This window comes from Cibotium barometz, chromosome 64 (assembly GCF_041138505.1).
Source record: "Cibotium barometz isolate CiBa-2024 chromosome 64, ASM4113850v1, whole genome shotgun sequence".
Classification (NCBI taxonomy): domain Eukaryota; kingdom Viridiplantae; phylum Streptophyta; class Polypodiopsida; order Cyatheales; family Cibotiaceae; genus Cibotium; species Cibotium barometz.
In genome coordinates, this window is record NC_141109.1 from 6,733,619 (window position 1) to 6,805,707 (window position 72,089).

At 43.7% G+C, this 72,089-nt stretch overlaps 1 protein-coding gene across 1 annotated transcript; it reads left to right on the forward strand.

The window, feature by feature from the left end:
- Positions 1 to 25,809: 25,809 nt before the first annotated feature.
- LOC147603249 (caffeoylshikimate esterase-like) lies at positions 25,810 to 54,956 on the forward strand. Its single transcript, XM_086796785.1, has 8 exons — positions 25,810 to 26,242; positions 52,328 to 52,357; positions 53,047 to 53,173; positions 53,310 to 53,456; positions 53,599 to 53,729; positions 53,919 to 54,056; positions 54,164 to 54,262; positions 54,461 to 54,956. The coding sequence occupies exons 1-8, from the start codon at positions 25,964 to 25,966 to the stop codon at positions 54,683 to 54,685; spliced, it is 1,176 nt and encodes a 391-aa protein (XP_086652911.1). The 5' UTR covers positions 25,810 to 25,963; the 3' UTR covers positions 54,686 to 54,956.
- The last annotated feature ends 17,133 nt before the right edge of the window (positions 54,957 to 72,089 follow it).

The window sequence follows — 72,089 nt, forward strand, 5'->3', positions numbered from 1 at the left end:
AACCAAGGCATCGGTCTGGAGTAGAATACTCCTCACCTACCAAGTATCAATAAGGCGATAGGCCAACATTAAAGCACATCATAGACTTGTATTGCCATTTATTATAGGCTTTTTTTTTTAATCTATTTCTTTTGATCTTCGCTCCTGAACCATAATTTGTCTTGCATCCTTTCGACAAAGGGGTAATAGCTATGTCCTAGAGGTCAACACACACATGGCCAGGTGTCAAACATTAAGATGGTTTGACCCTAGACCTAAGACAATCGTATTCCAAGGTTAACTAAAGACGTCATGCTGCCTAGGAATATTTCCAATAAAGCTAAGCTCATTAATGATTTACACTAGCATGCAAGCAACTTCAAAAACTAAGTAGTACATTGACAATTTCCATGTGGTCATGCATTATAGTTTATGCAATTAATTTAACAGTAAAAACGAAAGAGAGTGGGTATGGAAGAATTACACCTGTAATTGGAGATCTCCTTGATTTGACGAGACAGCTTGCAATTTGATGTAGATATATTTTGATGAACGTTGCGGCAGTCTCAGGACTTGAAAGCGAACCCACCTCAAACTTTTCGACCTGTACAATCAACTAACAAGCACTATACCTCGAGAGGCACATCAGTGTGAAAATTTCTAGACTTGTTTAAGGAATCTAAACTAGAAAAAACTTGAAAACACTAACCTACCTACCAGTCACCACACTACTACTGAGGATACGGTAAGAGGATGTTGTAGAGTCCTGGCTCTAGCCCTAAGGTTAAGCCTCTATCCGCATCATCCAAACAAATAAAGTCAACCTCAGTAGTGCCATGAGTTTCATCCGTCCATTCATCATTGTCAGATATTTCCTTTTCATTTTCCCATCCACATAAACTCATCAAAAATGTAACCATGCGAGGATAGTCATCTTGTGGAAAAGGAAAGCATTGGGCTATCGAGGATATGTCCTCTACGGAGTAGGGGTCAGTTGGTCAATAGGCGAATTAGCCATTCTAATTCCTCAACATTTTCCTCTCTGGCTAGTACATCTATATGATCCCATTCAGTTTCAATTACAGGATAGCACATGTGGAATATCTGAGAAAGGTACAGATGATACCTCTCACCAAAGGTAGGAGTGGATGAAGTGTATGATGATCGGGCATCTGCCATATCTGCAAACACAGATATAGCATCAGTAGGTTTGTGACAGGTCAATCTAGTTCTTGATTGCATACGGATATTTATCCTCTTTTTGTGCTCTTGCTCTTTTTACTATTTTTTTTATTTTATTTTCTTTGTTTTGTTTTTTGTTTTTTTTTAAATGTATGAAGCTATATATATACATCCCCTTGAATTTGGCAATTACATGGTCAGGGGAGAAGGTTAAGGAGGAAGCATTAGAATGTCGAGCGTGAGTACATGCTCCCCCTTTCCTTGGGTAGATCATATTATTTGCAATGATGTTGCAGCCTCTTGGAACCAATTTGTCCAGCGGGTTATAGGTTGTGATGTGGGCAGATAGCTTTTTATGACCCTTGTGGCCACATCCAATTGCAGAGATGGTAGTGTACGCTCCCATTGACGAATGGAGGAAATGGTTTCCGACGATACTATTACAAGGGGAGACGTAGACTCATCGGTTTTTTGTTGGGTGTTGACAAGAGTAGGTGTAGAGCATGTAGAAACTTCTATATGAGTGTGTGCCTGGCATGAGGAGCTAGAAGCTTCATGTGGCTCCCCCCTTCCTGAGCTAGGTGGTAATGATCTATATCGTTTGGGAATCCAAACTAACTCTGGAAGAAGTGGTGCGGAGCACTCTGTTACCTTTCCCTTACCACGGTCTTGAATTGTCATTGGGGTGGCAACAATTGGTTTGCAAGGTTTTACAGGTGATGTAGAGGGATTCAGCTTATGTTTAGGGACCCAAATCTGGTCATTCCCCTCGTAGTACCCTTGGGCTACTAATAATTTTTTAGGGATCCATCGCGATGTTACATTGCCCTTTCTCGGGTGGGTAGCTGCTTTCCTTTTACGAGGCTTCTTGGTGGCTGAACGAGATTGAGCAGGGGGAGTAGCTATTAACGAAGCTTTTGGGACCCATTTGTATGTGTTTTTTGGCAGAGTAAGCGGAGCTTTAGAGACCACCCTGCATGTTTCCACTCTTGGCGTTGAAGCGTTAGAGGGGTGGCAAACAATCAAAGATGGTTTTGCCACTGGACTTTGTGAATTTTCATTATCTAATATTTGAGTGGATGACTTAGGTGCGGGATTTTGAGCGATCAGACCTAGTGTTGGTTCTTGCGTTATGACTCGTCTAGTTGCCCAATCGATATTGCACTTGGTGGCCATCATCCATTTGCGCCCTAAGTTTACAATCCCTTCCATGGTACCCGCAGGCATAACCAAAAAGCTTTGAATTACGGTCCCCTTGTCATAAGCAACTGGAGTGTGTAGAATTCCTGAGACAGGGGTTTTCTTCTTGTTAATACCTTGAACTTGGATAGCACTCTTGGATAAAGGTGGTTTTCCAAGTTGACACCACACGCCATATGATAGCAAATTGTGTTGAGCTCCTGTATCCAATAATGCATTATATAGCACCTCCCCGTAAGGACTTTGTAACTCAATTGGGTATCTTAGAGGTGGGTCAGATTCCAGTGAATCCTCGTCTGCCTCCTCAAAAAATGCTTGTGTAATCCCCAAGTTGGCCTCTCGTTGGCGCCTAGCACGCTGTTGACGTTCTTTGGCTTCAACTCTCGCTTGTATTTTCCTAAGCTCAGCTTGTTCTTTAGCTGCCTTTTTTTGATGGATTGCATATAACTCCTCTTGGCTTAGGGGGTCATAGTATCTTTTGAATTTACTCCCATTAAGGAATCCAATGGTTTCAACTCCGTCGAGAGTCTCCACTCTAATGGTACCTTGCGGGGTAATTTCACATACTCTATACGGTCCCTTACCAGCATATTTGAGCTTCTTCTTTTCGTTACGCACTCCATACATCAGGACTTTATCCCCAACCTTGATGTCCTTGTCCTTTAGGTGACGATCAAACCATTTTTTCCTTCTATCCTTCTCCACAAGGGCATTGTACACAGCCAATTGTCTTTCTTCGTTTAGCCGCTCAAGGATATACAGACGCTCTGCTAAGGGATTACCATCCCAACCCTCTTGAGTAGCAACACGAAGACTAGGAATGACAAATTCCCATGGCATGACTGCTTCTTGGCCATATACCATTTTGAATGGTGTGCAATTAATAGCCACTTTGTACGCAGTACGATAGGCCCATAAAGCTGTCGTAAGCTTTAGATCCCAATCCGTGCGATGAGCTTCAACTGTCTTTGTCAAAACAGAGATTAATGTCTTGTTTGTACTCTCGGCTTGGCCATTCGCTTGCGGATAGTAAGGAGTAGATTTATGATGGGATATCATGAAATTTGTTGTGAGCTCCTTAATCACTTCATTTATAAAATGCGTACCATTGTCGCTCACAAGTTCAAAAGGACAACCAAATCGTGTGATTATATTTTCAAAGAGGAACTTGGCTGTTGTCCTTGCATCTGCCTTACGTGTCGCTTTCGCTTCAGCCCATTTGGTCATATAGTCAGTGGCCACAATAATATAGCGAGATTGTGTGTTTCGGGCCGCTGGACTAATTGGACCTACAAAGTCTAAACCCCACTTTTCAAATGGTTGGTTTACTTTGATCGGATGTAGGGGCATCTAATCTTTCCTCTGGGGTTTCTTATATCGTTGGCATTCATTGCAACCCTTCACAAAGAGTGATGTATCTTGGACCATAGTGGGCCACCAATACCCTGATTGTAAGATCTTTCGCGCAGTTAAGTCTCCTGAGAAGTGACCACCGGCTACGCCCATATGTGCCTCTTGCAAAATGTATAGATACTCATCCTCTCGGGCACAACGCCTAAGAACGTCATCCTTTCCTCTTTTATAAAGAGTCCCGGCTATCAGGCAATAGGGTTCGTATTCTTTGATTAGCTTTCGAGCTAGATCTTTACAAAGCTCCTTGGGTGGAAAGCCATTAACCAAAAAGTTAACAATCTTCTCACTCCATTCAGGCATTGTCTCCACCATGAACAGGGAAGTGTCAGGTAAGTCATCATCAACCCCCGTAGGAGCCTCACCATTAGGTATGCGAGATAAATGATCAGCCATAACATGTTTTTTGCCAGGTCTCACAACAACAGTGAAATCAAACTCAAGAAGAATCAATAGCCATCGTGTGATTCTTCCTGTGGAGCACGGTTTGTTTACGAGATACAACAATGCTTGATGATCCACATAGAAAACAAACTTGGTGGCAAGGAGGTAATAACAAAATTTCCTTACTGCATATATCATTGCCAACCCTTCTCGCTCCGTAGTGGTGTAGTTCATCTCAGCATCGTTCAACTGGCGGGCTGGCAAAGCTAATGGGGTAGTCTAGCTTGTGTTCTCCAGGTTGAGTTAACACACACCCAATAGCAAAGTTTGATGCATCAATATGCACATGGAAGAGTAAATCCCAGTTAGGCATTCTCAAGATTGGAGCACTCGCCAAGGCCTTCTTTAATAGCTCATAGGCACGGTCACATTCTTCGGTCCAAATAAACTCGATGAGAAGCTTATACAATGGTCGAGCTATCTCGGCGAAGAAGAGAATAAATCTTCGATAATAACCAACGTGGCCCATAAAGCGTTGGACTCCCTTATAGTTGGTGGGTGGGGGTATTTCTAGAATGACCTTGATTTTACTCTCGTCAGTGGAAATCCCATTTTTGGACACTATATGCCCTAAGATAACTCCGTGTTTAACCTAGAATTGGCATTTGAAAGGATTCAAGGAGATGCGATATAATCTACACCTTTCAAATATTTTTCGTAAACACATCAAGTGCTCATCCCAAGAGGAATGAACACAAAGATCGTCTAAGAAAGCTTCACAACAGTCCCTTAGATATTCCTTAAAGGCCGTGTTTATCAATCGTTGTTGGAATGTTGCAGGTGCATTGGTCAAGCCAAAGGCCATGACGCGAAAGGCAAACACTCCAAACTCCGTGATAAATGTTGTTTTAGCTTGGTCCTCGACTGCAATTGTGATCTGATTGTAACCCGAGTACCCATCTAAAAAGCTATATGCCTCTTTGCCTCTGCCACTCTTTCAAGCACATGTTCAGAATATGGCAAGGGTAATGATCCCTTCTGGTGGCTGCATTAACCTTTTTGAGATCAACGCACACTCTGAGTTTCCCATTCTTTTTTGGTACGATGACTATCGGAGAAACCCATTCTGAGTGCTCAATAGGGTATATGAATCCACATTTTACCAGCTTTTCAATTTCCTCTTGTACAATCTTTGCATACTTAGGATTCATTGGGTAGGGACATTGCTGGACTGGTTTAGCAGTGCTAATCATTGGAATCGTGTGTTGCACCACCGAGGGTGGAACACCCTTCATATCATGATATGTCTAAGCAAATATGTCCTTGAATTCTTTAAGAAGCTTCGTAAGTGCAGCTTCTTCCGCCTTGGTGAGGTCTTGAGCAATAAAAACTGGTTTAGACTCCTCACCCGGATCTGCTAAGTCTATCTCTTAACTACCGCAGGGCCATCGTAGACACCGCTACTCCCATTGGTAGGCGTTCGTTGGGCTTTTGTGTAGACTACTTTACGTTCCCCTGTGGTGAATGATTTGAAATGCTCAGGTGCGGGGTGTAAGTCTACTGGTTCTTGTTGTGCCAGGCTTTTTTCTTTCAATTCCGCTTCCTTTTGCTGGCTGAGCCAACTCTTGGTTTTGTCGCCTCCTGCAGTACGACTTAGTTTTGGCTTCTCATCAATTTCTAATTGGGCGACGTCATGAGGTTGCGGAATACACCACATGACACTTTGGAGATATTGTCCCCAATCATCTGCTATCTTCCGATGAGCAATGGCTCCTACATAACTAAGCCATTCTGCAGTGGATCTTTCCTTGTTTATTGCAGTGCGTACATTAGCTCGATAGCGTTGACGCTTATGTCTCGTTTTCTTCTTACCAAGTTTTTGATTTTTGTTTTTATCAGATTCGGACTCACTTGGTCGATCTTCACTTTCGGATGAACTGCAGGAGGTCACTGTCCTAGGCCTTGAGCACCTTGCTTCCACCTTTGGGTGAATATTTGATTCATTTTCCCCATCAGGCTCAGGGTCAGTTTCTTCGCTACTTTCAGTGTCGGTGGAGTTTGCAGGGGTCAAGTGCATAACACCTATCATGTTTATTGGCACTAACGGTGGCATATCTTGCCCCAACTTGTGCCTCTATTTCCCCATGTGTCTATGGTTGCCGCTAGGTGTACCCAATCCACGTTATCCGACTCAGTCATACCCTGTAGGACATCCATATAAGGAGAATCCTTCCCATCATCAGTCTCTTTTTTGCATGTATAGCAATACTTTAATGGGGCGAAAAGAACAGTGGTATCCGATCGATTATCGATGATAACCTTGCTTCCTAAAGGATGTGCACGACCATTCTCAAGATCAACTCGAATAATGACAGAGTCCTGGAATTGTAGATAGACATGGTTTTTCGACCAGTCATGCACCATTTGTGCTTCCCTCATGAAAGGACGTCCTAAGATCATTTGATATGACATAGGATGCTTGGAGAAATCCATTACAATGAAGGTATGTTTTACCTTGTATCCCAAGACCTTGATCTTAAGGTCCCTTAACATTCCAATAGGTTTAACAATAGTTCCATTTGCCATTTTAACCACTATGTTTGTGACTTCGAGGTGAGGTCTCCCCATAGATTCCCAACAGTTTTTAGTCACAATGCTCACGCCAGCACCACCATCAAGGATTCCCTTTAGAGTTAATCCCTCGGTAGTAATGGGGAGGGTTGCATTAGATTCGTCACCTTCAAAGTACTGTCCCAACTTGTTCACAGGTATTTCAACGACTGAGTTTTCATCTAGGTTGGGTTGTAGATCCCAATGTTCCCCTTCATCTTGAAGCGTGTCGGGTCTATCCATATTTGCAAATTGTGGTAGCCCCGCCTTTAGTTCTCCATTGAGAAATGCCCGAAGAGCTAAGAATAGCTCAGGATCTCCATATAACTTGGATATGATCGTGGTTCTGATCTCAGAGGACATGAAATCCATTAGCTTGGACACATTCAACGGTACTTTTCGAGATATCGCTCCTTGACTAGGAACTGGTGAAGATGGAATCACTTCCTCTTCAATGGGGTTAGGCATTCCCTCACTAAACATTCTTTCAAGCAAAAAGGGTGTTTGCCCACTTCCTGATGTCCTATCCTCACTTTCTTCCTGAATGATACTAGGTATAGCTAACGGTTTATGGTTCCTGTGAGGATGAACTTGCGTAGGAAACACTGTGTCTGGAATTTTGATTTTTCTCGGGTTTGGCTCCAGTTCTCTTTGTGTTTCTTCCACCAAACCCCTTAAGTGTTGCACTTGTTCAATCTCCTCAACTGGGTTTGGGTAAGTACCAATCTTTTTCTTGAGGGTTTTTGGCCCACGTGGCTTGTCTTGGGGAGTCTCAGTCAGTTTGGGTGGTCGAGAGGGCATTAACTGACTTGGTTGTGGGGTCGAGGAAGTTTCCTTCTGTTTCCCCTTATTTATGTACTCGCTTGATTCTCCTTCGTTGAGCTCCCGAGTGGGTTCCTCCCTTAAGGTAGTGGCTTTGGTCCCCATGGTTTCTATTGAATCAGAATCATCTTCAGGATTATTCATATACACGGGGTCGTCTCCTGTCCCTATGTTAGTCTTTGAACTGGGCTTGGAGCTCGTGGCATTAAGCGATCTCTTCCGCCGTGTTTTCTTTTTCTTTGCCTGAGCGATTGATGCAGTATCCCTCTCTTCAAGAATGTAGTTTTGATTTTGAAGCATTGACCGTGTAACTACATTCGCGGGTACAACGGGTGTGGTTCCTCGTGCTTGGTTGGTGACCTCAACCAAATTCAATGGCGTAATCTTGGGTGCATTAGGATTATGTGGACATTGAGCGATCAAATGATCTATGCCACAATGATTACATGTAAGTACCGGCATTCCCGATGCGCTCCCTTGATTTGGTTGCATCTAAGTAGCGATCTTCTGTAGCCTATTAGGACACTCCGCTACACGATGCGGTCCACCACACTCGTAGCATTGAAGAGGTGGTCTCCTCGCCAAGGTATTAAGGTTTTGCCCTCTTGTGGCGAGAGCAGCCGCTTGATATACAGGCTTGACTTGCCCGAAATAATCCTCCATGTAGTACTGGGGAATCATTTCAAACGTATCAATCCCATATGGAGCAGTGGAGTCTATCTCCTCTTCATAATCCCCACACGCACTATGTGACTCACAACCCATCTGGTTCATAGGGGTAATCCTTGGATGTGGAGGTTGTGGTCCTAGCACTGGCGGTGGTAATGGCACAGACTGGACTACATTCGGATTCCTTGGAACTATGTGCTGTGACGGTTGCTCGACGGGTTGTGCAGGCATTAGCGCGGGTACCTGAGGTGTGTTTGACCAGGCTAGTGGTGCCTGATTTGCCAACATTCGCTTAAGTACTAGGCAATCTTTAGATTGATGGCCATACTTACCACATGCATTGCAATTCCCATTGAATTTGACTCTGAATGTGGGACATTCACTCGTGCTATGTGGTCCTAAGCACACCGAACACCATTGTTGCTCTCTCCTTAGGTACATATGGCTATTCTGAGGAGCTCGATTACCCCTAAAGTATTCTTGGAGAGCCTTAGTAAGGTCGGTCATCACAGACATTTCAGATATCTTGGGCTCCTTGGCAATAGGTTTTACCGTCATTGGCTCGTGCCCAGATACTTACGAACTAACGGATTTTGTTTCTGAAGACACCTTTTTACCTGCAATCATCAAGTTGTCTTCTAACTGGATTGCATTGGCAGTGACTTCTTCCCACGTTGTAAGACCTCTAATGACTAGGCCATTGTAAATGTCCTCGTGGCGCAATCCTCGGATGAATCTATCGAGGAGTTGGTTGTTATTGAAGCGTTCATCGGGAGTGCAGCGAGAATTTAGATGCTTCAATCGACTTATAAAGTCTCTCACTGACTCCCCTTCCTCGCGTTCAGCTTTTTGGAGTTGAGATGCTATCCCCCCCACCAAAGCACACCCTCACGTATGTATTCTTTCAAGAACAATCTCTTGAGAGTGGGGTAGTGAGTGTGCTCTTCAACCCTTAAGGTTCGATACCAATCTCCGGCCTTCCCACTCAAGGTTAAGCCTAGGGCTTTACACTTATGCAACTCATTGTGCTCTTCCAAGGAATCACACACGTGTTCAAAGACTTCAATGTGCTTCCTAACATCCTCGTTACCACTGAAGTTTTGAGTGAGCTTAGCCACTTGTACTGCCTTGCTTCTAGGTTCTCTCTCAGGCATGCCCCGCATGTTTTCCGCAATGGATCGTCCGATCGTCTGAGCAAACGCTACGAGATCACCTAAGTGAGCAGGCATAGTTGGTGGAGGCACTTCTGGGATAGCCTGGCTGATAGGAGTTGGCATTGGTCTGAGTATGTTGGCAAATGATGTAGGATATGATATGTGACTAGGCCTAGCTCCTCTTGGATAAGGGTTGTGATAAGGCGGTCGTGGAGCATACGCCATTGGCATACTAAGAGGCGTAGGAGCTACATGAGCATGAGTAGCGATCGGTACATATGGTTGATAGGTACTGGCACGCACTGTTGTAGGTACTGTTCCACTAGGTAGCGGTGTCGTACTAACTACAGTGGTAACAGGTGCGCTTTCTGTCATGCTTATCATTGGGATAGGCATTGTGGGTTCCTTAATGGAAAGTTGAGCCAAGGTTGGAAAACTAAAGTTACTGCTCGTGGGCTCAACCTGCATTGAGACTCCAGGCGAAACAACATACGAAGGGTCTATGGGACTCACCGAGGGAGTCTCCAATTGTGATAGGGTTGGTTGTTTGGCCTTGCCCGTATCCAAAAATCTCATAGGGCCAGTGGAAACTAGGTTTACTCCCCTATTTTGCCTCTCAAATTGGATAATTCTATGAATGACCTCACATATCATTTGTTGTTGCTCTTTTAGATTAGTGGCGCTAGATGTAGATCATAGGACTTCTAACCAACCCACATGGTATGTGTAACCCGTGTATAGGTCAGTTAGAGTCTCTGTGTGTAGATCATATTCCCAATTTTCATTGAGAAATATCCCATCTAGACTTGGTGTGCCAAACGGTTCTCTTGAAGTAGACGCAATGTCACTTCTTATGGGTTGGCTTCTAGGGACCTCTACTTTAGGAAGAGCATCGGAATGTGGTAGCTCAGTAGGGCCCTCATTAAACGAAGTGGGTAGAATATCCACATGGACACTCTTTGGGAGGGTAGGGTCTACATAAGATGTGAATGGCGAATCTACTACCCCTCCTTCCTCATTTACTTCGCTTGTCGCATGCTCAGAGCGTGTAGCTCTACTAAAGGTCTCTATTAGACGACTAAACATGCTAGATCCAGGTTGTGGGGCCCACACTGGCATGTTTTGGCTTGTCTCCTCAGGGTTCTTGGTAGGGTGTCCTTCCATGGCTTCTGAGTCAGAAGACGGGTCACTATCTACTATTCGTGGATCTTGGGTTGCACTCCCTTGGGTTCCAGCTGAAGGCCAAGATGCCAACGTGGAGGGATGGTGTGAGCCTGCGTAAACTGAAACACTTTCTAGTGGCTCAGACTCTAGCACCCGACCAGAGCGTAGATGCATGTGACGTGGGTACCCTACGTGCGTTGGTAACTATCCTTGAAACTCACACAAGTGGTTTCTTAGGTGTTTCGCACCCCGTTTTTACTTGTTTTTAGATTGTTTTTAGATTGTTTTTAGATTGTTTTTAACTCGTTTTTGACCCCCTTACTCACGGTCGAACTTGGACTAGGGCGTGTGATAGCTCGAAACGAGCGTATCGTTCAAAGGGTCCTAGTGTGCTTTACAGCACCGTGTTCGCCTATCTAGAGCTCTCGAGGTCCTCAAAACAGTCCGTTTCCCTATGGGGGAAGGGGCAAAAGCCTATTTGCTTGTGGAGGAAAGGGTGAGGGCTTTATCCCACATGCTCACTTTACTCCTTGGGGAGTGGGCTACATATAGGGCACGACTTCCAATAAGCTCTCACTTGAAAGAAAGCTATGGAGGCTCACTCTCCTATATATATATATATATCAAAAGACCGAGACCGAGACCGAGACCGAGGTCGTGGGTCAATTGGGGTTCTTTCTTTTCAAAAAAATTTTCTCCAAATAGAAAATCTTTCCTCTCCACACGTTTGGTTCTTTCTTTAAAAATAAAATTTAATTTTTTTATTTTTTATTTTTTATATTTTTTTATTTTTTATTTTTTATTTTTTTAAAGATAAGTTTTCTAGGGTTTCTTTAGGGTTCAGCCTTGGCCGCGGCGCAGTTCGCACACAGCACAGGTCTAGGGATTCAGAAATCCCCCCTCACTGCACGCGCACGCCCACACGCGGAGCGGAAAAATAACAAAAGAAACAGAAATGCAGAAGATAAATTGCAGAAACAGAGATTTAAAACCACAGAAACACCTCAACAACAACACAGACGCCTTGCCTTTCCTACAGTGTAAATTAAGCTTCACGCAGCAGCCCGAGCTGCAAACTGGAGCTTGGTGCAGGGCAACTCCCCGGCAGACAGCGGCGCCAAAAATGTGCGCTTTTGCCGCACAGGTCGTAGTAGCTGGGGACTTGCCGGACACCGTATGCGAGCCACGAATGGCTGCAAGCATACAACCAGGAAGGCAAGCTCAAAACAGAATGCAAAAGGGTGTGTCACTCACCGCTCAACCGCCGCCTTGAAGGATTCCCGCGTCGCAGCCGTGAAGGAGGAGCCGCCGTCGCGCCGCTCTACCGCCTCGCCGCCGCCGCCGCCGTGTCGCTACACAGTGCGCTCGATCGCTCTCTCACTCTCACTCTCTCTCTCTCTCTCACACGCAGGAGAAGGAAACCAAGGAGATAAGGCAAGAGCACTCTTGTATTCACAACACATGAGAATGAGGATTTTAGGGTTACATTTGACTCTTATAGGTGACTTGGCCGTTCACACTTGGGCGCCCATACATGGCCGGCCGACCCTAACCCTTATCCTACTGATATTCAAGGTGCGCCTCTCATCGGCGATCACCCAATCCCTTCATCCTTAACATATGGTGCCGACAAGCCCGGCCCATGACTCAGAATATTTAAATTAATGACGTAAAACATAGTACGTGATCTCAATGTCCGTCTCATAGGTTAACATACGGCCACAGTCTTACGAGTAGAGTACGCTGCCTGCTGGGAGGAGCTGATACTGGTACTTAGAGGACATGACCCTTGAAATCTTCCAGAGTTTGGGCGCAGCCCTGGGAGCCTCAGCTTCTTGAGATCAGATCCCAACCTCTCGAGACTTGACAGGTTTTACATTGATGAGTAGGCTTGCAGCTGTCACGGCATGATTAGTATCTTGACAGGCACTTCCTTTTCAAATCACGCTTTGACTATTTTGTCCCTAGAGGATCCTTGGAGGCACGATATGCATGTGAGCTTTAGGATTTTGAAAAGACTCATTCAGGACTTTGAGATCTGTAGAGCAGGATAGAACATATTTGGGTGGGATTGGATTATACTTTAGGCTCTGTTTCATACACATTGGTTGGCCTAGGGGAGATCAACGATATCTTGTAGGAGGTAGCATAGAACAGATTGGAGGTATCATAGAACAGATTGGAGGGATTTCAAGAGTAGGAGCGGAGTCTGAGGAGGGGCCTGACCTCTTTACACGCGGCTTCAAGAGCATTCCCCAGATAGCCCATGGATTGAAAGTCAGCTTATAGCTGCCCAAATGGAGACTAGATCTTTTGAGGAGAGGAGGGTGGAGTACAAATACCATGCCAGAGCTTCGTTCTGGACCCAAGCTAGGGACAAAGTCACAGGAGATTTCTTTGAGATAGTTGGAACCCACAAAAGGTGAGATGGTATTCACAAACTGTGTGCCCAGGATGGAGCTATTGTTTTTTGACCTTCCCATGTGAGAGCCATTGCCACTGATTTCTTTTGCTTGCTTCACATTGCTTCACAGGTGCCCCATTATCCCCACATGTGATGGATGCACGTGAGTAGCTCTGGCAACACATGAGAGAGGTGGTTCCACTCTCTATTAGGTCCTTCTTATTGACTCCATTCAATGATAGAGTTGGCGGAGGCGATGATGGCACTACCCAGGGGCAAATGCCCCGAGATGGACGGGCTTCCTATCTCTTTCTTTCTTCGTCGTCATTGGGACCTCATGGAAGGCGTCCTTTGAGCTGCCTTCAATAAGATTATGATCACAGGTTCCATGCTAGAGAGGCTCTTTGAGGGTCTGATACACTTGATTCCTAATAATGAGGGTGGTGACAAACTGGAGATCCGACAGTGGAGACCCATTACTCTTCTTGGGACGGCCTACAAGATCTTGGCCAAGGCCATCAGCAACAAGAGACTTCAACCCTTTCTGCTTGACTTGATTCATGACACTCAAACTGGATTTATTTAGGATCATAACATCCTGGACAACATTTTCACCTTGTGGGAGGTGACCGCTTCGGCTAGGTTACGGCAACAGGACCTCATTGTGCTACTCCTAGAATTTGAGAAAGCTTATGATAGGGTGGATTGGAGCTTTCTTGAGGGCACGATGAGCCGGATGGGATTCCCCATGAAGTGGATCACAGCCAGGTTCTCATACAAGGAGCCCTTTCCTGCTCGGTTTGGTAGGGTTGTTGTTTGTCACCTTACCTCTTCCTATTTGTTGCTAAGGCCATGAGTAGTTTTCTCTCAGCCCAAGAGATTAGGCTTTAGGGATTGTGTCTTCCCCTCCACACACAGGAGGAACTGTTTGACTCGAAGTTTGCATACGACATAACAACTTTCCTTTCTGGAGATGTGGGGAATCTCCAGAGATTCGTGGAGGCGATTGAGATTTTCTACCATGCTTTGCATCAGCAGCACAGATTAATTGGTACAAGTCCTGTGGTTTTTGTGGGTAGGATCAGCACCCACCCCGACTTGGCACCCAGTTGAGGCTTTCTAGTGGATCCTAAGAGGCGCTCAGTTCGTTATCTTGGCTGCCAGGTGACGTTGATATCTCTCAAGCAGCAGCAGCAGCTCTTCGCCCCCGCTTCTTCTAGGTATTTGGAAGAAGCTTTTTTACTGGAGTTCTGTGAGGCTCTCCCTACTAGCAGGTAGAGTGGTGGTGAACTAGATACTTCTTTCCACCATGTGGTATATCACTTCATGTTGGGCCTTCTCTCGAGCATGTATTGGCTAGGTACAATGATTGATTTGGAACTTCTTTGATTGGCTAGGTACAATGATTGATTTGGAACTTCTTTCAGGCCGATAGTGAGAGGGGAGGCTAGATAGGGCCAAGGTGGCATGGAGAGTGATCATTCAGCCACATTGTACAATGGGGGGGGCTAGGCCTCATTGATCCTACTATTCAGAGTTGTGATCTACTGGGCAAGTTTGTTAGAGGACTCTTTCCTAGTGTTGGTGAGCCTTGGAAGGATTTCAACCCGCACCTTGAGTCTTGGGGGTCCTTGGCCGCAGAGTACTAGATGGATTTTCACAGAGATTTGGGCTCGTGGTTTTAGTCCACCTTTTGAGGACAGATTTGCAGCCCACTTCAAGATTGGGATCATCTCAGGCCGGCGCTTAGATAGATAGCTCCAGCAGCCTCAGAGGAGTAGCTCCAGCAGCCTTTGGTATGGAACCCTTTGATGTAACTACCCAGTGGCCACATGTTGGGGGCCCAATTGCATGTATCATGGGGCGCCTTGAGCACAAGATCTGCTAGGTCTCTTGGAGATTAGATCGCACAACACAGGCAGTTATCCCCGGAGATACAAGAGAGGGGCCTGATAGGTGTTTGGGGTAGAGATAGGTTCAGTATTGACATCAACTCAGCTATCCCTCAGGAGTGGTTGACTTCTATCCCAGATTGAGTTTATGGAAGAATGCTTTGATGTAACTGGCTACAATGAGAGAAGCAAGATAGCTCTCGCCAGGTTAAAGATTGTGTAAACAGCCAGGGTCACCAAGGGAGGAATCACTACAAGACTAACCGTCTCAACCGGAATACCCAGAGACCTGGACCGATCTTAACGCTTACCTCAGAAAGTGGTTTTGTCCTCCGGGCTTCCTTGAAACTAAAATGAATGAGTTCTTGGAAGTAAAGCAGGATAGCCAGACAATTGAAGAGTACCATCAAGCTTTTGCCCTTAAATGGATGAAGAGCAGCTGATGGTTAGGTTCATTCGAGGAATGAACGAGCCATTGGACACCTTAGTAAAGAATGCCAAACCTGTCTCAATAGCTGAAGCAGTAAGAATGGCAGAGGACTTTGCCAAAGCCTTTGTTGTTAAGGTCCCGCCAAAGCCTGCACCCTCTAACTTTAAAAGATTCGAAATCCCGGGAAGTACTTCAAACTTTCCTCCCCCAAAGAGGCAGCAAGGCCCAATTCAGAATCAGGATACTAAGAGATTCAGAAGTGAAGGAAGACCCTTCCCCCAGAACACTTTCTTAGGAGCCCCACCTCTTTCAAAGATTCAGAGGGATGAGCTCAGAAGTGAGAACCGGTGTTTTGGATGCCAGGGTTTTGGTCATCAGCTAAAAGACTGCCCGACTCCTGCCATGTCAAGGGGGCAGGGAAGTCAAGGACCGAGAGTGCAAAGACCAGCCCCTTCCTATCAGTCAAATCAGGGTCCACCATCTCGTCAAAATCAGGGAAATCCCAGGAGAACTCTCTGTCACAATAGCAGAAGTAGTGGAAGAGGAAAGAGGACAGATTTATGCAGCAATTGAAAACCAAGGGCCAAATCGCCAATTCTCCGTCATCCATACTCCAGGTGAGTATCAGGATAAGCCTTTTAAGCTTTTGATTGATTCAGGCAGTACTAATTCTTTTATTTTCCCAGTCTTAGAACAGAAATTAGGGAAACCTATACAAGTTGAATTGGCTAGTGGGAAGATTCTTTTCACTCACCTTGAGACAGATCGTATTCAGTTCAATCTAGATGGGAATTTAACTGACTGCAATTCATGAGGTGAATCAGACTTTACGGATTTTATCAAATTTGATTTCTTTTTTTTTTTGGCCCGATGGACACCCTTTCACATCGTGAAATACAAGGGTGTAGTTCATGGCATGAAGCGAACTTCACAAATTTTATCAAATTTGATTTTTGTTCTCGCCCATAGACCCCCTTTCACACATCGTAAACTCACGGTGCAATTCAAAGCGTGAAGCGGACTTTACAAGTATTATCGAATTTTGATTTTTTTTTCGCTCGACCTCCTTTTACATCGTGAACTAGTAGGGTGCAATTCAGGATGTGAAGTGGACGTGTCAGCCCACCACCTTGGCCTCAACCATGATCTCTACCTCTGTCTTTACCTGAATTGGAGTAGAAGTCATGTTCTGATGTGTTCTTACTTTGTGAAGAAGAGTCCTCACCCAGAGACTTTTCAACATAGACACTAATTCTCGAAAGTTGGGAACATTCTCTTTGACTACAATGGAGGTCTTAATGGCTTGTACTCTTTGCCAAGCCCATTCAAATGCTCACTAAATTATTATCTTCCACCGATACATTACTAGACCCAAGGGATTCAATAATGCCCTTGATCTTTAAATCATACTCATTGATAGACATGCTTTTCTTTTCCAAAGTATGCATCTCTTGTTTTAGTTGTAGTTCCTTGCCGTTATGTTGGTTTGAAACATCTACACCATGTTCCGCCATGCGATTGCTGAAGTGTTGGCATCCTGTATGTGTTATATCATTGTGTATGTGACACTGATTGAAAGCCAATACATGACTTTCCTTGGACCTTGGTTCCAGCCTTTATATATGCTAGAATGGTATTCTCTTTAGATAACTCTAGAGGCACCTCATTATCTCCTTCGCCAAAATCTTTTACCTATTAGGAAATTGGTCATTCTGAACTTTCCAAGCATGGAAGTTGTTCTTTTCCAGCTTCTCAATTGACAATCTGATTGAGTCCGTCAGACATGTTTGCCTACAACAACCAGAAACCTACAAATACATAATTTTTGTATGTAATATTTAACACATCCGTATCTTATATAACTTCTGCACACTGATACTTTAGCACAACCTGTATGTCACCAAATGTACCAAAGTACATGTACATATACCCAAGACTAGCGATGCATGTGTGCAAACATTACCTACACTCCCAAAATGCACTGTTGCATTGCAATATCCATATTTCAACCAGATAGTTCTCAACTAGAACTTCCCAAAATTGTCGAAACAGTTCTCACCTTACAGGCACCTCCACGCCTACGAAAATAGCTCCTCAATCGCAAATGTGTAGCTCCCGGAGCTACCCAAGGGATGTCGTACCTAAACAAGAAGAGAAAGAGATGATAAATCTCTTACCCGTGTACCACTTCCTTGATTGCTTTGGTCTTGCCTCTTGCCTGCCTTCTTAGCTCTCACACTAACCAAAGCTCTGATACTATAAAAAGAATGCGAGGGAGAGCAAACACACACATGAAAGAGAGCAAGAAGAGAGAGATGGATGGCTGAATTTTCTTCTATCTTCTTCTCTTCTCTATAACTATATAAAGAGTACATATAATAAGGAAAAGATAAGAGTACATATTATAAGGAAAAGTACTCTTTTACAATAACATACAATGGTCGGTCGATAGTGTGAACTTGACTATATGAGGTAGCGCTATAACATACAATGGTCGATAGTGTGAACTTGACTATATGAGGTAGCGCTATAACTATGCCATAACTCTAGTACTCCAAAGTGACTGTCACACAGCCTATCATCCACTGGGGCGGCATATCACCCATATTCTCACCAACCATGGTCGATATACTCTTTTACAATAACATACAATGGTCGATAGTGTGAACTTGACTATATGAGGTAGCGCTATAACTATGCCATAACTCTAGTACTCCAAAGTGGATGTCACACAGCCTATCATCCACTGGGGCAGCATATCACCCATATTCTCACCAACCATGCTAGTGGCATAAGTGCGGAAGCTATCACCCAAGCAAATCATCAATGTCTGCAGCACTAGTTGAGCTCGATATCGTAACAAGGAACATCCAAGGCTGCCCAATAAGTAGAAAACCCAGTCTTTAACGTCAAAGCAAGTAGCCAAAGAGTTAGAGGTGCAAGCCCTAAATGTTATAGTAGCCCGAGAGTAGCCCCAAAGAAGGCCAATGAATAAGAACTAGAGGTCCAAATGAAGAAGACTTCGGAGCACACATAAACGTAACACATGATCAGTTATCAAGGGCAACGACATCCTAGCCATTGAAAGTGGTTCGGACAAGAGCTCTAAAGCCACCTCTCTTACACAGACAACTAGCAATCTCTCTCACGCAAACCATAGACTACAAAAAACTTCCAAAGAAATTCAAGGAGTACCCCAACCTCGTGTTGGTGAATGCCCCATCCAATTGTACATTTGGATTTGCAACTTTTCCATTTCCAATTCTCATAAAATATAATTGATAAAAACTAGCATGAATGCATTTTAAATGCATTTGGATTTGCAATTTTTCCATTTCTAATTCACATATAACACAATTAATACAAACTAGCATGAATGCATTTTAAATGCTCCCACTTTTAAAATTATTACAAACTAGCATGAAGGCATTTTAAATGCTCCCACTTTTAAAAATTTACAATGAACATATTTGTTTATTATCTTCTTATTTGTATATATGTTTGATTTTGAAATTTAAGCCCCCTTTTGTAAATTCACATATAAATTATTTACATTACATTGCTACATGTTTAATCCCCTCTCGCACACATGTATAAGACATGTATTTTTAAAACAAGCCCTCTCCTTATTCGAATGTGGTATGCTTCATATACATAAGGTGACTACACTAGTGAGAACATACACACCCACCCACCATATACATATACATAAGGTGACTATACTATGGAGAATCCACCCACGATATACATATACATAAGGTGACTACACTATGGAGAACCCACCAACCCACCCACCCACGATATACATATACAAAACTTTTAACTAAAGTTTTAAGAGATTTGTTCTTTGGATCTAATGTATTTTGGGATGTCCAATTTTTAGGCATAATCTAACGTATTATGGGATCCTTAATATATGGTGTGATGATTTATGTCGTTTATTTAGAAAAAGTACAATGTTATGGGCATCATGCACTATTAAAGGAGTCTTTATTAGTATTAAAGTAGCCTAATAAAGTAGCTTGAGCTATGAAAGATAGCAAGAAAATGGAGAAGCAAAGCTTGTTGAAACTAAAAGAAGAGTGGGTCCTTAGGAAAAATTGACTAAGGTTAGTTTTCACAAAAGACTTTCACAAAAGACCTACAAACTATGTACAAAAGGATGTGCAATAATTTCATTTTAATTTGGAAACTATGTGCAAATGTCCTTTAGTACCAAGTCTCGCATCAATAAAATAAAATAAAATAATTTCATTTTAATATGAAAAATCTGTAAATTTTAAGGCATTTAAGTTAACATTTAGCTCTAAAATATGCAAATTTTGGAAAAAAAAGCCTACAAAATTTTTGTACGATTTGTTGAGAAAGATGTTTTAAGTGCACACTTTAAGGTGCACCCTTAGGAATTTATTGTGTGGCCTCACTAGTTAATAGAAGAATTTATTGTGTGGCCTCACCAGTTTGGTAAGAGAAGAATCTATTACAAGATAAAGGAAGAGTCCTCACCCCTTTACGTGGAGAAAGGAGAGGGAGAATTTTTGAAAAGGAGAAAGGAGAAGAGAAGTCAAGTGTTTGGGAGTTTCTTTCCCACACGCCTAGATGCATTGGGGCTCACAATTAGTTGTCACCATCAAACCATTTACTTATTGAGTTTCTTATATATATATATATATAATACATTAGAAAGCAAATTGCCCACCCCTCCCCCCTCCTCCACACACAAACACATACATATCTTCTAATATTATATTATTGCATGTGTAAGAGAGAGAATATACATACACACACACACGTATATATATTATGTATATATGTGTATCTATAGGTATGTAAGCATGTATATATAAATAGATTTATATGTATGTTCGACGCACACACATGTATGTTCATGCACACATAGACACAAGCACATGATACATGCACACACGCATACAAACACACATACACTCGCACGCATGGACACACGTGCAACATAGAGATATGCACACTTGCACACATACTCAAGCTTGCATATACACACATGTGTATACATACACACAAAGCACATAAATACACTCACATGCACAAGTACATGTGCACACACATGGACATGCACACACTCACACACACATATGCACGTGCACGTGCACACACATAGATGTACACAAGAGTATATTCACATGCTCACACACACATACATGCAGACACTCGCTATGGATACACATAAATAAAAACATACACACCATGTACACACACACAACAAATACACACTAACACATACACACAATCAAGACACTTGCATGACACATGCACGCATGAAGACAGTACACAATCACCATGTGCCACACAAGAAGTGCACTCCTTTGGAAGAATCCTTTGATTTGTCTTTGTCGCCTTTGGTTGAAGAATCTTTAGCATTGGAATTAGAGCCTTTGCGTTGATCATTCCCCTTGTCTTTGCCTTTGCCTTTGCCTTTGCCTTGGCTTACAAAACCCGAGTCCTTTTTGTTTTGCTTACGAGTAAGGCACTTATCATGAAGAAGACCCATAGTCTCTTCAAAGGAAGGGAAAGGAACTCGAAGAAAGATGTTATCTTTGAACGATTCAAAAGAAGAAGGCAATTTACCAAGTAGCTTGTGGACCGGATTGCTTACCAATGTACCAAACTCTTCAAGTTGCCCCGCTTGATTCAATTGAATTCTCCAAGCTTCTCCACTATGTTGTCGGATTCGGAGATAGAAAGCTTATCCAAATCTTCTTCCAACTTAGCCATCTTAACCGTTGAAAGTCTTCCATATTGAATTTGTATAGCGTGCCATAATTGTTGAGCCGTACTCCTTATAGAAAGAAATTTAGACACAACCGATGTAGACATGCCATGCACAAGTAAAGCTTTGGCCCGTGCATCCATATAGGTTTGATATTGAGAAGGCACCATATGAGGACAAGTGATTATAGACCACACCATATGAGGAGAAGTGATTATAGACCACACTCCGATGCTTTCCACAAAAGAAGTCGCATAAACAAGGACCAAGTGTGGTAGTTGTTTGGGGTAAGCTTTTGTGAATCGGAAAGACTTGGAAGGCTCAAAGATTGAGTGAATGGGTTAAAGGGCTGATATGATTGAGTGGGGAGAGGAGTAGTAGTGGAAGTAGTAGAAGGAGGAATCATAGTAGATGAAGTTGCCATAAAAGGCATAGATGATGTAGGGGGATATACCATAGAGGGCATAGAAGTATGTGGATAGGAAGGCATAAAGGACAAAGAAGAACGAGAGAAAGGATCCGTAGAAGGTAATAGATATGACGGAAAAGAGAAAGTAGAAGCACCTACCGAAGAAGGAATTGCACCAGCTTCCGTTGTAGTAGTTGCCGGTCCAACCATCATAGGAGATGTAGGATCCATAGTATCTTCAAGTTTGCCTTTGTCTTTTGGAGTAGAGGACTTCCGAGATCCCATAGGGAGAGGAGGGTGGGAAAACACAAGGGAAGAAGTGTCGTACCTCCAAAAACGCAGCCAATAGATGGGCTGTCCACCAAGGAAGTATCTTCAAAATATGCACAAAGATAGTGCGAAAATGCAGCCACAAAAACCAGCCGATATATGAACCAATAGACTCCGTAGAAACCACCAAAAGAGGGCTGAGAATGTAGCCTTAGGTAGAAGGAGTATGGAGGAGTTGATTGTCCACAAAAACGCAAACACAAAGTGTGTAGCAAAGTGGAATTTTCAGCCGATAGAAAGGTGTAGAAAAAAGGATGAATATGTACCTCAAAACACCATGAAGAGGGCTGAGGTTGATGATGAAAACGCAGCCAAGAAATGGCTACAAATCTCTCCACAAGAAGCCTCAAAAAAAAAAAAACGCTACCGCATGTAGAGAAAACTAGTTTGGCAATGTTTTCACCGCAAGTAGAGTTGTAGGACTCGGATTGAAGTGCTTTAAAAACACACTTGTAGAGGATGGTAAGGGGCTGGTTTGAAGCCTTTTGCATCATTAAATGAGTAAAAGGATGATGAGTAAGGGCTTCTGCAAAAAATGCAAGCAGAAATTCTACATGCAAGCAGTCTGCGAAGAATAACTCAAAAACGGTGAGGAATTTGCGAAAACTTTCTTCTGCTAAGTTGTAGACCACGATGATTCCAGTAGGTCAAAACACATTCGTTTAGCAAAAAATCAAAAAATGAAAAAACGCCATTGAAAGTGGGGTTGTTGAAGAGGACTAGAGGTAGAGAGGAATAAGGATAAGGAGGCTCTATGTGCGCCACCACCTTGCTCTGATACCATGTGAGAGAGATGAGAGAAGAGACAATGTACTCAAGAACTCATCAATGACCCACTAGCCAACTTGATTAGAAATGAACTACAATGCCTCATATATATAGGCACAAGATGAACGGATCTCTAGAAAAGTTCCTCCACTCTTTCCTCCACCCAAAAATGTGTAAATAGGAAAAAATGGAAATGAATGCTATAAATTCCAAAAATGCCTAGAGGCTAAAGAGTGTGCCACTACCGTGACACCATCTGGAGATGACACCTATCCAATAAATCACACACATATGTATGCAAAAGAGAAGACAAAAGACATTGTATATAAGATACACTTATTTAAGAGTGAACACACCTCATCGTGCATCCCCACGTATTAACATTTAATATTAATTTAAAATATATGTATGTGTTTATTTATTTTATAAATGCACATATATATATAGGTATACGCCTCTAAATATAATAAAACATAATATTATAGATAATATATATTGAGATGTGGGGGCGTGAGAGACAGAGAGAGAGAGTGTGTGTGTGTGTGCACGTGTGCATGAGAAAGAAGTATGTTTGTGTGTGCATGAATGTATGTAAGAGAGAGAGAGAGAGTTTCTATATGTGTGGGAGAGTGTGTGAGGAGAGATAGCGTGTGTGTGTGTGTGTGTGGAGAGAGAGAGAGAGAGAGAGAGAGAGAGCGAGAGAGAGAGAGAGAAACACAGAGAGAGACAAAGACATGGAAGTCTATGTGTGAGAGTGTGGGGGGAAAGAGAGTGTGTTTGCATTAGTACATGTGCATGTGTACATGTGTGTGTGTGTGTGTGTGTGTGTGTGTGTGTGTGAGAGAGAGAGAGAGAGAGAGAGAGAGAGAGAGAGAGAGAGAGGGTTTCGACATTTGAGAGTGTGTGCATGTGTACATGTAAGATGCATTTATTTGAGAGTGAGCACACCTCACCACTCAACCCTACCATTAAATTTAATCTAAAATTTAATTAATTAAAATTATATATATGTGTGTAAATCTATTTAAACGTGTGTGTGTGTGTGTGTGAGAGAGAGAGAGAGAGAGAGAGACAAGACGAGACGAGACCGCTTAACGTCGACTTTTTGTTGATCTAGAGAGACCAATCGAGACGGAGAGACTTGAACCCAGGTGGATTCATGTCATCCCAAGGGCAATTACACTAGCCAATCTACCACACGTGGGTGATAGAAAGGTAGTGCGAATTGTCCTCTTTTACACACACACCCACTTGAGAGACGAGACCGCTTAACGTCGACTTTTTGTTGATCTAGAGAGAGAGAGAGAGAGAGAGAGAGAGAGAGAGAGAGAGAGAGAGAGAGAGAGAGTTTCTATGTGAGAGTGTGCGTGAAGGGAGAGGGAGTGTGTGTGCATGAGAGAGAGAGAGAGAGAGAGAGAGAGAGAGGGAGAGAATTTCTATGTAGGAGATAGTTTGTGTGGGAGGAGAGAGAGTGCGTTTGCATTAGTGTATGTGCGGTGTGTATATGTGTGTGTGTGTGTGTGTGAGAGAGAGAGAGAGAGAGAGAGAGAGAGATGTAATGAGGGAGAAGGCGAAAAGAGAGAGAGAGAGAGAGAGAATAAAAAGTGGCTTTTAATAAAATATAAACATAAATATAAATTAAATAAAAACATTTATGTATATATGTGTATACATGTGTGTGTTTTTATTTACATACATGCATACATACATACATATGTATGTATGTATATGTATATACATATATATATGCGTGTGTGTGTGTGTTTCGATGTGTGTATGATATATCTATCTATATATTTAAAAGTGACCATAGCTTATCACCCATCTCCGCACATTAAAATTTAATCAAAATTAATTAAATTATGTTGATGTTTGTATTTATATTTTTAAATATATGTATATATGTATAAGTATATGTGTCTATTTATAGGTATATGTATCTAAAACATAATATTGTTGATACTATATATTTACATGTGTATGTGTGCGTGAGAGAGAGAGAGAGAGAGAGAGAGAGAGAGAGAGCGCTTCTATGTGTGGGAGAGTGTAAGAAGAGAGGGAGTGTGCGCATATGTGTGTGTGTGAGCGAGAGAGAGAGAGAGAGTGTGTGTGTGTGTGTGAGAGAGAGAGAGAGACAGAGAGAGAGCAGGTGTGTATGTGTGTGTGCATATGAGAGAGAGAGAGAGAGAGAGTTTCAACATTTGAGAGTGTGTAATAAGAGAGAGATAGACAATAAAAAGTAGCTTTTAATAAAATATAAACATAAATATAAATTAAATAAAAACATTTATGTATATATGTGTATACATGTGTGTGTTTTTATTTACATACATGCATACATACATATGTATGCATGTATGTATATGTATATATATGTGTGTGTGTGTGTGTGTGTGTTTCGATGTGTGTATGATATATCTATCTATATATTTAAAAGTGACCACAGCTTATCACCCATCTCCGCACATTAAAATTTAATCAAAATTAATTAAATTATGTTGATGTTTGTATTTATATTTTTAAATACATGTATATATGTATAAGTATATGTGTCTATGTATAGGTATATGTATCTAAAACATAATATTGTTGATACTATATATTTACATATGTGTATGTGTGCGTGAGTGAGAGAGAGAGTGTGTGTGTGTGTTTGTGTGTGTGTGTGTGAGAGAGAGAGAGAGAGAGAGCGGTTCTATGTGTGGGAGAGTGTAAGAAGAGAGAGGGAGTGTGCGCATGTGTGTGTGTGAGCGCGAGAGAGAGAGAGTGTGTGTGTGTGTGAGAGAGAGAGAGAGAGAGAGAGAGCGGTTCTATGTGTGGGAGTGTAAGAAGAGAGAGGGAGTGTGCGCATGTGTGTGTGTGAGCGAGAGAGAGAGAGAGAGTGTGTGTGTGTGTGAGAGAGAGAGAGAGAGAGAGAGAGCAAGTGTGTATGTGTGTGCATATGAGAGAGAGAGAGAGAGAGTTTCAACATTTGAGAGTGTGTACGTGACAAGAGGGCCATGTGCATGTGCATGTGTGTGTGTGAAAGAGAGAGAGAGAGAGATGGTTGTAGAGAGTTCTTTTCTGGAACCTTGGCAATGGGCAGGTTCAATACTAGTATAAATTTAATGGGTCAAACTTCTGGAACCGGAGTGGACAGTCGGCCGCCGGCAAGCTTTGACTAGAACGGCCGGTAATTTAACTCATGCGGCACGCCGCCCATGTTTTCCTGAATTCTGTATGCAATTTCCAGCATGCTTTCTCAGCGTTTTTCCTTGTACCTTGGCGGTCGGGTTAGTCCGAATTGAAACTTTTGCACTTGGGTAACTGAGAATTCGGTTCAGAAAGCTTGAATTTCTATGTGGGCACTCTTCATTACCTTCTGTCAGTTAACCCGCCTGCCCTAACCTTAACCCATCTACCGTCCAAACATGCTGGACCATTTGGGCTCTTTTGCCCATGAAAGTCTGCTTCAGCTAAGGAGCCTGCAGGTGACCACAGCTGTGGTCCTAGTGCTGCTCTGTGCTGTGGTGGGAGCGCTTCTTCAATCCAGCAGGAGGAGCATCAGAAAGAGCATCAATAATGAGGACTCTGTGAGATCTGAGGACATTGTGGGCAAACTGGGCAACCTAGATCATGCACCTGCTCGCCGACGAGTGCGCGCAGCTTTCCAGAAGGCTCAGGAGAATCTGGATCACCCTTTCTTCAGGGTAATTAGAAAAAGCTTGCAAATTTTCCCCATCTTGTGTTTGTGATTTTTTAAGTGGTTGAAAAATGAATGCTAGCAAACCCACCATGCCATTCAAACCATAACAAATGGCTGGATTCCCATATGGGAGGTTCCATTATTACAGCCGTCCAGGCGGTGGCCTTATAGAAGACAAATCCCTTATGGCTGCCCAGATATCGACTTTTACAAAAGAAACTCAGGGTTAGTGTGTTTGCAAATTGAATGCTCTTGGGACGGGTTTGGAACCTTAGATCTGTGCCATCAGTGACAAGAGGCTTTCTATCAAATATCATAGAAATATGTGGCCTTGGGTTAGCATGCACACAAGAAGACATGGGCAGCGTTTTCTTGGCAAAAATTAACAATTTTATTGATCATGCCCACATCGCTTTCGCTTTCACTTTATTTACGTGCATTGCCAAGGTCTTGTCCACTCGTTACCTTGTGAGGTTAAACTATGTCAATGACATAGCTATGATGAGAGAGGGTGAGGTCATGGGGAGACTGTTTTCCTGACATCCTGAGTCACCGGGAGGAGAGCTGATGTGTTGAGAGATGTAATCATGGTGTTGTGTATGTGGGAAAGCATCTTAGAGGTGCAAGATATTGTGGTAAGTTAAGAATGCCACATATAATATTGTATGGTGTGTGAGTGTTGACCAAAAGAGTGGAAAAGAGAGTGCCACATGGATGATGATGTGTAAAGTGGGATAAGGCTAGAAGACCTATATCATTGTATGGTTCATTGTGAATGCAATAGAGAACATGTATTGAGTGTGCAATCTCTCTCTCTCTCTCTCTCTAGTCATGGAGTTTCTTGTGTGGTATAATCCACCTTGATTCTTATGCTTAATCTTGTGTCTATCACCATGATCAATCCCATATTTTTTTTGGGAAAAAAGATTCTTCAATTAGTTAAAGAGAAAACAGCTCCAAAGGGCTAAGTACAACCACGAAGGGCTAAATACAAACTCGCCTATAAGGGCGGGAAACAAGTGATCATAAGGGAGAGAGATGCTTCTCCTTTGGCCGGCCGCTCTATGAGAGGAGAAGGCTATCTCATACAGGGGGAGGGAGGGGAAATAACCACACAGGTGGTCTATAGTGCCAAATGGGGTCACCGTCTCTATTTGTGAGGAAAGGGCCAGGCCTCCAAAGTCTCAAGAAGGCTTCCCGCCTCCGCATGCGGTCAGAACCTCCTTGTAGCTTCCCCTACTGATTGCGGAGGGTGTGAATGATGTCGAGCCATATGCTCCTAATGGTCTTAGCTAACGGAGTGTGGATACCCTTGACGGCCTTGCTACATATAGCACGCCAGATGTGCTAGGCTGCTATGCTACTGCAAATCTCCCAGCGTTGGCATGAGCCTGGACGCCAAACACCTGTAGGTGGGGCCGTGATTGGTACTATTGCAATACGATGGTGGGAGACCTGAAGGGCATGGCCTCCCCATCCTCCTCTCATAAGTCCTGACCACTCTAGCCTCGGTGGCCCAAGTAACAGTACCCCAAGTGATAATCCAGATCGATTCCCTGTCCATAGCAAAGATGTGGAGAACTCGCTGCCAAATCTGCTGAGCCTTCGGGTAATTCCAAAGGCAATGTAGCTGAGACTCCTGGTGGTGGCCGCACCTCGAGCAAGCTGCTGACCGCCCTCCGACTGCCAGCCAAGTACCCACTGCGAGACTCCTGTGTGCCGTCCACCAGAGGAAGAGAGTGATCTTCCTCGCACGAAAGCTGTCCCAAAGTCTCTTCTAGAAATCTGAAAAGAAGCGCTTTGATAGGCCCTGAGACTGCCAATGTGCTGCTGTTGCCGGTGTGCCATCTATCTCTGACATCTGGATCTTGCGGCCGAGCCTTGCTGTATATGCAAAGAAAGGGGCATCCAGAGTCTCCACCCGATCTATGGAATCATGCCACGTCCACTCTCTAGGGTCCCATTGCAACCGCGTGAGTGGTTGGCACTCCCAAATCCATAACCGCCAAAATCTCTCCTTGACCACCTTGGCCGGTGCATGGATCTATATGCCATGCATGTGCCCGAAAACCAATCACCCTCACCCTCTGCAAGGTGCAGCCTTTGAAATCCTCCAAGGGGTGCTGTGATTTCTCTAATCTGCCATGTAATCCAATAGAAAAAGCGAGCAGATAACTGTCCTCATTTGCTCCATAGACCGCCACAAGAATATCGTATTTGGTGAACACGCCTAGCCACATCGGGGGGTTCGGGTCTGGAATAGGAGTCAGCCCCTCCAGAGGAATAGCTGAGTCAATGTTGATGCTGAGCCTATCTCTACCCCGGATCCGTGCCAGGCCTCTCTCCTGCTCCTCCTGAGGTAACTGCCTGTGTGCAACCCAATCTCCAAGAGACCTGGCTAGTCCCATGCTCAAGGTGCCCCAGGATATGTGCGGTTGGGCTCCTAGCATGTGGCCACTTGGTAAACGGATAAGGGATTCCAGATCAAAGGTTGCCGAAGCTGCTCCTCTGAGGCCACTGGAACAATCTGTTTGAGGGCTGGCCTGAGATGATCCCAAGCACGAAGTAGACTGGCTGCGAATCTGTCCTCAAAGGCAGTACTAAAACCACAGGCTCGCATCTATGTGAAGATCCATCTAGTACTCTGTGGCCACGGGCCTCCAAGGCTCGGAGGGTGGGCTGAAATCCGGGCCAAGAGGAAAATCCTTCCAAGGCTCACCACCGGGTTGGAGTCCTCTGACAATCAACTTGCCCAACATGGCACGACTTTGTATAGTTGTATCAATGAGACCTAGCCCTCCTCTGCTACGTGGCTGAATGATCACTCTCCATGCCACCTTGGCCCTGGCTAGCCTCCCATCACTTCTGGCCCACAAGAAGTTCTGGATCAAATGCTGTACTTGGTCAATACAATCCCGAGAAAAGGCGCAGTACGAGGTGATGTACCACTTTGTGGCAAGCAATACCTGGTTCGCCACCACCACTCTGCCTGCTAGGGATGGCCTCGCCGAGCTCCAGTAGAGAAGCTTCTTCCGAATACTCAGAAGACGCGGAGCGAGCTGCTGCTTGGGAGAGAGATCAATGCCAACTTGGCAGCCGAGACCATGCCTCCACGGTTGCAAGCCCACTCGTCAACATAAAACCTGTCCAACCGAGAGAGGTTGGGGCCAGTGCTCCACCTATCCGATCAAGAAAAACTAAGACTCCCAGGGCTGCACCCAAACTTTGGAATATGCCAAGGGTCTTGTCCCCTAAGAATCAGTATCATCTCCTCCCATGTAGAGTACTCCACCCCGGAGACAGTGGCTGTGCCACCTCCAAGTCTGCCCTCTGCTGCCTCTATCATGTTGAAGTCATTGCCCATGCACCAAAAATCATCCTGGGGAAGGGCCTGTCGGACAGTGCTCCAAAAGATAGCTCTACCTGCAGCCACATTCAGGGCATAAATGTTGAGGAAGCCAACACTATCCTCTCCAATTAGAATGGTAACCTACTGAGCACGTCCTGGAACCATGACTCCTAATCCTGTCACAGACGGCAGAAGCTGACGAGGTCCTGGTCAACAATGACTGGAAAGGTCTTCCAAATGCTGCCTCATATGGAGTCCTGCCAATAGTTGAAGAAAAAGAATCATTCAAAACAGCTTGAACTAAAGGCAAATATGATTCCCACTTACCTTGTTGATCGTGGACATAACACTTCAGCACATCAAAGGCCAACTGGTTGTATATCTCTGTCTGGCCGTCCGTCTGTGGGTGGAATGTACTGGAAAAATTCAATTTAGTACCAAAGTTATCAAACAATGCCCTCCAAAAATGATTGGTAAACTTGGCATCTCGGTCTGACAGTATGGTCCTAGGAATCCTGCCAATCGTGTACCAATGCCGAATGAACAACTGGGCAACATCCTTGGCTGTCACATTGGCCTTGTAAGGAATAAGCATAACGAATTCGCTAAATCTATCAACAATAGTTAAGCACTGCGTATTACGCTTACTCGGACTGGGAGGCAGATTCGTGACAAAGTCCATTGAAATGTCTTGGAAAGGACTCTCAGGAATTGGCAAGGATAATAACCCTATCTTCTTTCCACGAGGAGCTTTCACCTTTTGACAAATATCACAGCGTTGTACATATGTAAATACATCTCGCCTGATCTTTGGCCAATAATATTACTGTTCCAATTTCTTCAGAGTCGAATTCATGCCCCTATGACCACCTGTAATGGCGTCATGGGCATCATGAAGAAGAGCTGCCCTGAACGATTTCATGACACACAGTCGGCCTTTGTAGAAAAGCCAACCATCGCGTATCAGAAAGTGGCATGGTCCTGTGGCATCCAATGCCTGTTCCCATTGTGTACTAAATTCCTCGAAATTCGCGTACGTGTGCTTCATGTCATCTAGTCCTGTACCAACAAGATCGAGTCTAGTGGTTTGAATCGTAGTCACCTGTCCCTTCCTGCTCAACGCATCGGCCACTGGCTTGGCCTTTCCTGGAAGGTACTCAATCATACCACCGAATTGCTGGAATATTTGACTCCAGCGGTGTTGTCGATCACTCCACTGTGCACTTGGCATTGTCTGAATCCAGTGTAATGCCTGATGGTCAGTGCGAACCTCAAAGTCACGGCCATACAGAAAATGTTTCCAATGTTTCAAGGCCTGTATAATTGCTAGGAGTTCATGATCATAGACTGAGTAGTTTCTCTCTGCGGGCAGTAACTTACGAGACACCATTCTGTTGCAATACACCTCCAATTGCGATGTTACTTGTCAGAATACGCAGCGGAGATGATGACCAGATCTGGGAACTCAAGAGCAAAACGCAGTGCAGAAAATCACAGCACAAGAGAGAGAGAGATAGAGGCGTGTAACTCTGCTCTATATACACAAGAAGATCCCGAGTATGATACAAAAAATGACAAGGGGCTAGGGGCCTTTTTATATGGCCCCCCATCAGCAGTCGGCCTGCTGTAGGGCAGCTGACTGGACATCCACGACCTGCAACAACAGTCGGCCAGCACTGAGGGTCCACGACCTGTCTAGTTCCGTCGGCCAGCTCCAGAATGGGAACACAAACATGCTGATGCAGTCGGCCAGCTCCAGGGCAACTTCATTCAGGTGTGATTTTTCCATTTTCTTGGGCATAAAAATATCACATAATGTGGAGTATTAGAATATCAGGAACACAAACATGCTGATGCAGTCGGCCAGCAACTGGATCCTCCTGCCAACTCAGGTTGCCCCCCAAGCCACAAAAAATGGGAAAAAATAAGGGAAAAATGGGGGAAAAATACGGAGAGTGGGGAAAAATGAGAAAACACCTCATAAGGGCGGGCACACCCACAACAAAGGCCCTGGTGTATAAAAATAGACAGGAGATGACTTCTAACACCCCCTCTCAGCTCTTGGCTGTGAAACCAACCACAGGGAGCTGGGGTGCCGCCTGAGCAAATCCTGAGATAGCGACTTCGTGAGAAGAGGTCCACCGTACTGTCCTCCGTCGAACAGAACTCTAGCAAGATGTCATCAGCAACGATTTGTTCACGAACAAAGTGCCTCTGGATGACCATGGGTTCCTCCAGTGGAAGTCCACCCAGTGGAAGTCCAAACCTGCAATGCAACCTCTGCATCCTCACCACCTCACAAGCAGCCCGGTACTCTGCCTCTGTCATTGACAAGGCAAAAGATGATTGCCTCTTACTGCTTCGTAAAACTGCTCGTGGGCCTGAAATAGATCTCCTCGTGTCTGGATCTCCTCCCCAAACTGAGTCACGCCAACCGTGGAGTCGGACTCCATCCAACAATCCCCCTCTTGTGTACAAGAGTCCATGATCCTTCGCATGCCGCAGAAACCACAGGAAACGCAACCCTGCCTCCCAAAGAGTCATCCGCAACCATGAACTCAATGCCTCATCAGGAAGCTCCCGTCCAATCTGGTGTCCATCAACCAGATCAATGAACCATTCTGCTTCTGAGTCAAAGAGGCATCACACTGCTCACAAGGATCAACACCTGTTATGGTGCAAAACCAAGTCCTGGAAACCTGTTGAAGACCACGGAAGGCCTTCTGAAACCTGTCAACCACCTCCTCTGAATCTGGAACCACAAAGCTTGGAGTATGCACCTCCTTTTGCAAGTAATCAACTGCCACCTGCCTGGCTTTCCGAAAGGTCCCCGTGGAAAGAACATCCTCATCTATAGGAGGGTCATTGTCCCGAATACTACGAGACATCAGAGCATAAGTTACTTGTTCAGTTAAACCAACATCAGTACTGGAGAGTTCCTGCCAAGTGCTGCCATCTACTGGCAAGCTATCCACCATCTGGTCCTGGAAAGCCTGCACCTGCACCGTATCCACACTTAAGTGGCCATTACCAGACTGCCACTCATCACAAACCTGAGGACCTCGGAGAGAGAGTGCTGAAAGCTTGTAAACTCCATTCTCCACTCCGCCTTCCCAAACCACTTGGCCTGTTGCTTTGTCCCGGAGAGCAACAAAATGCTCATCAAACTACACCCGTACGCCAGTCTTGCAAACCTGATGCACTGACAACAGATGAAAACCAAGTGACGGAACATACAACACCTGGGAGGAATGCTTCCCCCCTCTGCCATCGGGAACTATCTCCATCCTGCCCTCACTGTGAACTGGGATAGTGGATGTATCCCCAGTAAGAATGTGACCAGAAAACCTGCAAAGATCCTGTAAACCGGAACGGGAAGGAGTCATGTGCCTGGAAGCACCACTATCTAGAATCCACTCCCGAGTATCCGTTGCGGAGAGTCCTCCAATCTCCTCCCTGCCTGAAGAAAATGAAACATCAGTGTCCACCACCTCCAGGTGCACAAAAGCCGGAGTCTTCATGATTGCTGCTGAGGAATCTTCACCCTTCTTGGTCTTTCGCTTGGGACACTGCCTCCAATAGTGGCCTTTCTCGCCACAATCATTACAGGTCCTCTCTGCCTTTAGTTTCTCGCGGTCAGTAATGGACTTCTTCTCAGAAGACTTCTCCGACGAAGCCTTCCCTTTGCCCGTGTTACGGCCTTTCGACCGTTGGCTAGTTAAGGCCTCCGAACCTCCACCCTGAGGAGGGTTCGTGAATCGTTCCTCCATGGGCACAAGCTCCTCCCACGTGATGGTGCTGAGCTTGCCACTGGTAATCAAAGACGAGTAAAATGCTGAGTACTGAGAGGGCAAGTGTGACAGCAACGTTATGGCCATGTCCTCTGACGATATCTCCTTCCCAGCCTAGAGAACTTCCTGCTGAAGAGCCTGCAGCTTGTTAATATGCTCCTGCATCGTCGACGACTTTGCAGGGCTCATAACCCGCATCTGTACTTCCAAGGAAATCCTCTTCATGGGCGATACCCTGTTGTACAGAGAGGCCAAATGCTGCCATATAGCGTCATATGCTTTACATGATTGATTACCTGGGGTGTGCAGTTGAGAAAGATAAACGAACGGACCCTAGCGTTGACACGATCCCACATCTGTGTCTGAGCCTCCCGGTCCTTTCGGATCGACGGTAACTCCCCTTCCTCTACTTCCGGCCGTGGAACCCCAACAACGACGAAATCAGCGAGGTCGTAAGACTCCAGAACAGATTCCATCATAACCTTCCATATGCCGTAGTTGTTCCCGTCCAACTGACGGTCCACCGCGAAAGTGGGGAGTGTGGGGATCTTCACATGCCTCTCGGCCATCTCAAACAGATTTGCCATTGCGGGGATGTACTCTGAAAAGGGTGGGTGGGTGGGAACAAAGAAGAACTAACACTTTCAAGTGGCTGTCCAGCAAATCAGCCCGCCGTCCTCTTGCTTCTCCTCTTCCCGAACAGTCCCAAACAGTCCACCAATCAGCAACACAACAGTCCCCCTCTTGCTCACACAAATCCCAAGAACTATCTAGAGCCTAGGCTCTGATACCATGTAAGAATACGCAGCGGAGATGATGACCAGATCTTGGAACACGAGCAAAACGCAGTGCAGAAAATCACAGCAAAAGAGAGAGAGAGATAGAGGCGTGTAACTCTGCTCTATATACACAAGAAGATCCCGAGTATGATACAAAAAATGACAAGGGGCTGGGGGCCTTTTTATATGGCCCCCCATTAGCAGTCGGCCTGCTGTAGGGCAGCCAACTGGACATCCACGACCTGCAACAGCAGTCGGCCAGCACTGAGGGTCCACGAGGGTCCACGACCTGTCCAGTTCAGTCGGCCAGCTCCAGAATGGGAACACAAACATGCTGATGCAGTCGGCTAGCAACTGGATCCTCCTGCCAACTCAGGCTGCTCCCCAAGCCACAAAAAATGGGAAAAGATAAGGGAAAAATGGGGGAAAAATACGGAGAGGGGGGAAAAATGAGAAAACACCTCATAAGGGCGGGCACACCCACAACAAAGGCCCTGGTGTATAAAAATAGATAGGAGATGACTTCTAACATTACTCGCATCGGTGATCACCTGAAATGGTTCGTCCCACGAGGTAAGTGCTAAACAAGGCGCTTCTGATAAAGCCACCTTGAGGTTCTTGAATGCCTCCAACGCTCGTAGAGTCATTCGAATCTTTTGCCTTCTTGCCTTCACTCCCTTTAGCAGATCGGTGAGATCTGCCGAGAGGTTAGAAAACTTGTCGATGTGGGTGGAATATGCCTGGCATATACCCACAAATGATCTGATGTCATAGGCTGTCTGAGGTACTTCCCAATTGACAATCTCGGCCACTTTAGCCGGATCAAGTCGAATGCCTTCAGCACTAATTATGTATCCCAAGTAATGCGCCTGGAACAGATAAAATTCCGACTTCTTTTCATTGAGGTAGAGCTCGTTGCTTTCCAGCAACTTAAGGACTTTCTCCACATCAATGTCATGCTGCTCAACCGTAGCTGAAAATACTAGTATGTCGTCCATAAATATGAACACACACTTTCCAATCAAATCCCGGAAAACACGCATCATCATGCGGTTAAATGTAGCTGGGACGTTCGTCAAGCCAAATGGCATGACCACGAATTCATAGTGGGCCCGTTCGGTACGGAAGGTTGTCTTGGGGATGTCCCCCTCCACAATCCGCACCTGGTGGTACCCACTCTTTAAATCAAGTTTCGAGAACACCTTTGCTCCATTCAGCCTCTTGAGAATATAATCAATTCGAGGCATCGGGAATCTACTCTTGATAGTCAGCTTGTTGAGTGCACGATAATCGACACACAAACGGGAAGACCATCTTTCTTCTTGACAAATAAGATCGGTGCTGCAAATGGCGACACGCTGGGGCGGATGAAGCCAGCTTGCAACAATTCTTGGAGTTGGTGGTCCAACTCCGATTCTATTGCCTTGGAAAGGCGATACGGAAACGTGCTGGAGGGTTCCGAGCCTGGGAGGAGGTCAATCTTGTGGTCCTCCGGTCTGGACGGGGGGAGCTGGGGAGGGAGGTTGTCCCGAAGAAAATCTTCTGGAACTTTTCATGGAGAACCGAGTACTTCTCGGAAGCACTGGCCACCGTCTGGGCTGTCTGGATGTATATCATTGCACACTGTGCGCCTTTCCTGACTGCTCCCTTAGCCTGCAAGTGGCTTATGAGCGGAAAGTTCGGAATTCCTGGCTCACACTTAATGGTCACTGGGGCGTTTCACATATTCCGATTGATCTGGAACGTGTGCTTGTCCCACTTGACATCTGGAAGAAACTTGTGAAACCACTGAATACCCAGAATTATATGTGCTCCTACAAGAGGGGCAAACATAAAATCACGCACAAATTCGATGCCATGAATAACTAACTTAGTGAATGGGAGAAGGAAGAATTAGGGTTAGGTTAATTCATGTGGGAGACATACACAGAGAGAACAAGGGAGAGAGAGAGAGAGTTGTGGGGATAAGTCAACTCATCAAGTGTGAGTGTGTGACTCCCCTATCACACATGTATATTGCTCTAGTACACATAGTGCACTTAGTACATTAAAAGTACTAAGTGTACTATGTACTATAACTTATGGGCTTGTACACACTATAAGGGTGGGCATTATGCCTTTACCCCAACAACCTCCCACTTAAAGGCAAAGTGCCCTTAAGTAAAGGAAAAGAAAAATCAGCATGTACATGATAATATACAAGGCCATATCAAGGCTGAAAATGGCCTCATCCAATGCCCATCAAGTGTCTGCAATGAGCAAACCGCTCCGGAGGCAAACTCTTTGTCAACAGATCAGCCGGGTTGTCATCCGTATGAATCTTAACAAGCTGAATTTGCTTGTTCTCTATCACCTCTCTGATGAAGTGATACTTCACATCCACATGCTTCGTCTTTGCATGAAAGACAGGGTTCTTTGCCAACTGGATGGCACTCTGACTGTCACAATGCAACAATGGAATATTCCCTGTATAACCCAAATCAACCACTAACCGAGTGAGCCATAATGCCTCCTTGCAAGCCTCTGTGGCTGCAATATACTCGGCCTCTGTAGTAGATAAGGCAGTGCACTTCTGCATCCTGGATATCCATGACACAGCACCTCCTTTGAATGTAAATACATAACCGGTAGTAGACTTCCGGTTATCTGGATGACCGGCATAATCCGAATCCGTGTAACCATGCACTAATGCATCCTGTTTGCCAAAACAAATGCACAAATCCTGTGTGCCCTTCAGGTATCTCATGACACCTTTCACTGCTTCCCAATGCTTCTTGCCAGGGTTGGCCATGTATCTAGAAACCACTCCCACTGCAAATGCAATGTCCGGCCTAGTAGCAACCATGGCATACATGAGACTGCCACAAGCTGAAGCATACGGAATCTTGGCCATATCAGCCCTGCCACTATCTGACTGTGGGCTGTCCATAGCACTGAGTTTCACATATGGAGGCAAAGGAGTACTAGTCTTCTTCCCCCCGTCCATATTGAACCTCTGCAAAACTTTGCCAATGTATTCCTTCTGAGACAAATACAACACATGCTGATTTCTGTCCCGAAGTATCCGCATACCCAAAATGTGATTTGCATCACCCAAATCCTTCATATCAAAGGTTTCATGCAGCCTCTTCTTCAAGGCATCCATCTCTTTACGAGATTTCCCGGCAATCAACATATCATCAACATACAAGATGAGGATCAATAGACTGCCATCCAAAGTTTTCTTGGTGTATAAGCAGTGATCTATGTCACTTCTTTTGAATTTCTGGGATTTCATGAATGTATCAAATTTATGATACCATTCTCTTGGTGCCTGTTTGAGCCCATAAAGACTCTTTTTCAGCTTGCATACAAGCTTCTCCTTTCCACTTACTGCATAACTTGCATATATATCTCCTCATGGAGATCACCGTGAAGAAAAGCAATCTTCACATCCATCTGAATCAAGTCCAGATCTCATGCGCAACCAAAGCTAACACAGCTCTAAGTGTGGTCATTTTGACCACTGGAGAGAAGAGCTCCTCAAAGTCCACACCATATTCCTGCTTGAAGACCTTAGCCATTAACCTGGCTTTGTATCTTGGCTTTGCATCTGGTGCAACTTTGAGCCTGTAAACCCACTTGCATGGCAAAACCTTCTTGCCTGCAGGCAAATGCACCAACTTCCAAGTTCCATTTTTATGCAGAGAATCCATCTCTGACTTCATGGCACGCTCCCAAAGAGCCTTGTCTGCCCTCTGTAAAGCCTCCTTATAACATGAGGGCTCCCCACAGTCAGTGAGCATCAAGTAGTCAACCCCTGGAACAAACCTGTCAGGGGCTCTGGAGGGTCTTGTGGACCTCCGTACCCAATGACCATCATTTGCAGGTTGCTGTCCAGCCTGCATATCGCCTATTGGTGGCTCCTGTTCCATGCCATAAGGCTGAAAAATCATGCCCGGTATCTCCTCTAACTGTGGTATATCCATAGGGATATCTTCTGCCATCTCTGGCTGTCCATTTGGACCATTTTCAGCACCATTTAAGGGCTGGTTTTCCTGCTGTAATGGCTGATTTACAGCCCTTGGTTGTTGTCCATGATGTCCATCATCATCAAAGATGACTCTGCCAGGCTCCTGTTGCCTTGCAGGCTCCTTATACATGCATGTTTCATCAAAAATGACATCATTGCTGCGTATAATCTTTCTATTCACGGGATCCCAAAGTCTATACCCCATTTCACCTCTGTCACCATATCCTAGGAATATGCATTTGTGAGACTTAGGATCAAGTTTGGTGCGCATTTTCCTGCGTATGTGCACGTACGCAACGCAACCAAACACTCTCAAGTGCTTGTATGATGGAGGCTTCCCTGTCCATACTTCTTCTGGCACTTTCCCACCAAATCTCGTGTTAGGTGACCTGTTTATAAGGTGAACTGCTGTCATAACAGCTTCAGCCCAAAAACCATGAGGTAACGCAGCATGTGACAACATAGAACGGACCTTCTCCTGAATGGTCCTGTTCATCCTCTCTGCTGTCCCGTTTTGTGGAGGATCATAAGGAGTAGAGAGCTCCCTCTTGATGCCTTTAGCATCACAAAAGTCCTGAAATTGTTTGGACATATACTCTCCACCATTGTCGGAACGCAAAGCCTTCAGTGGTTTGCCAGTTTGATTCTCAACATGAGCAACAAACTTCTGAAACACTGAGAATGTATCACTCTTCAAACGAAGAGGATAAACCCACACCTTGCGTGTGGCATCATCAATAAAAGACACAAAATATTTTGCCCCTCCCAAAGAAAGCTGAGGCATCTCACATACATCTGTATGCACAAGCTCTAACTGAGCATCTTTCTGTCCAAGAGCTTTCTTGTGGAGGCACTGTAGTTGCCTACCATATATACAATGCTCACAAAACTGAAAACTTGAAAACTTTAGAGAAGGCAAGTAACCCAAACGAGACAATTGCTCCATTCCCTTGACACTCGTGTGTCCCAACCGGCTATGCCACATAGAAATTTCCGGCAGCTCGGTTGCATTTACATTAGCATGGTGACAAACACCTGCATGCATGAAGTAAAGAGTGTCCACCTTAGAGCCTCTGGCAACAACCAGTGAGCCCTTACTAATCTTCCACTTTCCACTACCAAATGTGGTAACATAATCAGCATCATCAAGCTGTCCAGTAGAAAGCAGATTCTTCTTGATCTCAGGCACATGCCTGACATCATGGAGCATAAGCTGTGAGCCATCTGAAAACACAAGCCTCACATCACCTCTGCCAAGAATCTTGCATGCATGGTTATCACCCAAATAAACCACTCCTTCATTGCCAGCAGTATACCTGACAAACTAGTCTCTGCAACCTGTGACATGAAAGGAGGCACCTGAATCAATGATCCACGAGTGCATACCATGACCACCTGTAAGAAGTGAATGGGCATCAAGTGAAGACGTAAATAGGACCTCATCCTCACTGCCACCTGCATGTGACACATTGATTTCTTCAATCTTGACTCCACTTTTGCCCTTTGGCTTTACATCTTTGGCTTCATCTTTCTCTTTGTCTTTGCCTTTTCCCTTTTCCTTTTGATCATTTTTCCATTTGTAGCATTTCTTTTTAATGTGTCCCTTCTTGCCACAATAATGGCATTCCAAATCCTTTTTGGAGCGAGACTTGCTCCTTCCCCGTTCTTGGCTTTTTCCCCTTTGTTGGGATCTCCCCCGTGCATTCATTGCATTGGACTTTCCAACAGAGTTGTTTTTCCTGTTCATCTCTTCTTGAAGAAGAGCACCCTCAACATCTGCATATGACAGCATAGCATGCGAATTGCTGGTGGCTGTCCTGAATGTGTCCCAACTCTCTGGCAAAGTGCATAACAGAAAAGTGGCTTTGAACTCATCGTCCATTGCCAACTTTTGATTAATGACCTGGCTGACAATACCATTAAACTCATTTAGATGGACTGTCATAGACGCCCCTTCCTTCATCTGAAGACCTATGAGTTTCTTCAACCAATACACTTTGCTTGAGGCACTTTGTTGGGCATACAAGTCCTGCAATCTCTGCCACATTCCCCAAGCTGTCTTCTCTTCACGAATGCTGAAAAGTAAAGAGTCTGACACAGATAACATGATAGTAGATCTTGCCAGCTCATCCATATCTTTCCACTCTTCAGCAGTAAGAGAAGCGGGCATTACACCCCTTTCTTTGATAGGCTTGTGCTGCTTTTTCTGGAGCAACACATTGTAGCACTGGGTTTGCCAAATATCATAATTATGCGAGCCTTCAAGCTTCTTGATGTGAAGCAATGAAGAGCTCTCACCTGTGGTTGCCATAGCAATATGCAACCTGTCAATGCCTGACTCCCTGCAAAATTGTGCAAACACTGCACCAAAAGCACACAAAGTGCTCACAGTTTTTCTCCCAAGCTTTATCTCCCACTGCGGAAGCAAGAATGCAACTTTTCTCCCACTGTTTGTGATGAAATCACCAAAATCTGGTTGCTGCAGATTTTGGACAGCACCTTAAATGTGCTCTGTTGCCCTTCCAAAGTACTGTACAGCAGTACCAAGTGCTCACCAATGATGTACCAAACCTGTACCGGCAAGTACAGCAGCTGAAATTGAACCTTTTCCTCACTCAAATCAGTGTACAGCCATGCCAAAACTTGCACAAAGCTGTGCCGAATCTGTACTAGCAGGTACAATAGCAATAAATGCTCTCTTGGCTGTCCAAATGAGTGAAAATCAGACTTTCACAGTCCCGTACACTGCATACAACAGTCCCGAATAGAAATTGGGCAAAAGCCCCTTGACTGCAAGCTGATTTCTGAGGATTCAAGGCATAAATGTCTTGCCTGCTGCTTTGCCAAGCTTAACAAGCATACAAACTTGAAAAGCCCCTTGATTTAAGATCAATTTTTGATCATACATGGTACATTGACGCACATGAAGGCATCCAGAGTGTTCACGATGCTTCCCCCTGACCACATATACATCAAAATAATGAAAGCCCCTTGATTTACAGGCACATTGAGTGCTTGTAAGGCATCAGCACATTATCCACAGCATCAAATGCGATCGCCTGCATGCAAATCAATCCAATCGGCACAAAAGCCCCTTGATTTGCACTGCAATTTGCTGCAAATTTTGCCCAAATGTGCGATTTCTCACATCATACAGCATGTATGAGTGCTTAATTGCACAATTACATCAAAAGCCCCAAATTTCGACATCCAATTTCCTGCAAATTGATCCTGATTGTGACCAATGTCACCCAATTTTGCCAATTTTGCTCAAAATTGAGCAATTGGGCACCTGTACCTGCTCAATTGATGATTGTACTTGCTCAATTGCAAATCCCAAAAAAAATTTGAAGCAGAATACCTTGTAATTTCTGATTTTTTTGTTGCAGAAAAAAGGGTTGATGCTGCTGCTGCTGCTGCTTTTGCAGAAATGGGCAATTGAAGGAGCTGCTGTGCAGGTTCTTGGAGGTGATCCTTGCTGCAGATTTGATGGCTGCTCCAATCAAGCTGATGCGTTTGCTGCTGTACGGATGACAGAGGGCTGGGCGACTGTACTTGCAGTTGACGGGTATTGTCGTGCAGAGAACGTGGCTTGGGCTGGTCACAGACGTGGCCCCAATCTAGCTTCGACGAGTTGGCGTCTCAAGCTGTTGACGCTGCCCAGCTACGTATCCGCCTGCTCCGCCTGCTTCGCTTGAATGCGCTGGCCTCCTTCAGGCTTGCCTACCTTCGCCTAGCGCCTAGTAGCCAGCGCTTGTTCGCCAACGCCTTCGCCCAACGCTTCTTCGCTCGCCTGCCTTCGCCTAGCGCCTAGTAGCCAGTTGAACGCCCAACGCTCGCCTTCGCTCACTTCAGTGGCTCGCTACACGATTAGCGACCAACGCTTGCTGCCTTGCACTATATTCGCGCTGTTGACGCCCGCCTGCCTAGGACTCATGTTGCAGCCGACTCCAGATGCGCTTATCCGCCTGCTGTTGTATGGACGTATGCTGCCCAGTGCTGACACCCCTGCATTCGCCTTCTTCTCCACCTGCGCCTGGGAGAGCAGCACTGCTTAAGCCAGCTGATAGCAGTCACAGGGTACCACCAGCAGAATGGCTCTGATACCAGTTGAATGGGAGAAGGAAGAATTAGGGTTAGGTTAATTCATGTGGGAGACATACACAGAGAGAACAAGGGAGAGAGAGAGAGAGAGTTGTGGGGATAAGTCAACTCATCAAGTGTGAGTGTGTGACTCCCCTATCACACATGTATATTACACTAGTACACATAGTGCACTTAGTACATTAAAAGTACTAAGTGTACTATGTACTATAACTTATGGGCTTGTACACACTATAAGGGTGGGCATTATGCCTTTACCCCAACACTTAGCACCTAGAGCTTCATACTTGACGCTCGTTGTCATGCCTGTGCTAAAACCCTCAACCTGTTTGTCCACCGAAGTCAGATTGAAATGGGCACGCCTAGTGGCCTGTTCCGTGACCACATCCTTCGTGCTACTGCTGTCAAACAAGACGACTCTCTGGCCACCTATGTAGCCAAAGGACCTGAGCAATTCGTTGCGCTTATACTCCTGGTCATGGGCGCCCTTCTGCTTATCTTCGAGCTCCCGACTAATAATTGCTCCAACTGAAGCACCGAGGTTTGAAGAACTAGGGGTAGCCGCTGGGGTTTGTGTGGGAGCTGAGCTCACCACGGAAGTTGTGGAGGCGGCGGCGGCGGGCTTTGGAGGCTTCTTCGGACAATCCCAAGAAGTATGTCCTTTTGTATGACAAAAGAAACATCTACCCTCCTTCTTGTACTGAGAAAGCTCCTCAGCACTCAACTTGCCACTTGTCTTACTTGACCCCGCTTTCTGGTCTGGAGTAAGTTTAGACGCATTGTTCGAGTTCTTGGAGCCAGAGGCTCCCGGGCTCTGTCCTGGGGAAGACCCCGTCTGGTTCTGGCTTTTGCCCCCTGAGGCGGTAGCCCTAGGAGAAGCCGGCTGGGAAGTCTTGGGCTTGCCACCATTATGTTTCATTTTTGCACTCTGTGCAAGCGAGAGCGCGTCTTCAAAGGTGGCTGGCCTAAACATACGCACCTCCCATTGGATTTGCATGTCAGGGCCATACAAAAACTGCCCTTTCTTGTCCGTATCAGATAAGCCTAATTGCAGACATAAAGTCAAAATTCTATTGGCAAACTGAAGGATTGGTTGCGCGTTCTGACGCGCTCCCTTGAACTCGTCTTCGAGTTGCTCAAGGTAGTGGGGCGATAGAAACCACTGCTTAAGGTCGCGGACAAACTCGTCCCACACATAAGCTGCCATACCTAATCTGGTGTGGGCATGAGCCCACTGAGTCCACCAAGGAATGGCCTCACCTTCCAAGTACCAACTGGCTAAGATCACTCTGTCAGTATCTATTTTTCTAACTGCGGCAAAGTAAGCTTCAAACTGATGCAACCATGAATAAAGAGTTGTGGGGTCGAGTTTACCATTATACTTACTGAAGTTCATTTTCTCGGGAAAATGATTCGAGGGCGCCGCCGGTGTCAATCTGGCGTCCAAAGCTTTGAGGTAACGCTCATGTTCCATGCGTTGCATGGCTTCGTCTTCTCGTTGTCGGATCTCCAATGCACGCATCTGCAACTCAAGCAAAGAGCTCGGCTGCGGCTGTGACCCCGCGAGAGGGTCCCTGTGTCGAGGATCTGGAATCTGGGATACGGAAGGACAGGGAGGAGGAGATGGAAAACGCGACGCTGGAGAACGGGTACGCTCTTCCAGAGCCAAGATCTGCGCCTTCTGCTCATCCAACTTGGTTGTCTGTTCTGCGATTGCTCGCATCATCTGCTGGAACACTCTAGCCTGGTGCCCTAGCTGGGTTGCCTGGTGCACTCTGGTCCCATGGTTCTTGGTCTCTCTCGTCGTCGAAGCTCGCCATAGCAGGAAAATGCACTTCCTTTCCGGAACGCAATCTGACCATCCACTATCTGTGTGGGAGACGTCCGGAGGCTGAAAACCAACCGTCCTTCGAGGGACAGGAGTCACTCCGAAAGGGGTAGTCCACCTGCGTCTGAAAACCAACCACACGAGCGAGAAAAAATTCTGGTTTCTTTGCTGAATCTTTGCACTTGAAGTAGGCTGTGATACCACTGTAACATGCGGAAGCTTGGGAGAAGAATCGGTAACTTTAATGCTTAGAAATCAGCACTCTTTTCGCGACGGAATTAACGCACAAACTGAATGAAGATGTACAGAAAATAGAGAGAGAGAGAGAGAGAGAGAGAGAGAGAGAGAGAGAGAGAGAGAGAGGACACGGTATTGGGTCCCAAATACCCTCTGTAGGGCCCCCACCACGGATGGTGTATTTGCTTTATTAGAATGATGTAAATCTGAAAGAAAATATAGAAATCCTTGACCTTTCTTGGCTGGGAATTCCCTGCCCTTGACCTGCAGTCCTTCACCCCTTTGCTTAGCACCTTCTTGGCTTGTCTAGCCCCTTTATGCTTGAGCTCTTGGTGAGAAATGAGATGAACAAATGGGATTATGGGCTCTCCTATTTATACTACTCCATCTAGAGCAGTCGGCCAGCTGAAGTCCAGGCAGCCAGCATTAAATGTCGCACTACTGAATAATTCAGCATTTAATGCTGAAAAAAATCACATAAATTCCATAAAATGCTGCGCATCGTTCCATATATGGCTGGCCATCATGCGCCTGATTTTGGATGGGCTGGACAAGGCTTTTGCAAACAATTTGAGGGCTGGGCAGCCTGTATGGGCTGCCCCATACCTGCCCTACAGCCATACAAAGGCTGCATCTCCTGAATGTCTGCCTTTAGCCTGCCCCTAGGGCTGTCCTACAGCCCCTCCATGGCTGGTGGGTTCAGCCAGGGCCTTCCTGGCCCTCATGGGGGTGGTTTCACACCATCCCCATGCCCACACTAAGACTTGGGGTAGCCCTATGGGCTGGCCCCTTGTTCTAAAAGCAAACTCTAACTAACTACACAGTGATCTGGCATCCGGTACCATACCAGATACACAGAATCACTGACATCATTCTAGAGGGAGACTCACAACGCGGACTGGCACTGTTTCATGTGCAGGACAGTGCACACCTGACCTTAGACTCCTGTGCAGGACAATGCACACCTGACCTCGAGCAACTGAGATGGATCCTTGGCTGACTCGTCCCGGACTGGGCTCACATGGGACCAGTTCACCATCCCAGGTCCTGCACCTTCTGTACAGATATGTCTACGTGGCATCCAAGTGCGGGATGCACGTGACAAGTCTCCTCAAACCTGTCTGTCTCTTCTGTCGGAAGACATCGGAAGCAAGGTGAAGACTTTGATGGCTCTTTCACAACCACAGTGGTGGCAAGCCATGGAAGTAGAGATGTCCTCTATTGAGAGGAATCACACTTGGTCTTTGGTGCCATGACCTTTCCATCGTTGTGTGATTGGTGTGAAATGGATTTTCAAAGTCAAGTTTCATGTAGATGGTACTTTGGACAAGTACAAACTTGCCTTGTTGCTTGAGGATATGCTCAGAAGGCAGGTGAAGACTTTGATGAGACATTTGCTCTTACAGCCAGGTATACCACCATCAGGATTGTTTTGGCTCTAGGTGCACACTTCAGATGGCCTGTGTTCCAGATGGATGTAAAATCCACTTTTCTGAATGGAGATTTAGAGGAGGAAGTTTTGTGATTCAAGGACAAGACACATGTGTATCTTTTGAAGAAGGCTCTTTATGGTCTCAAACAAACACCCCGTGCTTGGTATCATAAGATTGATGCCTTCTTGTTATCTCTTGGCTTTGCGAGGTCATATGCAGACAACAATCTCTATGTGCTTCTTTCTGATGGGGATATTTGTGTCATTGTTTTATATGTTGATGACCTCATCCTTTCTGGCTCAGATACTGAGTTGGTCACACAGGTTCAGTCCAAGCTTTCAGAGACATTTGAAATGACTGATCTTGGCCTTTTGGATTATTTTCTTGGGCTGGAGGTTTGGCAAAAAGTCTTCATTTCTCATTAGGAGAAGAAGTTGCTCTCACTTTATGGCTTGCCAAATTGTACACCTCTCTCTTGTCCCATGAATCCCAATGCCAAGTTATCCAGGGAGGGATAATACACCCTTGGTGGATTCCACAGAGTACCGGTAGATTGTTGGCTCATTGCTTTACCTTGCTAACACCCGTTGAGATATCTCCTATGCTATGAGTGTTCTCAGCCAGTTCTCATCAGCCACTCGAAGGTCTCATTGGCAGGCAGCCTTGAGAGTTCTTCATTATCTTCGAGGTACTTCAGATTATGGCATCACCTATTCCAATGGTGCTGACTTGGTTGGTTTCACAGATTCTCATTGGGCAGGTTGCATTGATACTTGGAGATCTACATTTGGATATTGCTTCATGCTTGGTACAATATTAGTTTCTTGGAAGTCTCAGAAGCAAAGGACTGTGACTGTTGCTACTTCTTCCATCGAGGCTGAGTACAAATCCTACCTTCTCTCCTCCACTGAGGCACTTTGGATTCATCAGATTCTAGAGCATTTGTGCTGTGCTGACACTTTCCTGGTTACCATCTTCTTGGATTCTCGGCTGGCCTACTGTTCTACCAAGGACAAAGTGGTTGATCTGTTCACCAAACCACTTCCGAGAGCTACTTTGGAGGTGTTACTCTAGCGTGTTGGTATTGGACCGCCCCTCTGGCATTGAAGAGGTGTTGGAAAATATATCATCTCAAGATGGTCTACATGTACCCTAGCATGCTTGTACTGGTCATTTCTATGAGGCCTTGCATTAGCATAACTGCTGTCAGCCTGCTACAACTGGCCGACTGGCTCATATGGGAGATATATAAGGGTTCACACCCTTCTCATCATTTCCCATCTCATTCTTGCATACTTGTTGGAGGTCATTGGCTGTTGCAACAGTCTCTTATGCTTTTAAGCACCTACGGGCTTCCCTCGTGCTCATTTTCAGCAATAATCAACTGTCTACAGCCTTCTACAGTTTGTGCTTTTGCCTACAACCTGTGTTTTCTCTTTTAGGCTCCTGGCTCCAAAGGTATGGCCTACAGGCTGAAAAAGGCCTTACATGGTTTGAAACAAGCCCCCAGGGCTTGGTATGAGAAGATTGATGCTTTTTTTCAACAGAAGGGTTTGAAGCGGTCTGCGGCTGATCCAAATCTGTACATTTATCCTGAGAAAGGGTTGTATACTATTATCATTCTCTATGTGGATGACTTGATTATTACAGGCAGCCATGGCAACGCACATTGCTCAGACAAAGGCTGCCCTTAGTAAGGAATTTGAGATGAGAGATCTTGGGTTGCTTCACTTCTTTCTTGGATTGGAGATTTTTCAGCGCTTAGATGGGCATATTCATTTCTCGCCAGTGGTAAGTTACAAATCTGCTAGAGGCTTTCAGGATGATAAATTGTAAGTCCATCTATTTCCCCATGGATCTCGGCATCACACTCTCCTCTTCTGGATCCGATCTCCAGCCTCAGATACACTTTTGTATAGGAAATTGGTTGGTTCCTTGATTTGGTTGCTCAACACATGCCCTGATTGTGCATTTGTGGTCGGAACTCTCAGTGCTTTGATGCAGGCACCTTTGGACACTCATTGGCAGGCAGCACTCCGCGTGTTGTGGTACTTGAAAGGTACCAAGGATTTTTGCATTTTCTATGGAGAGGGGGCCACTTTATGTGGCTGCAGCGACTCCGACTGGGCTGGAGATGTGGATTCCTAACGATCTACTACAGGGTATTGCTTTACTCTTGGATTTGGAGCAATTTTACGGACAAGTAAAAAGCAGCCTACGGTGGTGCTTTCATTGATAGAGGTGGAGTATCGAGGGGCTTGTTCGACCGCTTGTGAGGTGATTCGGTTGCGGCGGCTACTTGAGGAGATCGTTTGTCGACAGCAACAGCCTACCCTTATCTCATGCGACAACCAGAGTTGCTTGGCTATTGCTTGGCTATTGCTAAGAATCTGGTATTTCATGCGCGGTAGGAATCCAGTACCACTTTGTGCGGGAGCGGATCTTGGAGGGAGACATTATCCTTGAATATTATCCTACCCAGGACAACGTTGCAGACTTATTCACCAAAGGATTATCTCAGTCAACTATCGGCGTTCATGGTAGCTCCTTGGGTCTTGGGCCACCTCCAGGACCTGAGAGGGGTGGTTAGTTAGCATATATCATCTCCTATTGGTGGCCATTTCCATGCTCTGGCATTCCCCATATTCTTTCCCATTTTTTCCATACTTTTCTCCTATTTTATGGGCCTTTGATGTGGGTTGCCCACCCTTTTATGGATATTTTACCTATTTTTAGGTTGTGTAGGAGCCTAGGAAGCAGTTGGCCTGTCACCAATTGGCCGACCATTTGGTCCATCTCCAGTTTTTGCGTCTCGTTCACTTGAGGCCAGGCCGGTGTCTCGTGTGAAGAGGCCAGTATTTTGCAGACTAGTGCCACCCGTGTGTTAGCAGGATGGTGTCGTATGGACGGGAGCCAGATCAGTGCCACCCGTGTATGACCTGGACTGTGTTCGATCCATGGGACTGTCACGCCATGGAAGAGCCAGTATTCGTGCCGTGTTTTGCCTATGGGACTGTCACACCATAGGGAAACTCGTGCCTGGAACTGTGTCTTACCTATGGGACTGTCACTCCATAGGAAGACCAGGTTTTTATGTTTTTTTATGTCGTGCCAGTTTTGTGCCGACAGATATTTTGTACATGTTCCATGAACGGGAGATATGTCCATGTTACTTTTTGCACATGCACACATATTTTGCATGTTTGAAACTGTTTTCGCATGACATGTATTTGTGTGTTTGCCTGCTTGACGTGTTACTTACTGAGCGGGGACGCCTGCCAGTGAGTCGTGAAGTCTGCTCTGTATTCTGACGAGTTTTAGTGCATGTGAACAGGTGGTAAGTATGTTGCACATGTTGTTTTAATATTTTATTCTAACCCCTTTGTTTTATAAGGTTAGGTGTTCACATTTATTTAAAGGTGGGCAACCCCTTTGGGCACCCACTTAGGGGCCAAGGTGGGGAGCCCCACTTTTAAGTGAGTGTGGGGGTGGGCATGGTCACCTACCCCCACTAATCCCCCACATGCATGCGTGGGTATCACCAAGGTTAACTCCACTTTCATTTTTATTAAAAGAAAGCTCCCTCCTTCAAGCGTGGGCACCCCATCGCTTCCACCTTACGTGAGAACCGGCGGCTGTGTACTTTCTTTGCTCCCAGGCGGCTGAAGTTTGCTGCGCATGCTCCACTGATGGGCTGTGCGTACCATCTGCAGCAAGACTGCTGCGCATGCTGTTTTTCCCACTAAGCATGTTGCTTTTCCCACAGGCGCATGCTTCTACCTTAACCATAAGCGACTGCTTCTAAGGCTGCTGGCTGCCCTATTCTCTGCACTACAGGCTGCAGCCAAAGCACCTCCCCATGATTCTCTACAGGCGACTGGCTACTGTTCTTGCTGTCCTACTGTCTATGTAACTGCTGGCTGCGCATGAGTTTCTACAGGCGGCTGGTTGACAGACAGCAGGCTGCGCTGTCCTCACCTCCACGTTGAAGATATCTGCAGATAACCCATCTTCTATCAGCTGTCACCTCCAATAGGTTGAGCTGCTGTACAGGCCAGAGGCGGCTGCTTTTTCCTATGCAGGCGACCATAACAAGCAAGTTGTGCAACCTCTCCTTCTCCTCCTCTGCACAGTAGCTACTATCAACAGAAGGATACAATTGGCTGCACCTCCACGCCATCTTCCTTCCTCCACGCTGCAGCCAGGCCTCTCCGCCCTTGCAAGTGGATGCTTCTTCTCTCACAGCAGGCGGCTGTACCCTTTGTGGTGGTGCCTGTCTTGAAAGTTCTACACGAGGCAACTCTTTCTTCAACAAGGGTGGCTACATCTTCTACACAAACACCACAAATATTTGGTTTTCTATCAACCATCTGCAAGTAAGTGATTTTCAGATTTGAGTAAAGTATTTTATGTTTAAATCTGATAAGGGATTCATCCCTCTACGGCCACACCCGTTCGGTGCCGGGTTGTCCAAGCTATATTGGCGAACCTCGGTCCAAAGGTGCTGAGATCGGGAGAGCCAGGCGTTAGTACGAGAGCGCCTGTTTGTGCGTGGTCTCGGAACACCAGTGAGGCGCTCTCTGCGGAGTCCAGTGAAAGCACAGGACCGTAGCGATTGGACCACACTAGTGGTCGTTCTGCTTCGAGCTTCTACATCGAAATTCGAGCCTACTTGTTTGGTACTGTTTTCATATGTACATGGACATTATCTGGTTCTCAGAACCCATGGAGCATTGTATTTATTAAATACTCCCAATAAATATATCATATATTGAGGGGGGGGGTCGGCCCGTTCCGGCCCCAGTGCTGGTGTCCATCTTTCCATTTCATTTCATTTAAATTTCAAGTTGTTTAAAGTTGTCCATTTTAAATTTGTGGTTTTAAAGTTGTGCTATTAAGCGTGTGGGTGTCCAACGGAGTCTTTCCCACTTGACGGGATCGGTTTCATGGCCACCTCATATAGGAGTGTATATATATGCTGCCCTCTTCCTCACTTTTCATCATTCTTGATCACTTTGGTGAGCACCTTCAGCCCTCTACCTACGGAGTCCACTCCTCGCCTACGGGCTGGTTGTATCCACTCTTTTCTTGAGGATTAGTGCATCAGCGTTTTGCTGTTTTCTCTCATCTCTCTCTTGGAGCTTCAATGTTTTTGTCATTTGTCTACATCTTTCCGCTGCCCTCTGACATAGTCCAATGTCAATATGCTCATTGTGTCCTGGACGGTGCACAACCTCTGCATATGTGCACAATGCATGGATGCCTTGCAAGGCATCGTGGCATATATCCTGTTGTGCATCTTGCAAGGCCTCATAAGATGGCAACGTGTCTTGTGCATCCATACCAAGTGCATCCTGTCCATCCCAAGCAAGGAGGACTCTAACATAGTCATTTTGGACTCTAACATAGTCATTTTGCCTTATGCAGCATCCTTCTGCGAGGATGACTCTGACCCAAATATCATCACTCTATACATTGTCTTTGGGAGAGGCATCATCCTGTGCCTGAGCATTCTCACATGGAGGGCGGCCATGAGAGACGACCTGCCACTCCTAGCAAAAGCCTCGCCGAGGCAGAGCATTGGGCTGTCGCTTGAGGAGTGTGTTTGCACTACCTCCTACGACCCCTAGCCCTAGGGCAATCCCGCACATCTGGTGATAGACCTGGCATTGGTTAGGTCTACTTGACGTCTCCATACATTGCTTCAAGGGACCATTAGGTCCCGAAAGCAGCACAATATCCTCAAAGGACTCACTGTTATGAGCCAACACCATAACCTTGGGAACAGTATCAGCCGAGGCAGTGACTACCTGGGCAGCAGAAGTGGGAAAAGTAGGGATTGTGGGCACGCCGCACCCGATTGGATGGTTCGCCCGGACTGAGGGGATCGATTAGCCATGATGCTAGAGGCTGATTTGAACCCTGTTTAAGAGTAATTTGTTCTTGAGGCTAAAAGGAAAAAGGGGCACCCAAGGTGAAGCAGAGGGGCAAGGGGAAGAGGAAGGGAGGCAAAGAAGGGGAGGGGCAATGCAAAGGGGGGAAAGGGGTGGAGGAGGCAAAGGGGGGAGGTGGAGGGGAGTATGGCTAAACAGGAAGGCAGAGGAAAGGGCAGCAAAGAGGAGGGAAGCAGAGGAAAAGCCGGAAGGGGAGGAAAGGGAAGCGACAGAGGAGGGAGGGATGGGTGCACGAACAGCAGACAGGGGCAGAAGGGGCAGCGAAGAGGACAGAGGCAGGCAGACGAAGGGGAGGGCAGCAAAGGGCAAGTTCAGAGGAGCAGATGGGAAGTGCTTAGAACGGGGAGCTTGGCGACGCTGTTTTTTCCATCTTATCAACAGTTGCACATGGATTTTGGTTATTCACTTGCAACATTTGTATATGCTATTGTGAATATCTTGGCATGTGACATATTTGGATTTGTGAGTATGTACAATTGGATTCCCGGGTAGGAGATTGATGGCAGGGATTTGTCAGCCTGCCCCACTCATGCTTGCGTGTGTTTATTTGTACATTTGACATTTTAAACATCAGCCCTGAAGTTTTTTTTTTCTTCATGCAGGAATCACTGGATGGAGTGAAGGCTGAAGAGGTATGATGTGCACTTTTCTGTTAGACCTTCATATTTGTCTCCAAAGCATCTTTGAGTTGTGAGGTGTATACATGAGTTTTCAGAATCCATTCCCCAACCCACTCCCCCACTCCCCCCCCCCGGCGACTAGCCTTAGGCCCAAGATCCTCCCGTAGTTACCATTTTTCACCGCCCTTAGGCATTTTTTTATCCGCCCATAGGTGATGCTGCCAAGGAAGCACCATGTAGTTTTGAACCCAAGACCTCTTGGTCCTAGACAAACACCTCTACCACTTGAGCTATCACCTCATTGGCATTTCAGAAGTTTCTTTTTATTTAGGGAGTAGGTTGGAATTCAAGGGCTAGACCGTTATGCTTTAAAAGAGGCTAATTGTGGGGGAGCAGGTACTTTACAGCATAGCACTGCATTGCATAAATGAGGAGGACAGGAATTCAAACAGGAGGGCTACGAATATCACTGAGTGGGTACTGAATCTTTAGCAGGACTAATTGATGCATGGCAGCAAGGTCAGGAAGATGGGACAGAATCTTGACTGTAGAATAGGTTTTCATTCCGGTTTATAATCAAGAAAGATGCATGGGTGTTTGGATGAAAAACTAGCTTATAAAAAAAAAAAGCACTGAGTAGTTTTTCTGAAAGACTTGTTTCGTTATCCTCCATGCATTTTGTGTTATTACTGGGTGTGCAGTTCTATGAGGAAAATTCCCGTGGCATCGAGATATTCACGAGAAGTTGGCTGCCAATTGAAAAGAAAGTCAAGGCAACCGTATTTATTTGCCATGGATATGGTGATACTTGCACATTTTTCTTTGAGGGTAGGCAGCCCCTTTTCAGCAGTATGGCACTCCTATGTTTCATTGGTTCTGAAACCTAATTTCTGCCATTATACCTCGTATTCTCATTTATTTATGACATCCATTCGGTTTTGAAACGTGGTTGCTGCAATTGTAGGAGTTGCTCGAATTCTTGCTAAGGCAGGGTATGCTGTTTTCGGGATGGACTACGAAGGTTGTGGCCTCTCAGCTGGTCTACATGGATTGATCTCTGACTTTAACAAGATTGTGGATGATATCATTGAGAACTACTCAAAGATTAAAGGTTTGCTTCTCCTACATTGTGTTCCGTTTATCTATGCATGCTTGCCTGATCCAAATTGATGCTTACTATGGATGCATTGGAGAATTAAACATTCTCATGTCATATCTCACTTGAAAACTTTTGGTTGCACTCGGATATGCAGCACGGCCAGAGTTCGAGAAACTTCCCTGCTTCCTGTTTGGAGAGTCTATGGGGGGTGCAGTAGCTCTGAAAGTTCACCTGAAGCAACCCACTGCTTGGAATGGTGCAGTACTGGTAGCTCCGATGTGTAAAGTAAAGCTTCCATCCATTTCTATTTGATTCATATCAGTGTGAGTATGCAGTAATGTACATGACGGATGACTAGGGACATCGATTGCGTGAACTTGTAATCCTATGAAATTATTAAATGTTACGGTCAATGTGGGTAATGTTTGGATGATGAGGGTATGGATTACTCTTAACTAGTCGTCCTTCTGACAGATGTCTGCAGAGATGTACCCACCATGGCCACTATTGCAGATCTTGATAATCCTCTCCTACCTAATCCCACGGGCGAAGCTGGTGCCGGATAAAAATTTGGCAGACATGGCGTTTAAGGATGTTAAGAAGAGAAAACAGGTTGTTTTTTTTTTTGGGGGAAAGCTTAGAAACTGTGTCTATGCAGGCCTTGCGCCTTTCTCTGCAATTTCTCAAAGCATTTTTTAGTTTCGTGTTTTTGTTTCCAGACAGCTTACAATGTGGCAGCTTACAAAGACCCCCCACGCTTGAAAACGGCTCTTGAGCTGCTGAGAGCCACTGATGAGGTCTCCAGCCGATTGAATGAGGTGATTCTCAAAACCTACTCACATAATATGCCAAAAGGGGAGGCTCGTGATACATTGAAGAAGGATACTATTCAAAGGCAATGTTGCTGAAAGCTTATGCTGCTTGTGGCAGATGATTGAGATGTGGTTTGTGATGATGAAGGCTTTTTGAATGCATTTTGTGTTCTTACCATCTCTATACCCTTGTGTGTGTCACAGATTTCTCTTCCCTTGTTGATCTTGCATGGGGCTTGCGATGTTGTCACGGATCCTTCTGTTAGCAAAGCTCTGTATGAGCAGTCCATAAGTAGTGATAAGACTCTTCGCTTGTATGAGAATTCGTGGCACAGTATATTGGAAGGAGAGCCAGATGAAGTCATTTTGCAGGTCTTGAGTGACATCAAATCTTGGCTTATTTCACACACTGCACCCGATGATAGTTGAGGCTGGATATGCACAGGAGATTGAATTGCAGTCTCATTCAAAGATTTTCCAGCTGATTGAAGTGCAGGTTTTATGTGCACCATTTCAAGCATTTATGGTGCTGTTATAATCATGCTTGTAGCATTGAAATTCCAAGGACACATATATTCCAGGTGTTTAATGGTCATTCATTTTGATTGAGATTTTTGTGACTAGAATTTGTAATCATGCTTGTAACATTGAAATTCTAAGGACATATTCCAGGTGTTTAATGGTCATTCATTTCGATTGAGATTCTTGTGACTAAAATTTGTAAATAAGTTAACATCGGGCGCTTGTTCTAGTGGTTAAAGGGGGTGGCTTGTAACTTTGAGGTACTAGGTTCGATCCCCGACTAGACGCCTGATTGTTACCTTGCCCTCACTTTGTAGAGGATATGAGGGGTCCTCATGGAGCATGTTGCTCCCTTCTAGTCGTCGTCAAAATTTAATTTAATTTAATTTTTTTCTAAATAAGTGCTTATGAAATGCTACTGCAGCTCATATTTATCGTTTATCTTTATCTTTCTTTGCTTGGGTTGAGACTATACACTTCTGCCTTTCTAGTGGTGGCCATTATATAAGAAATTACAAATCACCACACATTGGTTATGAGTTTATTTGCGAGTGCCAATGTGTATGCTAGAGCCAATGAGGTGGTAGCTCAAGTGGTGAGATGTCCGGGAGGTCCTCAGGTCAAACCCCCACTCGGTGCTCCCTCGGCAGCATCGTCTACGGGCTGAAAAATGTGCTTACAAGCGGTGAAAAAATGGTAACTATGGAAGCATCTTGGGCCTAAGGCCAGAGCTCCCACTAAACCAATAGGGTTACATGTATAAGACCCACTAGACCACAAAGGTCAGTGATTGGTGCAGACATGGCGTCTTGCTGGCTCTAGATATGTGAAATGTTTCTCCAGACTTGAGCTGCATCCGTATTTATGAGCGCTTGCATTAAAATCATACTAGTGCTCGAAAAAAAAAACCATATTTTTCAACCAATCAAAATAAGGACAACTCTTAAAATCTATCCCGTGTTTGTTTTACTATATGCCGGTTTTATAACTCCATCATTCCTTAAAACAAAGACTACTTAAAATCCTAGCCAGTTTTTCTTAATTATGATTAGTACAAATACACGTTAGAATGCCCTTTTTTCCATAGCACTCCCATGGTGCAAAGTTTATTTCTATAAGTTGCGGCACCCTTCTAAGGCTTTCGATAGAATTGAAGAAAAATTTTGAACCCTCAATATAAGGTGAAAGTTAAAAAAAAAGCCCTCAAAGAAAGGCCAAAAACATTGACTTTTCTATCGAAGGGTAGCTTTTTGATAATTTTGTATATTAATAAATATACAATCGTGCTTGTTATTATTAACATTACATTTTTTTTGGGCCTTGCAATCTTCTCTGTCAATCAAGGCTAGTTAAAATTGAAGTTACATGGTACATTTGACTTGCTCTTGCAACTTGCAAGTTTTGTAATCCCATTCGGAAATCATAGAGGTTGTTCACACGATGGTTGTGCAATGCCCTAGTGGGTAGCTCGTGGCCCAAAAATTTGTTTGCATATCTTATTGAAAGCCATGGGTGGTCTCCTACTTATTTACAACTAGTTCTTCACCCCTTAAGCAAGCCACACATCGTTGTCATGGTCCACCTCCTTTGTTGAGGAAAAAGAAAGCTTCCAAGTGTGTTCAACCTATGGTTGTTGTATGCCCTGTGAAAAATGCATGCATGAATGAAGCTTGGATTCCACCTTAACACGGATAGCAACATGCAATGTCTCCGATGGAATCCATGAAATCCATCATTGATAGTGGGAATGATAAAATTAGCTATCCAACTGGTGGGACAAACTCTTGAGAAAGTTGGTTAGTAGTGGGTAGGCAGTTTGTTGGTAGAGTTATCTCATGCCTAAGTGTTTGATTTTCAGATTTGAAGCTCTTTGAGGTAGCAAAAGTCTATAGTCCAAAGGACTATGCATAGGATCACAAATCTTGCTTTGCCATGGGTAAGATATAGACGCATGTTTTGTTGGAAAAGTTTGCAAACTTAGTGAATGTGCAAGCATGTGAGATGCAATATGAAGACTTTATGATCAGATTGAAGTGAGCATGTGCATGAATGCGTATTCATGTAGCATGTCAATTTTGTGGCCACGATGAGGAGTTATGGTGAAATGAAGAAGCTTTGGCATGCATGTGTAGTCATTATTGTGCAAGCACGATGGATTGTGAGAGGGGTTTTTGAAAGATTAACTATATCAAATGTAAAGAGCAGAATCACTTAAGCTTGGAAGTATTGAATATGCTTATGTTCCTTACTCCAAAAACCTGATGCAGGTGGATTGGGATTCCATCTATCTTTTGTGGGGTGAGTTGAAGAGAGTAATCCCGAGGTCATGATTACTTAGAAACTAAATGTGGTTATACTTTTTTTGTACTCTTATCTTCATAAGAGTCTTGAAGATATATTTTAGAGATGAACCTATGTGTGACATAAAGAGCCATTGTAATTTCAACGTCATTGACTACCTAGAAACTAAATGTGGTTATATTTTTCTTCTACTCTTTCTTACCTTCATAAGAATCTTGAAGATATATTTTGCAGATAAAGCTATGTATATCCAAGTGTAGATCATGTAGTCCTTCTCTTTGGCCAATAAGTTTGAAATCATGTTTATTGTTAGATGCTTATTGAAAATTGTTTTTTCTTTATCCATCATAGTATAAGAAATACATATTTTATTTTATTTTTGTCTAATTTTCATGAAATAGATATTGATGGAAAGACTTCCTAAAATTTAAATTTATGTAGGTGAACAGTGTGAACTTTGAAGGTTAGAAAAGAATCTAAAATGCATTTTTAAGAGGCTTTATTTAGAAGGGCATAGGGAAAAAAATTCCCTTCTTTAAAAAATGCATTTCTTATATAGCCATTCTATAAAAAATGGGGGGCAACTTGAAAAAATAAACCCTACCATGGTGAGAGAGTAGAGATAGAGAGCATGTGTAAGTGTAACCACTATTGTTAATAGTGACCTTTTCTCCAGAAACGAGTGAGTTGAGTGACTATGTGCAAGCACTGCAATTATTGATGGTGAGGTTTTTACATCACTGAGTACATAGATTAGTACATGGGCTGATGCTCAATAAAATCATGTGTAGAACTTTAATTTGCAAGGGTGCTTGAGATTTCTATTGACATTTACACGTTATAACCTTAAGCTTTGATAATGCATTTCTTGTTGTTGCCGAGAGAGGCAATTATGTATATGTCCCCCCAAGTCAGTAAGCTGGTAAGCCAATGCGATGCACATAGCTATTGATGTCATTCGAAAGATTAGATTACACACATCTCCTTTAACCTTCAATGAATAATCATTAATACATAGCTTTCCCTTTGTTACATTATACATGTCGCTACAGCTTGTATGTGACCAATCATAGAGTGTAGAGAGCTAGTACATGACCTTTCTAGCTCTCTCATTCCATGCTTTAAAAGCCTATACATGTTACGGAGTGGGATTTTCTTTCCTATCATACCATACTTGGACAACATGTCCAAGCCATACTGCCTATGTAATAACAAAATGCCATGAGGTGATCTCACCACCTCTATGCCCAAGAAATACCATAGCTTACCCAAATCCTTCATCTAAAACTTCTACTTAAAAAGCCTCCTGACATTATGTATATCAGCATCACTACTATCACTAGTGATAATCAAGTCATCCACATAAATGACTAACAGCATGATCCCTCTATCTATCATTTTTGACATAAAGTGAAAAATCTGCATTAGATATTTGAAATCCAATGGTAACAAGGCAAAGGTGACTCCCATGTTGCATTTGCATCCAATGCTGCCATCTCCTCATTCATGGCATCTTCCCATTTTTTATTTCCAAGTGCGTGCTCGAAACAAGTGGGCTTCAACTCTTGTATTTTTTAACTATTTAAGCATAATGATGGGTTGCATATTCATCATATCTCAACCTGTCAATAGGGTACCTAATTGTTGTAGATACACCTGGATCACTACCGGGTGTCCTCAAAACAACCCAGCTCTTCTTACACTGGGAGTAACCACCAATATAATGCCAAGCTCCTCATCAAGGCTCTGCTCAAAGCCACTAGAGTCACCATCCACTTATGTGAGTGACCTGCTCATAGATCAGGCACAAAAAAGTTGATCTACCTTTTCCTTCCCTTTGCGTATTACATGTGTACCTACATCCATCCTCAACCTACCTGACCATGGACTAACACTCGATCCACTACTAGAGAACTCTCTAGATCCACTAAGTACCTATGATTGCTGCTCTACATGTGGTGCAACATCAGTCCTTCTTACATGTACATCTTTTGTTGCCTTCACTGTTGGTGTAGACTAGCTACTCATCTCGTAAAAGATAACATCTCTACTTACATCTCACAAGTGGTAGGGTTATAACATCTATAATCTTTCTTCTCCAAAGCAAAATCAATGAAAATAGATTTATCTGCCTTTGGATCCAACTTTGTTCTCACTTTGTCAAGAACATGTATATATGAAATACACCCAAACACTTTCAAGTGAGACACATGTGATTTTATGTATGTAAACTTCTATTCAGGCGTCATACCAAGAACAACTGCTGTGGTGGGGGCCCTATTCATAATATACACAGCAGTTGCTACTGCTTCTACCCAAAAATAATGTGACATATTCTTTTCAGACTTCAAGGTACATGCCACTTCTGTAATGTGCCTTTTTTTTCTTTCTGACCATTCTATTCTCGGAGTGTACCTACATGTAAACTATCTCTTGATTTCCTGCTTTCTCAAAAAATCACTGAACTCATCAGAGAAATACTCTCCTCCATCATCTGATCTCAAGTTATTTATTTGTATGCCTTTTTCCTTCTCGACCAAGACTTTAAATCTCTAAAAGTTGGCAAACACCTCACTTTTCTGAAATAAACCCACTTTTCTCCTTCATGAAATAAACCCACTTTCTTAATGTGATCATCATCAATAAATACAATATAATACCTGCAACCTATAATTGTTGCAGCCTTGGTGAGTCCCTATACATCTGAATGTATAACATCTAATGGCCTTGCATTGATATACTTTTCATGTGGGAAAGCATGTTTGGCCTGCTTACCAAGATGGCATGCTTCACATACTTTATGCATACTATCAACCTTAAACTTTGGCAAACCTGTAAAATAATGTTTTAAGCCTGCAGACTTTAGTCACTTTATATTCACATGACCAGTGCACAATACGCTTGTGCCATATGTCAATATCTGCATTAACACTTATTCCATGTACAAACATGGTTGCCTTTACCTCAGGCATGTTTACATCCAAAGTCAACATCGTGCCATTTTCGTTACCCTTTGTAACCAAGCGCGACACTGATTGTTGAAGTCTTCCACAAAATGTCCTTGAGGATTAAACCTCACTTACAAACCCTGCTCAACCATTTGTCCAACAAAAACCAGATTCTTTGTAATGTTTGAAACATGAAGTATACCTACCAAAGTACTTCATTTGTCTATCTAGAATAGACAAATGACACTTTACTAACATGCACAATGGAATGCAAAGTATCATCACCTATTTTTACAATATAACCTAGTTTTTCCATTTTCTACATATCTCTAAACCACTCACCATGACTATGGTTAAAGGCTCTAGAATTCACATGCCAATATCTTTAGATCCTGACACTCTTCTATTGTAGAACTGAGCATGTGCTACATCACAAAACAACTGCTCACTTCTGTCATCATCATCTTGTTTACTAGATGATGCATAGTTGCTTTACTACAACTTTCCACTTTTAATGTCATCCTACTTTTAAAGTAATCCTTTGCCATATGCCTTGGTTTGCCACAATAATAGAACTCTATACTATTTGTAATTTGATTTCTTTGCCATCCACCTCGGCCCCTCTGGCTGTTGGAATTAGGGTTGCAAGAAAGCACACAAAGCTTGGAGAAGAAGAAGCAAGAATGCACAGAACACACAGTGTATTAGATTGTGTCAATGTACAAAGATAAGTTAGCCCTAGAATGATGGGCGTATATACAAGCCGAGGGGAAAAAACCTCCTAAGGAGGGAAAAAGTGCCCTGGCGGTCCTAAGTGTGTTCACACACATCACTGCCTATATATATGGCAACAAATCCCCCCTGGGAGAGTGATGGTGTAAACAAGAGCTGGCACTCATGTATAGGGAAGTGCCATGCCTGAAGTAGATAAGTCCACAAAGGGGAGCAAGCCCAAAGCTTTGCGGAAAGCTTCAAACTTCTCACGAGGAAGCGCCTTTGCGGCGAGGGTGTCGTGTGTTGGCACATATGCCAAGCTGATCTCTCCTGCTGAGAGTCTCTCCCTGACATAGTGATAATGCACCTCAATGTGCTTTGTGCGAGCATGAAAAACTAGGTTTCTCGCAACTGCCAATGCGCTCTGACTCTGTCAGTGTGGATAGAGATGGCAGACTCCTGTCCAACACCCAAGTCAGCCACCATAAGCCGTCTGAGCCACACACACTGAACCGTAGCTGTGAAAGCTGCCCTGTACTCAGCTTCACAACTAGAAGTGGCCACAGTAGGTTGCTTCTTGCTCAACCAAGATATGCATGAGCTACTGAGCATGAAACAAAAACCACTTGTGGACACTCTTGTGTCATAGCAACCAACCCAATCTAAGTCCGAAAAAGCATGTAAATCTGGCGGCAACAATCCTCCCTTGGGATAAAACAACCCAAGATGTATGGTGCCACTCAAGTAGCGAAAGATGTGTTTAACTGCCTTCCAATGGTGAGACCCTGGGCTATGCATAAACCTGCTCACCTGTGAGACTGCAAACTGAATGTCCGGCCTCGTAATGCATACATAAATGAGGCAACCAATAGCTGTCTGATAGAGTGTGACATCAAAGTAATCTCCAGCATCATGAAGACTCAACTTCAAACCTGTCTCCATTGGAGTAGTAATAGGCTTGCAGTCTTCAAGGACAATGTCTCAATATAGTCTGACACAAAGCAATACCTCCATCACATTGCTTAAATTTTATCCCCAAATAATGATGCAAATGCCCCAAATCTGACATCTCAAAAGAGGCATTCAAATTAGCCTTAAAATCATCAATATGACACTCATTTGGTCCTGTGAGCAGCATGTCATCGACATAGAGAGCAATGATTAGATGTACATCATCCACACATTTGACATACAAAGTGCTTTCTGTTGGACTATTCTGAAAGCCATGTGCAGTCAAATATGCATGTATCTTTTCATACCAAGCTCGTGGAGCTTGCTTTAAACCATACAAAGCCTTTTTCAACCTGCACACTTTTTCAACCTGCACACTTTGTTTTCCTGCCCTCTTTGAACAAAACCATGAGGCTGCGATACATACACCTCCTCATGCAAATCTCCATTCAAGAATGCAGTCTTTATGTCCAACTGATGTACATTCCAACCATTATGAGCTACCAATGCACAAATGCTACGAATGGTAGTCATACGACAAGTGGGAGCAAAGGTCTCATCAAAATCAATGCCCTTTTCTTGAGCATAACCCTTTGCAACAAGTCTAGCCTTATAGCGATCAACACTGCCATCCGGCTTTCGCTTCAGCTTAAAAACCCACTTACACCCAATGACCTTTTTACCAATAGGCAAATCACACAAAGACCATGTACCATTCTTCATTATAGCATCATATTCACTTTGCATTGCAGCCAACCAATTTTCTGATTTTTGTGCCTTATCAAATGAAAGAGGTTCTTCCTCTTCACACATACTAGACATAGCCAAAGCATAACAATCTGATGCATAAGAGGCATGCTAAAACCTAAACGAGTATGACTAAAAATAGGTGCATCAATTTTACTCACGCAAGGTTTGCACCAGCCATTTAGGCATACCTCTAGCCTGCTCATTTTCAGCCCTATCCTCATAAATTACATCCTGTAAATTTGCATCAGAAATAGGCTGATCTATGATGTCGTTTGAAGTCTGCATAAATAGGCTGAATATTTGCCTCATTAGGACTTACATCCTGTAAATCTGCATCAGAAATAGGCTGATCTATGATGTCGTTTGAAATCTGCATAAATAGGCTGAATATTTACCTCATTAGGACTTACATTTGAATTCCCACCTGTAAACAGAGGCAACAACGTATCAAATACATCCCGTGAGCTCACACCTATCTCTTTGGTACTACATGATAACAAAGGCTGCACAACATCTTTCACAAAAACAACATCTCGACTAATCAATATACGCTTTGACTGCAGATGATACAATCTGTAACCCTTGCTCTCAGCACTGTAACAAAAAAAAAAGCATTTGACAGCCTTATCATCCAATTTTCTACGTTGTTGCATAGGCATTAAAGCATAGGCCAAGCAACCAAAGACACGCAAGTGACCAATAGAAGGCTTCCTGCCATGCCAAGCTTTGTATGGAGTAACAGACTGCAAGGCCGTAGTGGGACACCTGTTGAGTACATATAGAGCACACATGACAGCCTCAAGCCAAAATGCATGTGGCAAAGCTTAGCTTTTGACCATACATCATGCCATCTCCATAAGTGACCTGTTTTTCCTCTCAGCAACACCATTTTGCTGAGGGGTATACGACACTGTACATTGGTGTTTTATCCCACGACTAGCCAGAAATGCATCAAACTCTTTAGACATGTACTCCCCCCCTTGATCAGAACGGAGGGTGCCCACAGTATAATTGGATACATTTTCAACCATAAGCAAAAACTGTTTGAAGCACAAAAACACTTCGGACTTTGCCTTCAGTGGATATACCCATGCATGTCTTGAGTAATCATCAATGAAAGTCATGAAGTACAAGTGTTTACCAAATGATAGAGTTTGCATAGGCCCACATACATCACTATGTACAAGTTGCAATTTGTGAGTGGCCCGCATAGAACCATCCTTTGGAAACGTAGAATGCTACATTTTGCCCAAAATACTGCCTCCATAAACATGTTTTAATGGTGCCTCAAGAGGGGGCAATGAAGCAACCATATCAAATTTCTACAAACACAGCAAACACGCAGCAAACTAGCAAAGTTGACCAAAACGAGCATGCCATAGTTTTGCATCTGAAACTCCTTTTTCATCAGAAATTGCATTTGCTGAATCTTCCACACACTTGCCATAAGAATTGAGCCTATACAACCCACGAAACAACGTGCCAGATGCAATAATCGTATCACCAGAAGTCAAATCATGAACAGTATATCTGTCATCCACAAATTTGACTATAAGTCCAAGTCTAGCAAGCGCAGAGACAGACAATAGATTCTTCTTTATCTCCCTGGCGGCACATACAAAGTATCTGAAAGTATGAAAGCGCTGCCATTTGTAGCAGTAAGCATAATTTTACCAACGCCCTTCACTGGGTGAGAAGCATTATTGACGCATGTGACAATATTCCCTTTAGGGACAGACAAGTGAACATATCACGATGTGAGGTAATGTAGCACCACTGTGTCAAATACCATATATCAGAGTCAACAGAAACTGCCAAACATGCATCATGTATAGATGGGTCATACTGGCAATACACGCTAAACGCCCATTCTGTATCCTGCACAACATTTGCAGAATCTTCATTTATAGAAGCATCCACTATTGTGGCTGCATTTGACTCTTTCTTCTTTGCCTCTTTAGCCTTTAGCTTAGGGCAATTCTTAATGACATGATCAGTTGCCTTACAATAGTTGCACCTGATTTTTTTCTTGCCTTTATCAAGAGCCTTCTCAGACCTATTGTTGTTGCTACGTGTAGAAGGAGAAGAAGTTGTAGACCTACTAATAGGAGAAGAAACAGTGGAAGGGGCTACCTTACCACTTCTTCTCTCTGCTGGGCAGCAACAAATGCCTGATCAACTGCACGCTGCCTAGCCCTGTTGCCTGGACTGCGCTTCTTGCAAGAGTTTGTTGACTAAAGTATAATACTTTGACAACATCAGGTCTGTCCTCAGTAATAAGTCTCCACGTGGAAGCAAAAGTCTGATATGACTCAAGTAAAGCATCAAGAACATTCTGCACAAGAGAATGAACAGGAATAATCTCACCTGCAGAAATCAACTGTTCCTTGAGATCTTTAATCTCAGCAAGAAAAGCATTCATGTCATCATCTTCCTGCATACTTCGATTCTATCTCTTTATGCAGGTAAGAGATTTTTGCCTCATTACGACCTGCATACAAACCAGCTAGAATATCCCAAGCCTGTTTTGCTATTTTAGCTGAACAAATATGTGGAGTGATGTTACGTTTGACAGAAAGTGCAATCAAGGCATGAGCCTACGCATCTTTACCATCCCAACAACGAGCTTGTTCAACAGCAGTGGGTAAAACAGCAGCAACAGTAGAGCTGCTAGAACCTGCAACATCCTCTCAATAGATCCTACATCCACAGAACCTGGACGTACATCCATACCCTGCACAATGTTCCACACTCCTTTTGCAACCAAAACATGCTGCATCATGTGTGCCCAAAGTGGGTAGTTGCTGTCTCCATCCAATTTGTCATCAGCATAGACAACATGCGAAATATATCATTGCTGTTATCAGCCATGGCCACTGACTGAAACTGATGCAAAAGCTACCTGTAATGAAGCAAAGACTGAACAGAAAATAACTCGTGCTATGTAGCACGGTCCACAATCCATTTCCTTCCGTGACCTTCATGGAAATAAAGTTCAAGGAACCAGAATTTCAAGATCCCCAAGTCTGCAGTTAGTAAAGGCTTCTAAGTTACTAAAAGGACTTAGAAAGAAGCAGCTCATTTATGTTGTCAAAATGAATCCAGTAGACACAAAGTTAAAAGCTAAAGAACCTGAATGGTTAAGTGGTTATGATGATTTATTCCCAGTAGAATCAACAGAGATGTCTCCAATTCGAGAAGTAGATCATGTGATAGAATTGACCCCCGGAGCTCAGCCAGTAGCCCTGCGCACGTAGAAAATGCCAGAGGAACAGCTTAGACAACTGTTAGAACAAGGGTTTGTAAGACCCAGTGTTTCACCTTGGGGTGCACCAGTTCTCTTTCAGAAAAAGAAAGATGGAACGCCAAGACTATGTGTGGACTGCAGAGGTCTCAATCAGCTGTGACAGTTAAGAATAAGTATCCTATCCACAAAATTGATGAGCTTCTAGACAGGCTAAGTGGAGCCCAGATCTTCACAAAGATAGATCTCAAATCAGGGTATTATCAGATCAGGATTAATGAGCAAGATATCCCGAAGACAACCATCAATACTTGGTATGGGCATTATGAATTCACTGTCATGCCGTTTGGATTAACAAATGCCCTAGCTACATTCAATCGCTTAATGCAGGACCTTCTCAGAGAATACTTGGATGATTTTGTTCTTGTTTTCTTTGATGATATTCTGATTTACTCAAAGAATGCAGCTGACCATGAAGCTCATGTCAGAAAAGTTCTTGAGATTCTAAGAAAGCACCAACTCTTTGCAAAAAAGAGCAAATGCACTTTCTCTACCGACCATGTTGAATACTTGGGGTTTCTGGTATCCAAAGATGGAATTTCTCCAGATTCCGCTAAAGTCCAAGGAGTCATAGATTGGCCTGAACAACCAAAGACAGTGAAAGAAGTTAGAGGATTCTTGGGATTGACTGGTTGGTATAGAATTTTATACCAAAGTATGCTCTCATAGCTTCCCCCTTGACTAATCTTCTCAAGAAGAATATCCCATTTCAATGGTCTGCCAGGTGCCAGAGTGCTTTTGATAAGCTGAAGACCGCCTTGGTAACCAATCCCGTTTTTGAAGCTGCCAGATTTCTCTCTACCCTTTGAGGTAGTAACTGATGCCAGTGGTTTTGCCTTGGGAGGTGCACTCATGCACAGAAAGGTCATGCAGTGGCCTATGAATCCCGAAAACTCTGAACGCATGAGAGGAATTATGCTGTCCACCACCCACGACCTGGAACTACTTTTAGTAGTATATGCCCTAAAGTTGTGGAGACATTACCTACTGGGTCAAAGATTCACTTTGATGACAGATCATCAGAGCTTAAAGTAGATCTGCACTCAGAAGGATCTCAACATGCGTCAAAGAAGGTGGATGCAGACCCTGCAAGAATTTGATTTTGAAATCAAGTACCACCCAGGCAAAGAAAATGTGGTGGTAGATGCCCTTAGTAGAAAAGCCTCCTTGCTTGCAATTATTATAGTGTCAAATCCTTTGATTATTGAAGCAAGAGAGAAGATCATGCAGGATAGATTCTTTGGCCATATTGCTACCCTAGTTATGCAGGAAAGCAAAACTCCACAGGAGTTGAACCGAGTTCATGGGTACAGCCTCGATGATGGAATTATGTATTATAATCGCAAGCTATGCATTCCCAAAATGATGAGAGAACTAAGGGTCAAATTTTGAATGAAGCCCATGATAGCCTTATTGCAGGACATCGAGGTTTCATCAAAACCTACATGTCTGTGAAGAAAAACTTCTTTTGGCCTGGTCTAAAAAAGGATGTGCTTAATCATGTACGTCAATGTCTGACCTGTCAGAAAGTCAAGGCTGAGAGAGTAAAAATGCATGGGAAGTTACATCCATTAGACATCTCCCAGATGAAGTGGGAATGCATCAGTATGGATTTTATTACTGGATTACCTTCAGTGCAATCAAGTTATAACTCCATCTTCATGGTAGTTGATAGACTAACCAAAAATTCCCATCTGATTCCAGAAAAAGAAACCTACACTACAGTGGATGTGGCTAGAGTGTTCCTCAAGGAAATCTTCAGATTGCATGGCCTACCCAGAAGAATAGTAAGTGATCGAGACCCCAAAATCACGTCAAGATTTTGGACTGCATTTTTCAAAGCAGTAGGAACTTTCTTAGATCTCAGCATAGCTTTACCACCCCGAGATCGACGGTCAAACTGAAAGGGTGAACCAAGTAATCGAAGATATACTTCGGTCATGCTTTGGCAGGGAACCCAAGAAGTGGCTAAGCTGTCTGCACCTAGTCGAGTTCACCTACAATGCTTCTTATCACCGAAGAATTGGGATGAGCCCTTTCAAAGCTCTGTATGGACAAGATTGCTTAACTCCATTAACTTGGTCCAACCCATTGATTAGGGTCGAGATGTCCAGACAGATGCTTGACGACATGAAGCAGCAGATGTAGTCAATTTGCAAAGATATAAAAGCTGCCCAAGATAGACAGAAACAGTATGTAGATAAGAAGAGGACAGACAGAAAATTTGAAGAAGCAGATATGGTCTTCATTCGCGTACGCCCCAAAAGAAGTTCTCTATCTCTTGGGAAGTACAAGAAGTTATCCCCCAAGATATTGTGGGCTATATCTGATTACAAAGAAAGTAGGTGACCTAGCCTACGAGCTTCTTCTGCCTCCTCATCTCAGAGTACATAATGTATTTCATGTCAGCCTTCTTAAAAAGTATGTACCAAGCCCGAATCATGGGCTTGATGATGAAACCTTAACTTCTTCAACCCAAGGACAGATGGAACTCCAACCTGAAGAAATCCTTGATGTTCGAGAAAAGGTTCTCAAGAATAGAATTCTAAGAGAATTATTGGTTAAATGGAAGTTCTATCCTTTTGAAGTTGCCACCTGGGAGAAAGAAGCCGAACTGTTGCAGGATTACCCCCAGTTTGCGAGATGAGGACATCTCGCATTTTTCAAGTGGGAGAGAATGTAAGATTCCTTCCTAGCCCCTCAAGATGTCCAGTATCTTCCCCTGTAATCAAATCCCTCTCTTCAGAAATATAAAAGATCTTGTTTCTATACCTGTTTTGGCCTAGAGAGAGAAAATATTCTAGAGAGAGATTATTCAGATTTTAGATATTTTTGGATAGAAAAATATATCTTAAATAAATTATAATATGTTCAAAAGGCCTTATCCCCTAGATTTTTTGAAAATTTTAAATTAAGGTTCTGAGGGGCCAATCAGATTAATCCAAATGTAGGGAGGAGATAAATTGAAGAAATAAAGGAAATCCCCCCAAAAATGATTAAATACTCACATAAGATGAAGAGTGGACTAAGAACCAAAGGAAATACTAAAAAATAATTTTTTGACACCTGAGAGTGGGGATTCCCCCTCATGAAGGAGGTGCCTATTTCACATGTGTGGTGGAGTTTTAAATTCTCAAATATTGAGATATTTCATCTCTCCTCTCTGCTAATTCAAGTCTAGTTCTAAAAAGTAAGCTAAACTGACCCAAAAATGGTGGAAAATTGAACAAATTGATCTGGAAAATTCTAGAATCAACTTGCTTGGTTAGAAGCTCACTTTTTCCTATAAATAGAAGCCTCTCCCTTTGTAGAAGCTTAATAGTGTTTTATGCACTGTTACTCTACTCCACCCCAGAGCCAAAAACAGTGAATTTATTGATAATTCATTAGTTTTTGACCTTTCCCTCTTCAAAAGAATTGGTGGCCACTCTTGTTGCAAACAAGAGTAGATCCCTCAAACCATCAAGCCAAAGGAAAGCTCACAGAAATTCAAGTAAGCTAGAAATCCTACTTTTTCTTTATTCCTTTTAATGGTTTTCTAATTTTTGTTTTCTTTAAAATGAAAAAATGATGTTATGCCTTGTTGGAAAGGCTTCCCCCCTCTCTCATTCTTAAATTCAGCCTTTATTTATCCTAGATAAGTAATCAAATTGTTAGAATTAAACTTTTCATATTGTTTCTCTTTTAAAAGTGGAATTTGATTAGTTTAGAATGCTTTAAACCATTTGGGATAATTTTTAAGTAACTTAAAGATAGAAAAATTTGAAAAATGGTCAGCCATACAAAGGAGGTTATGGCGAAATTTTCTTAAATTTTGTGAAATAAGTTTTATCTTTTATTATTCAAAAAGAGTAATCCCCACCGTTTGTGTATTCTAACAGTGTTATTTTCATTTTAGGCATAGAAAAATGCATAGTAGAAATATTTTTATTATAAAAGTGTTATTTCCATTAAAATTAAATTCTATGCATAGAAAGATGCATATTGGATAATTTCTTTTTATTATAAAAGAGTGATTTTCATTAGATTTAAATTTTATGCATAGAAAGATGCATATTAGAAATAATGTTTTTTATTATAAAAGTGTTACTTTCATCAATATTGATTTTTATGCATAAAATGATGCATAAAATTTTTTTTATTATAAAAGTGTTACTTTCACCAATATTGTTTTTTATGCATAAAATGATGCATAAAAGAATTTTTTTATTGTAAAAGTGTTGCTTTCACCAATATTGATTTTTATGCATAAAATGATGCATAAAAGAATTTTTTTATTATAAAAGTGTTACTTTCACCAATATTGATTTTTATGCATAAAATGATGCATAAAAGAATTTTTTTATTATAAAAGTGTTACTTTCATCAATATTGATTTTTATGCATAAAATGATGCATAAAAGAATTTTTTAATTATAAAAGTGTTACTTTCATCAAAATTGATTTTTATGCATAAAATGATGCAAAAAAGATTTTTTTAATTATAAAAGTGTTACTTTTATCAAAATTGATTTTTTAATACATAAATAGATGCATAAAAGGATTTTATTTTATATAAAAGTGTTATTTCCATAGAAGTTGGATTTTATGCATAAATAGATGCATACAGAATTTTTATATCAGAATAAGAGTCCTCTTTAATCCTATGTTTAAATCCCATGAATATTGGTAAATGAATAAGTAAATACTATGTGAGAGAAAATTCTACCGTTTCATATTCTAGGATGGTAATGAGAAAACTCAGAAAAACTATCGAAGTCAGAATTTTAGATAAATGATTAATTTATTCCTCATAGGAATTCGTGATTAGTTTTTAATTCAGTTAAGCAAAATACTCAATGAATGAAAATCAGTAAAGTACTAATTGAAATATTACCCTTCGAGAAAGATAGTTCAGGGAGAACCTTTCAAGACTCAAACCCTGAATCAGATTATGTCCAAGACATAACTCCTTCGTTAGTTTCAAGAAAAGACGATGTGACCAGTTCAGGAAAATTCAATCAAATCACCCACCGAATCTGAAATCAAGTTAAGACCCTTGATTCTGATATGAGGATCAAAGGTTACAGAATTCAAGAAATTCTGTTGGAATTTTAGACCTGCGATCTAGAAGTATTGAGATACGGACTTAAGATATACCCATTGTATTCAAAAGAAAATCAAAACTGAAAACTTACATAGAAACCCTATTTGCTTAAATGACTGTCTTACGCCAGAATGCTGAAGAGAGCATTTGGTATATGTGTTTTTCTAAGGGAAGTTTGGTTGTAATAGCTAGCGGGGAGTGTTCAAAGGACGGCTCACACGGCAAAAACCTGCCCAGGTCTTGACCAGCCTGGGTATGGTGAAAAATGGTGTGCTTCTGGTACAACGGGCGAGGGCCGACAAAGCGGTCCCTGAGTGAAGTGCCAGGACACCTAAGGAGGATCCTGGAGGGTTCTGACCAGGCGATGCACGGGCTCGCGATGCTTAGGACACCCATGCGTATGTCGTGGAAGATATATGTGTATGATGATGAGAAAATTATTGTAATCTATTACTCGATCTTGTTGCTGACCTGCTGGTCTCAACGGAGAGTCCAGAGTGATACTGTTTTGTGAGAAACAAGGATTGAATGGAAATTTTGAGTTATGACATCTGTAACCAATAATTATTTGTCAATGGATTGTTTTAAAAGTTAAAGTTTAAAGAGGAGTGTGTGCGTATCTGTATTCTAAAGCAAAAGTTAAGAAAGGCATTCAATTAGGGGTGGGTGAGTACTTGTTTGGTTCTACCAATTCCAGTGGTGGTTGGGCGGTGGCTAACCCATGGGCCGGATGGGGTTAGGCTAGAATCAGTAGAGTTTTAATAATAAAATTGATTAATAGGAATACGTTTAGAACTTGAGTAGTTAAATAAAAGCCTGAAGACTTCTCTAATGAGTAGATCAACGGCCGTGCCTGATTCAATTAGGAAAAAAGCGTTGATTCCTTCAAGATGAGTTTGTAATAGTTTTCCTTCTATCTGGTTTAATCAGATGAAGGTTAGTTCAGTATCTTGACCTCGTTAGAGAAATTCGTTAAGAAATTCAAAATTGTGGAATCGTCCTCGTTTTCCGAGCATGGGAAATTTTACCGGTTTTGGTTTTCGGAATGATCACCAGCTTAGTCTCGTGCACCCAAACATTCGAGGGCGAGGCCCCGAGTAGGAAACCCTGCCCCGCGTATGAGGTAGCTGCTTCCGCTGCCAGCAATCAAGAATCTGGTGCGCCGAGGGGATAGAGGGATCCCACAGTTTGTATCAGAGCGCTGTTGTAAATTTACATAGTAGCAACAGAAATTGCTTAAAATTTTAAAGTAAATCT

Coding starts and splice junctions, on each gene's coding strand:
- LOC147603249 (XM_086796785.1), top strand. CDS start 25,964: ATGCTGGACCATTTGGGCTCTTTTGCCCATGAAAGTCTGCTTCAGCTA. Junction 52,358..53,046: donor ATGGAGTGAAGGCTGAAGAG/GTATGATGTGCA, acceptor CTGGGTGTGCAG/TTCTATGAGGAAAATTCCCG. Junction 53,457..53,598: donor GAACTACTCAAAGATTAAAG/GTTTGCTTCTCC, acceptor TCGGATATGCAG/CACGGCCAGAGTTCGAGAAA.